At 50.1% G+C, this 70,227-nt stretch overlaps 1 protein-coding gene across 3 annotated transcripts; it reads left to right on the forward strand.

The window, feature by feature from the left end:
• The first annotated feature begins 17,970 nt into the window (after window positions 1-17,970).
• Window positions 17,971-53,337, forward strand: FGD3 (FYVE, RhoGEF and PH domain containing 3). Of its 3 annotated transcripts, none has more exons than XM_059924412.1 (18): window positions 17,971-18,033; window positions 18,928-19,111; window positions 19,997-20,516; window positions 30,614-30,703; window positions 31,412-31,548; window positions 33,149-33,305; window positions 34,514-34,652; window positions 35,243-35,301; window positions 36,616-36,762; window positions 37,107-37,199; window positions 38,409-38,488; window positions 39,874-39,904; window positions 40,811-40,918; window positions 41,978-42,040; window positions 49,689-49,811; window positions 50,111-50,251; window positions 51,980-52,123; window positions 52,390-53,337. In XM_059924412.1, the coding sequence occupies exons 1-18, from the start codon at window positions 18,006-18,008 to the stop codon at window positions 52,630-52,632; spliced, it is 2,487 nt and encodes an 828-aa protein (XP_059780395.1). In that variant the 5' UTR covers window positions 17,971-18,005; the 3' UTR covers window positions 52,633-53,337. The 3 variants fall into 3 exon arrangements, with proteins under 3 accessions (XP_059780395.1, XP_059780393.1, XP_059780396.1); XM_059924410.1 differs by having other exon boundaries at window positions 17,973-18,033; window positions 51,977-52,123; XM_059924413.1 differs by lacking the exon at window positions 17,971-18,033 and adding an exon at window positions 19,261-19,389 and having other exon boundaries at window positions 19,038-19,111; window positions 51,977-52,123.
• The last annotated feature ends 16,890 nt before the right edge of the window (window positions 53,338-70,227 follow it).

A 70,227-nucleotide genomic window follows, 5' to 3' on the forward strand; every position in this document is an offset into this window, starting at 1 on the left:
TCTTAGTCAAGTGCTTCGTTTAGTCTTTTCCTCAAAAATTTTTTTTTTGTTAGACCATTTGTCTTTTTTCTTATTGATTTGTAGGGATTCTCTATATATTCTGGACACAGTCCTTTGTCAGATAGATGTATTACAAATATTTGCTTTCAGTCTGTGGCATGCGTTTTCATTTTCTTAATGGGCACAGGTTTTTGATGAGCACAGGTTTTCATGTTGATGAAGTTCAGTTAGTCAAGTTTTTCTTACATGGCTAGTGCCTTTTATAGCTTAAGAAATCTTTGCTTACCTTGAATGCATGAATGTTTTCACCTATTTATTCTTAGAACCTTTTTAGTTTTATTGTTCACAGTTAAGACTGTGATTCATTTCCAGTTATTTTCATGTGTGTGGTGTGAGTGGAGGGTCAAGGTTCATTTTTCCATGTAGATAACCACTTATTCCAGCTTGTTGAGAGGGTTTTCCTTTCCCATTGACAAGTGTTGGCACTTTCACTGAAAATCAACTTGATCATGTGAATGTGAGTCCATTTCTGGACTCTATTCTGTTCCATTGATCTATTTCTCTATCCCTATGCTAATATCACACTGTCTTGATTTTTTATTTAATTTAATCTTATTATTATAGTAATGATTTTACTTAATAAATTAAATCATTTTATATTTTATAGTAAGACCTGTGCTGTGGTAATCTATTGAACTAGTTCTCTATTGTTGGACATCCAGAACACCTCCAATTTTCCCCTATTACAAATATGACTGTACTGCATGTCCTTACTCATCTGTGTGAACATGAAGGATTGACACCTGGAGGGGGCAGAGCTGTGTGGGAGGGGGTGACCTGTGTATTGTCATCCTTGTTTTGGTCGAGGCTCCAGACTGCCTCCCACAAGGTGGTTGGGGGTGGGGGAGTGGTGCACCCCAGGCACTACTCTGACCCTTTCCAAGCCAACCTCCAGTGTTTGGTGCCTCTGGAGTGCTATCTCATGTCTTGGTTCTGTGCTTTGTCATGGAGACAGCCATGAGAGGAAGTAGAATTTTTTTGTTTGTTTTAATTATCTTAGTCTTACAAAATGATTAAATTAAAATTAGATAATATGGTTACATGGCTAAAAATACAAAAAGCTACAAGAGAAATCTCACTCCCACCCCTATCTTCATTCACCCCTTTCCTCTTGTTCTCTATAGATAACCATTTTAAACTGTTTTTAAACATTTTCAAACTTACAGAAAAATTGTAAGAATTGATTCACCAAGTGTCAATATTTTCCCATATTTGCTGTCTCTCTCTGTATATATAGGCAGATTTTTTTTTGTCAGAACCATTTGAAAAAAAACCTTTCAGAGCTCACGGATGGAACGTTTTGTGGCTAGGTACTTCCCATTGTGTCACTCAGGCTCTGGTCATCTCATTTTAGTGACTAGCTGCATCATCCTTTGAGGTGGCTTTGCCAGATCCCCCCATTGTGTAAATTTCCCTGTGCAGTTAGCAGGTGGCCATGTGATTTATCAGCAAGTCCCCCCTAGGTGGGTCTTTGTTGTTTCCAGACTTGCTCTTATCAGCCCTGATGCAGGGAACCACCTGGCACACTGTTGTTGTGTACCTGGGCAGGTGTGCCTGAAGAACTGATTTCTGGAGAGTTGAATTCAGGGCATATGTGCCCTTTCACCCTCCCATCCACCATGTGGAAGGAGCCTCTTCCCACAGCCTCACCTCCCCCCTCCCCCAGTCATTGCCAATCTGACGGGGAGAAAATGTATCTCAGTGTGGCTGTAATCTGTAGTTCTCTCATTATGTGTGAGGTGTTTAAAAACCACTCACATTTCCTTTTCTATGATTATCGGTTCCTGCCCTTTGCCCAGAGTTACTGGCTTCTGGATCATTCCACAGTTCTACTCACCACCCCCCACCCCCAACACCCTTATTTGGACTAAATGATGGAGAGTGACTCATCTGATGGCAGGTCAGCCACCTGAATCTTAAAAAATAAAATGAACCATTTTGGAATAAAACCAAAATGGTTTTAGGTTGAGTCAGATTAACTCATCTAACTCCACATGTATAAATCTGATAAACAGCAAACAAATTACTTTACATCTGGTAGCTGTTTTTATCATCCTTTTGTCCCTCATGCTGCCTCACTGATTGACACATGAACCAGGAAGTTATTTAGAATGTGAAATGCCATAAGAGACAAGATTTTGAGAGAAAGCCTAACTTGCTCATGACCTCGCAACAGGACTGTTCCATCTCATTAAAATATTCAGTACTGAATTTATAATCCCTTTATTATGGAGTAATTTTAGATATACAGACAAGCTGCAAAGATAATACAAGTTCCTATACCCTTCACCCAGCTTGCCCCAGCATGGGCATCTACAAAACCAGGTTCCCTTTGTCAAGAAATTGGCATTGGTAGAATACCATAAACTGCAGTCTGTAGTCAGATTTCACCAGCATCCAATCTGGGGTACCATATTATATTTAGAGTATTGGATTTAAAAAAATTTTTTTTTAAGCTTTTATTTTTTAAGAGTAGTTTTACTTTCACAGCAATGTTAAGAGGGAAAAGGGATGTTCCTATATACCCCTTGCCCCTACACATACATAGCCTTCTCATTAACAACCCCCGCACCTCCCCCAGAGTGGTACATTTGTTGCAATTGACTAACCTACATTGACAGATCATAATCATGCAAAGTCCATAGTTCACATTAGGTTTCACTCTTGGAGTATATTGGATTTTAATGTTATATGTGCCCAGAGTTCTACTAAAAGATAGAAGAGAGAATTAGGTTCTCTTTGTATAAGTTTTTATACAAGGAAATAAAACACCTTAAGTCTTAATGTTTCTAATGTCTTGTCACAGCATATTGAATAAATGTTGGTTTTACCATTTTTCATCTTTCTATATTTATAGCAACAGTGAGAGATTTTCAATGTTCTGAAAAACATTTCTAAAGCTCCTGGAACAATGGTAGTTTTCCCCTTCGGTCAGGACCATTTTCTTGCAGGCCATTTTCTTGGTTCCACACTGCTGTGCAGTGGGGACTCCCTGCTGCCTGGCCGGTGAGAAGGGATTTGTTGATGCCAGCTCTGGGTCATTGTGTTGGCACGGGATACCCCATCAGGGACACTGAAGTGGTGTTGGGGTGTGGTTTTGGCCTGATCCCCAAGGACACAGAGAGGACTGTGGGGCAGGGAGCACACGCAGGGGCCAGCAGCAGCGCTGAGGGGCTCTGATGGGAGACCATTGGGCTGACAGCTCTTGGAAGATCCAGAAGAGTGGCTGCTCCGTGTGTCTCCCAAGTTGCCCAGTACTGAAGCAGCGATTGCCCAACACCCTTGGTCCAGAGTGTCCACCTGATGGCTCACAAGAGTGTCCTGGGAGAGGTCGCTGGCACCTACAGTACTGAAGGACAGCAAGCGCTAGGTCATCTCAGATCAACACAGGCAAGAAGACAGGGCTACCCCCAGGCCTGCCACTTCCTGGTGACAAGGAAACTGGAGGCTCTGTTCTCTGCCCTGCTTAGAGCCAGAGGATTTGATGGGATCTCTGAGCGTCCACTCAGAATGTACGCAGGTGGGTTAGGCACCCCCTTTTCTAACAGGGGCTTTTCCATTGCTGGCGGCTGTGAGTAAACTCTGAATTTGTCCCCACGGGAAAGTCTCTTAAACATCAGAGTCTCATACGGGGCTTAGAAATGATCACAAAGCTCAATGACACATACAGTATAGGTGAGAGGTGACTTTTGCCCAGAGCTAGTGCTTTTGCTGTCCCTTGGCCTCTGTGTCTGCAGGAAAACCTCAGTGAGGCCTGGCCACACATTTGATTCTGCACATTCTGGGGCCATCAGATGTCCACAGCCAGGGACACCCTTGCATGACCGGAGGATGTACCCTGGTGGTTGATCTTATTCTGAGCAGCATTTGGGGTGGGCCTGTTGGTGCCAAGTTACCCCACAAATCCAGCCCAGGCAGAGTCTGGCTCAGGCATGTGCTTACTAAATACCAGCTGGGAAAGAAGGGTCCTACCAGCAGACCAGAACCATGAAGGGGGACTGGTGGAGATACTCGAGGAAGGCTGTGACCCTGCTTCTGGGGCTGGGTTGATGGTGGTTGTTGGGAGATGCGGAGTGGGACAGAGAGCAGAGAGGAATGGGGATGAGCTGGAACCTGCTAGCGCTCCTGTTTGGGTCTCTCTCATCTAATCACAATGACTTTCAGAAAGGGAGGAACCGCTTCACTTTCATCTCCCAGATCATGGGCAAATTTCCCTTGTGACCAGCCCTAACTCAGGTCCCCAGGGAGAATGGGTTCTGGGGGACAAAGGTTCTGCTTAGCTCGTCGACAGTCTGGGGTCCAGTGCTCTCCATCTGGTGGCTCCTGGCCTGACTTCCATGCATTTGCCTGGCAGATGGGGAAGAGGGAGCTGGAAGATTGTGTGGGCATTTTTTGAGAGGCCAGGTCTGAAGGGGGTATGTCGCTCCCATTGTCCAGTGCTGGCAACATGGCCCACCATCAGCAGGGGAGGTCGGGAGTGATAAGATGTGGTCACTTCACTCTCCAGAAGAAAGTGGAGACGGTACTGTCCTGTACTCCTCACACTCAAGGAAGTGTAAATAAGAAACAACCATATGTGGCCATTTTATGTTCAATATTTTATACTATAAAAATACTCGTTTTGGATGACCTCTGTTCCTCAAGCTGGGACACAGCACTCTCGGAGTGAACGGAGAACCAGGGAGTTCAGGGTTGGGCAGGAAATTAATGTACAGATGTACAGAGAGACAAACAAATTTATAGAGAGACTCCGTAAACCCTGGACTTAACCCCCAAGGCCTCTTTCTTCACGCTTTCCACTGTTCTTCGTGCAGACCTGTTTGTTGAAGGGCACAACAGTAAAGTCAGGTAAGAATCACGGGATTGGAGATACACGAAACGTAGCTAACATTCAATTCGCGAATCACTCGGTTTATTGCACACAATCGGCACACAACAGAGCTTAGTCAAAGTAGGGAGAAAATAGGAAAGAGGGTAATGAATCACTCCAGGGACAAGTCCTGGAAGGAGGCATCTCAGCACCAGCCGCAGTCTCTGGTCCAGCAACGGGTGTCTTGACAAGTGTGAGTGGCAAGTCGCTTCTGCTCCAGCAGAGCCTCCGGCAGGTCCGTCTGGAACAGCCCTCAGCAGCGTGGAGCCGGGTCCTCCAGCAAAGAGCCTTTAGGTCATTTGGCTCAGTGGTCTCAACTTTTAAGAAGTCAGTAAGGTGTAATGGTTACACCTCAGGGGGTTTTGTCTCTATTAGTCACCCCTTCTGTTCCCGAAATCTTTCCAAGGATGTTGCCAAACAAGTTCCTTATCTATATTGACACTCAGTGTATTACACTCACAGTCGTGTATTGGACATTTCAAAACAACCAGTATGGAAGTTCACATTCACCACTGTGACTCCATCTTGAATTACTTAATGTGGCTTAAATCTCATGTGTTTCACACAAGATGAGTAGGAATCATAACACAAAAGAAATCATATCACAAGACCTTCCTGGGTTCCGCGCCGGCCTGTCCCTTATTCCAAGAGACTGCCCCATACTCTCCTCTGTGAGGGCTGAGAGCTAGGCAGCAGCCCCACCTCGGGATGTGGGCTCTGCCCCATTCAATGTCCTCAAGACCAGTTTCTTATGGCTGGCCTGGGGCTCTCTCCCTTTGGATCACCTCCTGAGTGAAATGAGTGAACATTCCCCCTGGTAGAAAGGTCTCTGCTCACCCATTCTCTCCAGCCTTTGGTTCCACACAAGTCCCTTTTGGTGACTGCTTTCAGGGTTCTTCTGCCTTCCTCAGATGGGCTGCCCCTAGGTCCTTGCCAGCTGTCCTGGTAGGTGGGGCTGGGGTTTTCTGGGGCAGAGCAGGGGCCATGGGGGGAGCCCTCCTGATCAGTGTTGTCCCCTGTGCAGTGAGCTGCTTGGGGGAGGAGTGAGCATCCCCTTTGGAGGATGGATGGGCAGAGGGATGACGGTTTGGGGCACTTGGCCTTCCCCTGAAGAGCCTCTGATTCGTGAAGCTATTCAGGGCCATCAAGAGTGAATGACAGAATCTTCAACATTGTACCAGGGAACGCTTCAGGGTTGAGGAAACAATTTGGACCATTGGGTCACTAATGAAATAATTGGATAGAGAAATAGGAATGTGTACCATTAATACCCTGTAGTCACCTCTTCATTTTGGGCTGATGCCCCCTGACCTTAAGGTGATGCCCATTTCCTGATGACCATATTATATCATTGCATAACAGATCTATCTATTATTGTATAACGAAATGCCCAAAACTTAAGTGGCTTAAAAAGACAGGAAACACTTACCAACTCAGCTTTGGTGGGTCAGCAATTTGGGTACAGTTTACCTCTGGCTTGGGGTCTCTTGTGAGTCTGCAGTCTTACCCAGAGGCTTGACTCTGGGTAATTCACTCCCTCATGGCAAGTTGGTGCTGGCTGTTGGCTGGGGGCCCAGCTCCTCCACACATGGGGCTCTCCTCAGAGATGTTTGAGCAATATCATGACATGGCAGCTGGCTCCCCCAGAGCAAGTGACCCAGGAGAGAAAGGCAGAAGCTGCAATGTGATGGGTGACCTGGCCTCAGAAGTCACCCTAGATATTTCTTCAGTGTCCTATTGGCTGCATTACTGGGTCAACCCTATTCAAAGGGGGCATGGCTGCAGAAGAGTGGGATCACCAGGAACCATCTTGGGAGCTGACTGCCACAAGCACTCTTCTTGCTGGATGGTGTCACCTCCCAGTGGAGACCCCCGTCTCAGGATGAGAGGGCACTTCACCCCAGTTCTGCTTTCTGGCCATGCCCCACCACCACATGACCTTTGGGTCATTATACCTGGTCTGCTGCTGTGCTGCCAGGGTTCATCTCTGCTTTCTTAGGTCAGTTCTGTACAGCAGAGGTCTGGGCTTGGGTCTCCATGTCCTGATGGAGCCCCCCTGCCACTCTCTTGTCTGAGCGATGTCAACAAGGGGAAGGATTGTGCTGGAGGATGGTGGCAGGCACTGTCCTTCCCAACCTGGGCTAGAAGCATTCCGATGGTCAATCTGCCACAGGCCAGGCTCTCGTTCCTCACAAAAACTCCAACCACGCATCCTGTATTATCTCCATTTTATGAGAAGAATTGGAGCTCCGAGTGGCTCAGTGATGTGTGGAGGTCACACAACCTGTGAGCCAGGATGTGAAGCCAGGTGCCCCTGAAACACAGGCCACCCTGTCTTCTGTCACCTGCTGGCCGGGCTACTCTGAGTCCTCAGTGATGGCTAGGGGCCAGATGGATCTCATCCTCACCTTGGTCTTCAGATTCCTGGAGGGAGATGCACCTGTGTATCCTAGAGCTGGGCCTGGGTCCAGGGTGGCCATACTCCTAGGGTCTGGCGCATGGTGGCTTTCACTGAAATTAGTCATGGAGGTGAGTGAGAGCTCATCAGTGTCCTAGTTGTACAATTCTTCAAATCTTTGGTCGAAAGGAAGAATATCTGGAGGTGGAAGTGGGTAGCATGTCTCAGCCTACCCCCTCCCAAACAACTGGTAAATATTTAGTAGAACTGAGGGCGGAAGGAAGTCCCTTCTCCAGCTGGTGTGGGCATCACTTAGAAACTCGTGGAGAAACATGGCTGTGTGCTCTGCCAAGGGAGGTCAGGGTGGGCTGGAGAAATTATCTCATTAACTGGCCCTTTTGATTATTTCATTCGTTACACTCATATGATCCCTGTGTGTTAGGTACTGCCTCTGAGGGGGGCTCTATGGTGACACCCCTGCAACAACAAGGAAACCAAGGCCCAGAGAAATTGCTTTGTTTTTTAAAAAGCATGTAAGCCTGGATGAAGAATCCATCATTTAAATTAGGTCAGAATTCGTGGTCTAAGCCTTGTAGGAATCCTGTATCTTTATATATTTACTTTCACCCTAGAAGTCATGGAGCCCTCCCTGTGGGTGCTGGGGGTGCTGGATTGGGCTGGAGCATCCATTGTGGAACAGGTCTCCTCAGGAAGTGGCGGGGGACTGGTTTCACCCCTGGGAGCATCTTGAAATAATCTGTTTTCAGTGGGACCTCTCAATTTTCCAACCATCTGTGGCCATTTTCACCGTTCCCACCAAAGAAGACCTGAAGAAGCCTCTGGGGGCCCATTGGGCCCTTTCTTTGATCTAGGGGCCACTGCCTGTATGGTCTGGGGCCAGTCCCACTGCTCAGGCACTGAAGACACTGACGACCCCTCTCTGAGGGTCTGAGCGACAGGCGCCTGGAGGTCTGCTTAGAAAAACCCACAGAGGCAGAGGCAGAATGGCTGCAGCCTCCACGCCCAGAACAACTCAGGGACACCCAAGCAACCTGTTAAACTTTAAACCAACACAGGCCAGGATGGCCTGGGCCTTGGACAGCGTTCCAGCCGGTTTGGGCTGTATTTTTGCAAATAAGGCAGGGGGAGAACCAGTGAGCTTGGATGTGTGATAGTGCGGAAATGCAAATGCACTGTCGTTTAGTGACCCATATTGCGAAAACCAGCAAAAGGAAGTTGTGTTTTGCTACTGCCTGAAGTCAGTCCTGGAGAGAAGTGTGTGTGCCGCAGAAGACAGGTGAGTGGTGCTGGCTTCGGGGTCTTTGCCAGCCCTGAGAGCCTGTGCTGGTCCTGTAAAGGGCACTTTCGGGGTTAGGGGAAGTTCAGAGCAGGAGCCATTTGGGGTCGGATGTTTTCAAGGCAGGAAGCTGCCGTGGTGGCGCTGAGTGGTGTCTTGTGTCCCTTTGTCTTCCTGTGGTGCCTCTGGCATGATTTGTAACAAGTCAGGTTATTGTGGGCATTATCGAACAGCAAATGAGCACACCTGCCAGGACAATGTTGGGTGTCATCTGTGGTGGCTTAGACTCTAGCAAAGATGAACCTGAGGCCAGGGTCCCTGAGTAGGCTGGGCCTACAGAGGAGGGATGAATGGTCCCAAACACAGTCCCTAGGGGGTTAGGCCTTTCCACATGGTGGGGCTCCAGAAGATTCCTCTGCAATCTGCATTTTAGGTACTGACGGACAGGGCCTATCCATGATAGTGCTACTAGGAAGGAAGGCCGAGCCCATCAGGGCCTCCTCAGAATTCCACACTGTGCCCAGACAGTGCAGGGTGGTGGGCAGACCACCTGTGAGAGGCTCGCAGACTGGGGGAGGCTCATGGGCAGCCATGGGGTACCAGAGGCAGCTGTGTTTGTGCCCGTCGTACAGAGTGGACATGTTCTAGGGCACGACTGCACCCAGAGCACTTGGCTCCCAGGACCCTCTGGGGTTTGTAGTGTGGGAGTCCCTGTGATTGCTGACAATCAGCCCCTTTACACCTTCTTGCGGTCAGTGAGGTGCTGTGGAGTCCCCTTTGGAGGTGGAAAGTTGGGCTTGGGGTTCTCTGAGACCCCACTGGAGAGGGGAAACTGAGCATGGGGCAGCAGGTGGCTGGTGCCCTGCTGATGTTAGTGGCCAACTGGGACGTTTGGCTTGCAGCCCCTCCCCCAGCTTGTGACTTTGGGCAGATGCTTTGACCACCTAGCTTTCCTGTATGTGAACTGAGGTCTGAGTGTTGCCAGGCTCCGGAGGTGAGCACAGCCTCCTGGAGGCTGGGTGTGCTTGGGGCAGCTCTGCTATTATTCGGATTAGTCCTCAGACAAAACCCAGGGTGACCTCGCTCCGCCGTTCTTTCAGGAGAGGAAACTGAAGGCCACAGAGAAACTGAGACCCACCACTTGCCCTAGACCATGGACTGCAAGATGCCAAGCCGGGCAAACTCAAACCTTTGGAGCCTGACAGCTTGACTGGCAAGTGGCCCTGGGGCTGAGTGGGGCCGGGTGCAGAGGGGGAGGAAGTGGTTTGTCTCCAGCTGGTTGGTTGCAGGAGGCCAGAGGCCCTGGTTCCGCTCCTTGGGCTGATGTCTGTCTCCCCACTAAAACCAGCACCTCCAAATATGCAGTGCCTCGCAAAGCTGGACAAGACTGTGTGCTCTGCACACACAGAAGCCTGGACTGTGGTAGGTCTGTTGGGGTTAAAGCTGAGATGAGGTGCTGAGTGAGGCCCCAGAGGAAGGGTGAAGCTTTGCTGCCCAGAGCCCCTTGAGAACCTAGGGTGGTGGGTGTCCCTGGACCCAGAACAGTGACCATGGAAGAGTCGCTGATCCAGTGCCAGGAGCACCTGCCTTGCTGCATCCTTGCCACCTTCTCCAGGTGGGCTCTGACGACCCCACTGACAGATGAGGAAACAGGTCCATGGAAAAGTGGGTGAACATAGGAGTAAAAATGTAACCTTGGGGCAGTATTAACCATAGCCGAGATGTGAAATCCAAACCTGGATGGGGTGTCACTCACTTGCATGACCCCCTGGCTACCCACAGCTATGAGATCCATCCTGGCTCCAACAACCAGGTCCCATCCCCTCCCTTTCTGGGCTCACCCACCTAGGCACACTGTCAGCTCTTCAGATGGCCTGGCTCACTCTTGTTTGCTTTGTGCCCTTCCCTCTGTCTGATGCTATCTGATGCTGTTCCCTCTGTCTGGGACACTGGTCTCTCTGCCTCAGATGCTGTTCTCTCTGTCTGAGATAATGTTCCCTCTGCCTGGGATATTGTTTCCTCTGTCTGGGACACTTCCCTCTGCCTGAGATGCTGTTGCCTCTTCCTGGGACACTGTTCCCTCTGTCTGAGACTCTATTCCCTCCGTCTGGGATGCTGTTTCCCCTGTTGGGACATTGTTTCCTCTGTCTGAGATGCTGTTCCCTCTGTCTGCAATGCTGTTCCCTCTGTCTGAGGCTCTATTCCCTCTGCCTGAGAGGCTGTTTCCTCTGCCTGGGATGCTGTTTCCTCTGTCTGCAATGCTGTTCCATCTGTCTGGGATACTGTCCCCTCTGTCTGAGCCCCCATGTGTGATGACTGGTCACCTAGGTCCCCAGTGAAGTGGATGGTGGCTGACCTTACACATCAGCTCTGGGGGTTTTGGTGGGGCCCACTTGGAGCCCCTCGGTGCCCAGGGCACAGACCTCTTGCTGGTGCAGGTGTGTGGCTTTAGGAAGGTGAATCCATTGTCTGGGTGTCCCTTTTGCTGTAATTACCTGACAGGGTCCCTGTGAAGTTAGATGAGACGACGTGGGGCTGTCGAGTGATGGACTGTAGGAGGTGGGATTTGACCTTCTGTAATATAGATTTGCATTTTATATTTTCAAAATTTGGACTCAGCCAGAGGACATTTTTGTATGGTTATGTAAAAGTACATATTAGAAGGGAAATAAGACCGCTTGAGATGCTGATTCAAATTCATCTATTCACTTTCTCACCGAACATGCTTACTGAGTCCTGCTGTTTGCCAGGTGGGGGACCATGTGAAGGAGGTGAGATTTCCACCTGTGTGGCCTGCAGCCAGTGGGGAGTGGAGGTGGGAGGTGTGGGTGAGCCTGGAGGGGTAGGGGGGATGGAGGAGGGGCGGCCTCATCTGGGAAAGGCCTGTCACAGAGCAGGGAGTGAGTTCAGGGAGCTGTGCCAGGCTGTTCCTCTAGAAGGAGCACCTTGCAAAGGCCCTTGAGGTGACTCAGTGTGGAGGGAACGGCAGAGTTACATCTGTGTTCAAGGATTTCAGTGTCAATCGGAAGCTGTTGGAAAGTTCTTAACTGTTTTGTTTCATTACTTTTTTAAATAAAAATTTCAAACATAATCAAAAGTAGAGAGAAATATGTAGTGAGCCCAGGGTGCACAATGGAGGAGGTTAGAATGGAACAAGGAGCCCCCCTTGCCCCACCCCAAGTGTGGGCCTGGAGGTCTTGGGTACTGCAGAGATCAACTTTTTTCCCAAAATACTTTATTACAAAACATTTCAAACATACAGCAAAGCTCCAAATATTTTACAGTGTCCCCTCCTGAGATCCTACTTGCTTTATCACACATCTACCTGCCTATGCAAGGAAGGATTTATTTTTTATTTCAAAGGTTGTGATTTTATTTTTATAGTTGCTTTTAATGTATGGTAATGCACAGTGTCTGTAGTATTTATATTTATACTCCTTCTAGATGAAAGTAAAATAAAAACAGAAACAAAATATGAAACAGAAATAAGTATAGAAAATTCAAAAATATGAAATAAAGAAAAATATTAAGTAAATACATAAGTAAAAAGATTAAGTAGAAACAGTGCAGGGACTTCCCTGGTAGTCCAGGGGTTAAGACTCCATGCTGCCAATGCAGGCGGCATGGGTTGGATCCCTGGTCAGGGAACTAAGATTCCACATGCTACGCAGCGCAGCCAAAAAAAAAAAAAGAAAGAAACAGTGCAGTGGTCTGTTTCCCAGGCACAGCCACCCTGCGCCCAGTGCAGCCCTGCATGTAACCCTTCTTGTCATAGCTCCTTACACTGTACCCAGTGCGTTCCCTGAGTTTCTGTCAGTCCAGCTCTGGGCACACGTCATCACTACTGGGCTCATTGTGTGATTTCACCAACTCCTACTGTAGCTGAGCAGGCCCTGTGACAGGGGACCTGGGAGCTTCAGGCGATGCTAATGGCTGAAGGCCATCACCCTGGTGAGGTGTCCTGACCATGTTTGTCTGTTTAGGGCCACTAAAAATGTACAACATGGCCAGTTGAGGGTAGAGTGTTGTGCACTGCCTCAAGCTTTAAGAACCTTTGCAGGACTGTTGTTGGGTCCAATTTTACAGACAAGGAAACTGAGGTTTGGGGAAGTTGAGCTTATCTCTGGTTACCGGGTGAATAAGTGGTAGAAACTGATCACTCTGGATGCAGGGCCTCAGGCCCACTGTGCTGCTGCCTTCCTGGATCCACGCAGGAGGGCCAAAGACGCATCGTGCAATCCATGGGGGCTGTCATGCCCCCACAGGCCCAAGAAGACGGCCTGGGGTCCGAGCAGGGAGGAGTCCAGGCAGGGCCTCTACATAGCTGGAGTTGGCTGACCCTCCCTGGTGGGCAGGGGGCTCTAGCCTTCCCACCTCCCTCCCAGTGAGGCACCTGTGGTCTCAGGAATGTAATCAACCAGGAAATCATCCTGCATTTTCCCCACAATCATTTATTGAGCCTCTAGTAATGATACCCATGTTCTGTGCTGGGCCATGAGCTGTCTCTGAGCCTCACGTCGTCAGGTGGGGGACCAAAAGACAGTCTGGAGGCCGAGGCCAGAGCCAGAGCCACACAGAGTGTGGGCCACAGTCCAACCATCCAACCACCCCCCAGGTCTGTTCGGGGCCCGCCCTGGGGGCCATGTCTCCTGAGGAGTAGGGTGGGCAGTGCAGGGTGACGACGCATCAGCAGCGGGCTGAGAGGTTTACAGGCAGCTCTTGCTCGGGGCCAGGCCTCTCCACAACCACACGTCACCGTGGGCCTCGAGGCTTCCGGGTGGGTTAGTGGAGAAAAAGCCTGGGTTTGAGGACCAGGGTGACAGGAATGCAGGGCAGGGAGTATGTTTTCAGTGCTTTTGAATCACTGTCACTTTGACCCTAATTTACGGAACTTACTATGCAAACCTTTCTGAAATGCATTCCTTTTTTTAAAAGCTTTTTTTATTTTTTACTGTGGTAAAATACACATAACATAAAATTTACCATTTTAACCACTTTTAGGTGTACAGCCCAGTGGCATTAAGTACATTCACATTGTTATGCACCATCGCCACCATGCATCTCCAGAACTCTTTTATCATTCCAAAATGAAAATCTATTCCATTCAATGCTAACTCCCCATTCCCCAGTCTCAGCTCCACCATTCTACTGTCTATCTCTATGATTTGCCCCCTCCAGGTACCTCAGACAAGCATAATCTTAATATTTATCCTTTTGTGTCTGGGTTGTTTCACTCAGCACGTCCTCGAGGTTCATTCATGTTGAAGTAGGCTTCCACCTTTTGGCCATTGTGAATAATGCTGCTCTGAACCTTTGTTCACATGTGAACAGGGGGCAAACATCTGTTCGAGTCTCTGCTTTCAATTCTTCTGGGAGAAATGCGTTCTTGAGCACATAAGGGATTCATGTTGGAATTTGGTGTTGAAACAAATGCAGCTTCTCTAAGAAAAGCTGCAGCACACCTAGGAGCGTTCGGACCCCCACCTACCTCACAGCCCCGCCGTCCAGCCTGCAGGCCCCTGCCCACTCACCAGTATCCCAGTACTAGAACGGACAGGTAATTTTTGCTTCTTTTTTGTTTTTCCATAATATCTAAGTTTTCTTAAAAAAAATGACATCACTCATGCGGTTTAAAAAAATAACAGTAACTTTTTAAAGTGATGGTGTGAACTGTTTGGGGAGCATCTGATCAGGGCGTCCCAGCAATCTGGGATGGTGCTGTGCTCATCCGTCTCCTTTCCTCCCCACTCTGCTGGCCCCGTCCCGTCCCGAGGTCCCATTGACCCCAGTGAATTTTGAAGCATGTGGCACCCCACAGTACCTGCGTCCATCTCTGTGTTCTCAGCACACAGGATGGAGAACGCCGACTGTACCAGCTGCAGCCAGAGCACTTCCCGGGCTGAGGCCCCAAGGCAAGTATTGCGCTTCTGGATCCTGACACTGGAGTTCAGGCACCCCTGGGTCACGGGGCAGTTTTGCTGACATGTCATTGATTGTTGCATCTGGCATGGCCAGTGCAGCCAGACCTTTGTCACTGCTGATACAGCCTTGTGGGTTTCTGCAGCCTTGTCTCCCAGCCTGCAACCTGCATGCAGGTGTGTGCAGCACAGCAGATTCTGGTATTGCCCTATGGTGCTTTCAGTATTGTTTGGATTACCTCCTTCACGTAACCAACCACCTGGACATGGTAGGGTAAAGAGCAGCCCCACCGAGGATTGTCATCTCTCATGATTCTGGGGCTCGTGGGGTGCATTCCCATGGCTCTCACTCAGGGTTTCTCTGGGACTGTCGCCAGTGAGGGCTGGAACTGTTTCAAAGTCTTCTTCTCAGGCTCACACATCTGATGGCTGCTGCCAGCTGGGGCCCCATGTGCCGGGGCCACTAAGCCATGTCAGTGACAAGACAGCCGAGATCTCTGCTCACTTGGGGGCTCCAGGGTACCAGGTGACAGGCAGCAAGTGAGATGGGCATAATGGTGGTTTTAGTGGGGGCTCCTACACTGTTTCCAAGGTGGGGACGTCCAGCGGCAGGTGGAGCGGACTTGTGGCCCATCTGTAAGACTATCCCTGCCCAACTCAGGCAGCTACCAAGTGGTTCAGAGACTCCAGGGCAGGCACCACAGCATTCATGCTACCCCATCCACTGGCTGCTGTGGATGGAGCCACTTAACGGTCCACAATGCACTGGATAGTGGGGCACATTTAATTTCTCTGTACTTCTCCAGTCCCCACACCTCCCCCAGTCCCAGGTTTGGGGCCTTTGATGCTGGGTGGTGGCAGCCTTGGGTGTCAGGGGCCCTGGGTCCTGAGTTCAGCAGCAGGCTCAGCTCACCTAGGGTGGACTCTCTCAGCTCAGGGCTTCTAAAAGGAGAGTTGAGTGGCTGGGAAGACAGAAATGACAAATGCTCCTTGGCTCCTCCGTGATTACACGTCCCTGGCCATGGGCATGTCAGAATGAGCCCGGAGCCCAGTCCAGGGGGTTCAGAGCAGCATGTCTGGTGGACCCAGCTCCTGGGTGCTGATTACCCCAGGCCAGCATGGCCAGGGTCAGCCTTGGCGTCCTTGTCTGAAACACGGAATGTCACCCACCTTGGTGATTGTGACTGAGCAAGAGTACAAAAGCACTCAGCACATCTCCTGGCACATGGGTTGTGGGTGTGTGTGTGTGTATATAATTGGATATATGTTTATATGTATTTGTGTATGTGTGCATGTGCATATGTGTATACACGTGTGGAGGCATGTGTGTTTATATGTGTGTATGTTGGGCACCCTTGAACATGTGTTTCCTCTCCCCCAACCCTACCCTAGCCCCCGGCTCCTCTGAGCAGTGTGGAGGGGAGGCTGGAACTGGACTGCCCTGCCCTGCACTCACTTTGGCCTTGGACAGGCAGCAGGGAGACCAGTCCTGAGGTAAGCGAGGCTGGTGGCTGTATCCTGTGGCTTCCCAAATCAGATCAGAGGGTCATCTGATCTTTAGGAAGGTTGCTCTGCAACCAGGACCTCCCTCCACCATGTACTCTGCTCCCTGGAGGATGTCTTTATGCTGAGCCCTGGGCTTCCCAGTCTGGCCAAGCATGGTTCAGCTGCCCTTGCACTAAAACCCCTGGAAGATGAGATGGTCATGGCTAAAGGGCCGCCAGAGGAAAGGCACACTTCCTCCCTTTGAAGGGCCTCCAGGCAGGCCAGCCTCCCCAGGCTCTGGGCCTGCCACACCCCTCACCACCCTCCTCTACATGATTCATTGTCCCTTCTGTAACAAGGAAAATGACACTTGATGAGTGTCAGCAACTCACCAAGTTTGCACAGTTCGGAGGTATCACCTTCCACAGGGTATAATCAACATACAATTAGCTGCATATGTTTAAAATGTACAATTTGACGTTTCAACATACACATATACACCTGTGAAAGTGTCGCCACTGCCAAGATGATGAGCACAGCTGTCAGCCCTTGAAGGCTTCGTTGTGTTCCGTTGTAACCCCCACACCACACCCACCCCTCCTTCCAGGCAACATCCTGGTCTGCTTTCTGGCACCACATGTTAGTGTACATTTCCTAGAATTCTATGTAAATGAGAAAAAAGTAGGTGCCTTTTCTTTTGTCTGTCTTCTTTCACTTGGCATGATTATTTCTAGATTCATCCATGTTGTTCAGAAGTATTCTCTTTTCCCCTCAGTGGTTGAAAGATTTGTGTAGAATTGGTATCAATTTTGGTCATCATTTTTCTCAAATATTTTTCAAGCTCACTCCTTTTTTGAGACTCCACATACATATTCTGGTTACACAGATATTATGCTGCTTAAAGTTTTTCCACATCTCACAATTCATTCTTGCTCTTTCGTTTTAGATAGCTTCTATTGTCTCTCTAAACTCACTAATTTTTATTCTACAATATCTAATCTGCCATCAATCCCTTCCAGTGGGTCTTGATCACACACTTTGTGGTTTTCATCTCTGGAAGTTGGATTTGCATCTTTTTTTTATTCTTCATGTTTCTACTGACCTTTTAAATATAATGTGGGTAACTGCTGCTGCCTTAATGACCTTATCTGGTAATTCTAACATCTGTATCATATGTGGGTCAGTTTCAACTCACTGACTTTTTCTCCTCACTATGGGTTGTGTATTCCTGCCCTCCATGTCTGGTAAGTTTTGGTTGGATGCCAGACACTATAAATCTCACCTTACTGGATGCTGAATATGTTTGTGCTCTTATAATTGTCCTTAGGCATTGTTTAGGGATGCAGTTAAGTTGTTTGTAAACAGATGGACTTTCCTGTTAAAATTCATCAGTATTTGTTAGGTGGGACCTGAGCAGAGCTCACCGTGGGGCTAATTATGCCCCACACTGAGGCAAGACCCTTCCAAGTTCTCTAACTCCCTGTGGATCTTGGGGTTTCCAGTCTAGCTGGTGGAAACAGGCATATTCCCTGCCCTGTGTGAGCACCAGCTGATGTTCCCTCTGACCCTCTCAAGTAGATCTTTCTCCAGCATTGCAGTTTCCTCACACATGCACTGAGCCATCTCCGAGGGCCCTTGTCAGCTCTCTGCGCTCTCTCTAGTGCTCTATCCTGTGACCTCCAGCTGCCTTCATGTTCCTGGACTCCCAGCTCTGTTTCCTTACTCAGGGGTCTACCTGGGATCCCCTTCGCTGGGCAGGAAGCTGGGGTGAGAGAGGGATCACTGCACTTGTACCCACCTCTCAGGAGCACCGCACTTTGCTGCCTGGTGTAAGGTGTCTCTCAAGTGTTGTTTCGTATGTTTTATCCATGATTTGGTTGTTTCCAGTGAGAGAGTATCTCCAGTTTCTGTTGTTCCATCTTGACCAGAAGCAGGAATCCCTGAGGTGTGATTGCAGCAGGCTCCACCTGGCACCAGATGGCTGCGTTGGACACACCAGAGCTGAGTGCGTGGCCTGCATTCCATCTGGCATATTTTGACTGCTGTGTCATGTCTGATTTCCGGAAACTGGAATTTATCACCTGTGCTATGAGAAAAATGCAGCAAAGCATGCATTTTCTGTTTAGAAATCTTGATATTTCTCCCCATTAAGCTCTTTAAGAGTGTGGCAGTAGCCAATACTAAATGTGCACCCTGCACTGGTTTTGGTGTCACTTAAAGAAAGGTCCACTCAGAAGAAATCTGACTGCACTGGAAGGCAAGAGCGCAGGAGACTATCACAGGGGCTGGAGTTGGCGCTTGACTCCTGGGGCCTCACCAGCCCTCAAGGCCACGCACGCACAGAGGTGGCTCATGCTTCTCTTCTGAACATGCTCTGACCGGAGGCCCTTCTGCTGCATGGGTGGCCGAGGGTCAGGCTTCAGGACACCTTTTTGGTTGTGTGTGTTGCGGGGAGGGGAAACTGCATCTCCACCGATGGTTCTTTATTTCGTTCAGCAAGGGAGGAAGGGAATGTGTGAAGAAGCCACTGGCAGCAGAGCTGAGTGAGTGCCTGTGTCTGGGAGGGTGCGTGGAGATGCCAGCCAGCTCTCCTCAGACACAGTGGGCACTGCACACTCAAGGGAACCCTTTCTCCCTGAGTCACTGCATGACTGGGAACAAGCTCAGTTCTGGCCACAGTTTTAAGCCAGGGCCTAGAAGCTACTGCACGGGGACCAGGGACTCAGCCATGCTCCATCCACGCGCAGACCTCTATGACCTGCCTGGAGGTCTCCTGCACTGGGTGGTGGCACGAAGATGCCCTTCCATGTTCTCCCTTGAGCACTGGGTCTGTCACCCACGCTGCTCCAAGTGCCAGTGGAGAAGGTGGTTTTCATTCTCCTTTCACGTTTTTTTTTAGAACCTCCTGAACTGCTCCACTTCAAAACTGCTGGGCAAGAAAAAGATTTTCAGCAAATCCTCCCAGCCCACCAACCCTGTGCAAGGCCTGGGCTGGCCAACTCAAACGACTTGGAACGCAGCCAGCAGGGAACCTGGCACCCACCCTTCCACCTCAGTGTCCTTGTGGAGTCTGACAGCCTCAGGTAACCCACCTCTTGCCCAGGAATAAGTGACTGCCACTCCTGGTCCCTGTCCTCCTCTGCAGCTCCACGGGGGGTTCAAGTGGAAGATTTTGGGGAATGTCAATCTCCTCCCAGTCTAGTCTCACCTTTGACCCTCTCTGTGCACCTAGACTGACATTTGAAGGTGCCTTTCCTCCACGAGGGTTTCCAGAAGAGGCACCATGTGAGGGCATGAAGTAGCTCCAGTGCTTAGCAGGAAGAGGAACTGGGGACCAAGATCCAGCTTCCTCAGCCTCCAGGTCTCTGGAAAATGATGGGTCACCTGTCAGACAGAATATCGACAGTGATATTGAGGGAGGGTCTCGATGGGCATCCTGCCTCACCTCAGAGCTACATGGTAGGATAGAGTGCCACGGATGCCAAAGCACAGTACAGACCAGATTCACTGTGCTCATGATGGTTATCACTATTCTTTTACACATATATTCTGAATTCATTGAGGGGCAGGTAGCTTCACGCTACAGAATTCATTCCTCCCTCTCCTTTTTTTTCTTTCACTCTCTCTTTTTTCTTTCTTTCTTTCCTTCCTTCTTTTCTCCCTTCTTTCCTTCCTTCCTTCCTTCTTTCTTTCTCTCTCTCTCTTTCTTTCCCACTCTCTCCCTCCCTCCTTCCCTCTCTCTCTTCCTTCTTTTTTTTAATGAAGAAATTTATTTTTAGAATAAAATGCTTTCCATTGGCCATTGCCCCAAAGCCTGCCTAGTTAGGACCCAGCTGAGGCTGACCAGGGTGTTCACTTCACACTCAGCCCCATTCCCCCTCCTCCATGTTGATTTTCTCCAGAGGGCCCCACCTGGGGGCTGGTCCATGGCCCAGCTGGCATTGACTACACTCATTTCTCCCTGACAGGAAGCCCCCGGCCAGCCCCTCAAAGAGCTCAGAGAACTCAACTCTGAGGATGGAGCCAGGAGGGGGGTCCTCAATGCCCCCAGCCCCCATTGCCACCAGGGGGGAGCCAGATGCTGGGCCTAGCAGCTCCTCCCTGGAGCATCCAAGCACAGACCCAGGGAAGCTCCGAGCGCTTCCTGTTGGGCCTGGAGCCCACTGCGGGGACCCTGCCTCCGGGAGCCCTGGCAGCCAGGCCTCTGCGGGGGACATGGGCTCTGTGGGTGAGCCCAGCAGCGGCACTAAGATCCCTAACCGGGACAGCGGGATAGACAGCCCTTCCTGCAGCGTGGTTGGCGAGCACTTCTCCTGCGAGGACGGCAGCGAGGCGGGCCCAGGCCCCACCATCAAAGGCCTGCACCTGGAGACAGCCCCAGGTGGCAAGGCCCCACAGGAGGAGGCCGATAGCGATATGGGCGAGGGCAGCAGTGAGGAGCCAGACCCCGAGAATAGCCCCTTGAGGGCTGACGCGGATCCAGCCAAGGTAGGCCACCTTCCCGTCCCAGGTGTCAGGGGCTGCAGAGCTCTCCTCCGAGGGTATTTGACGTTTACAGTGCCATCACCCAGGCCTGGTGCCAGTAGCAGGGTGTACACTCAGACACCATACTCAGAGAAGCCCCTGCTATGGGCTGGTGGGCAGGCCCTGGGGAAGGACCACTCAGGCAGGGGTCTCCCTGAGACATCAGACAATGATCTCACTCCCAAGCCTTAGTTCCATGGCCCCACAGTGGCACAGGGACCCCACCCCAGGGTGGCTGTGGAGGTTCATCTTAGAGGGAACAGTGCTGCCACCACTCTTTGCCAGTGCTTGCTGCCTGCCTTGCAGAGGCCCCATGAGGAAAACAGCATGCTTGTCACCTTATTTTATGAATGGAGAAACCCCAGGGTTTCCCATGGGGTGTGGCAGAGGCAGGAAGGGAGCCCAGGCATGCGAGGGGAGCCCCGTGTAGATGGCCCCGGGAAGCAGGTGTGCCCACCCGTGGGGGCTCGGCCTTGCAAGAAAGCTCATCTGTGTCCCTTTAGCGTTTTGGGCTCTGGGCTCTACACTGGGACTTGTGGGGACATGGAAGTAAAGCCGACAGCCCCGGCTTAGAGAGACCGCCTGTGCATGGGAGGAGAACAGCGTAGGTAAGCTACAAGTGACTGGGTCCCAAGACAAGCACAGGTGGCATTTGGCCAGGGTCAGACCTGCTGGCTCCTGGTAGAGATGGTATGGACTAACATGGCCGCATCAAGAGGCAGGCTTAGTGGGCAAAGGGTAGCCACAGGCCTGCACTGCTGAAAGCCAAATTCCCAGCGAGTGGGCTGGGGGCATGTTTTAATCTAAGTTTTATTATTATTCAGGAATGGTGAAGCCAACAAATCAGGAGATGACTGCCATTTAAAGACAGTTTATTACTCATAGTTCCCGAGAGGAGGGGGCACACCACACCATGGGGAACCAGAGGGAAAAGCACCAAGGTGGGGCAGGAGGCAGAGGGAGTGGAAATTGTGAGCAAGAGTCTTTTTTTAATCACGTAATGATTTTATTCTTTTAATTGAAGTATAGTTGATGTACAAATACTATATAAGTTACAGTAGAGTCTTTATTGTGGTTTCTGAGGAGAGGGATAGGTGAGACAGGGTAAACAGGCTTAAGATTGGCCAGTTTGAATAATTTCAGTGGGTTCTGTGCACAGGGGCTGTCCCTGGATAGCTAACACCTGGACCTGTGTAATTAGGGCGGGGAATAGGGGAAAAGCAAGTATAAAGAAGGTGGTTGGGTGTGGGCTCTGGATGGGTTGGTTTGCACTTGAAAGACATTCTTGCCAGCGAATCCTTTACATCTCTAGGAATCAGCGAACCCTGGGAGGGACAGTCCCTCCAGGATCAGCAAGGCCCCAAAGTTTTGGTATCAGGATAATGCTGGTCTCATGGAATGAGTTAGGAAGTGTTCCTTATTCTTTAATTTTTTTGGAAAAATTTGAGAACAATTGGTATTAATTTCCCAGTGAAGCTATCTGTTTCTGGGCTTTTCTTTGTTGAGAAGTTTTTTATTGCTTATTTAACCTCCTTACTTGTTATTGGTCTGTGCAAATTTTCTGTTTCTTCATGACTCAGTGTTGGTAGGTTGTGTGTTTCTAGGAATTTACCTATTTCTTTTAGCTTACCCAATTGTTGGCATTTAATTGTTCAGAGCCATCTCTTCTGATCCCTTGTATTCAACTGTGGTATCAGTTGTAATATTTCCTCTTTCATTTTATTTATTTGAGTTCTTTCTCATTTTTTGGGTAAGTCTAGCTAAAGGTTTGTTAATTTTGTTTATCTTTTCAAAAAACAACTCTTAGTTTTGTTGGTTTTTTCCCATTGTTTTTCTACTCTCTGTTTCATTTATCTCTGTTCTAATCTCCATTATTTCCTTCCTCCTGACTGCTTTGGGTTTAGTGTGTTCTTTTTCTAATCTTGAGGTGTAAAGTTAGGTTGTTGATTTGAGATCTTTCTTCCTTTTACATGTATGCACTTACAGCTATAAACATCCCTCTTAACACTGCTTTTGCCACATTCCATAAGTTTTGACATATTGTGTTTTCATTTTCATTTGTCTCAAGCTATTTTCTAATTTCCTTTGTGACTTCTTTGACTCTTCTTTAAGTGCGTATTTTCTAATTTCTACATATCTGTGGATTTTCCAGTTTTCCCTGTGCTGTTGATTTCTAGTTTCATTCTATTGTGATTGGAAAAGATATTTTATATGATTTCAATCTTCTTGAATTTGTTAATACTTGTTTTGTGGCCTAACAAGTGGTTTGACCTGAAGAACGTTCTGTGTGCACTTGAGAAGAATGTACGTTCTGCTGTTGTTATATGGAGTGTTCTGCATATGTTTGTTAGGTTCATTTGATCTACAGTATTATTCAAATCCCCTGCTTCCTTATTGATATTTTGCATGTCCTATCCAGTATTGAAAGTAGAGTACTGACATCTCCTACTATTCTTTTGTTGCTATCTGTTTCTTGCTTAAATTCTGCCAAAGTTTGCTTCATATGTTTAGGAACTCTGAGGTTTGATGAATAAATATTTATAATTGTTGTATCTTCTTGGTGAATTGATCCTTTTAACATTATATAATGTCTTTCCTTGTATTGTGTAATGGTTTTTTTATTTAAAGTCCATTCTGTCTGATGTAAATATGGCCACTCGTGATCTCTTTTGTTTACCATTTCCATGAAATATCTTTTTCCATCTTTCACTTTCAGCCTATGTACGTCCTTAAATCTAAAGTGAGTTTCTTGTGGGTAGCATATAATCGGATTTTTTAAAAAATCTGTTCAATCAATCCATGTCTTTTGATTGGGGAGTTTAATTCATTTGCATTTAAAGTAATTACTGGTAGGGAAGGACTTACTATTGCCTTTTTCATTGTTTTCTGTATGTTTTGTAGCTTTTTTGTCCCTCTCTTACTGCTTTCCTTTTTTAAGTTTAATTGATTTTTTGTAATAATATGCTTTGATTCCCTTCTCATTGCCTCTTGTGTATATTCTATGTATTTTTTCTATTGCAATTACATAAAATAATTAAAGTTATAGTATTTTTTTTAAAGATCTTCCATCTGCTTTTTATTTTTTTATTGGAGTATAATTGCTTTACAATGTTATGTTGGTTTCTGCTGTACAACAAAGTAAATTAGCTATATGTATACATATATCCCTTCCCTCTTGGACCTCTCTCCCACCCCCACCCCCCCCATCCCATGCATCTAGGTCATCACAGAGCACTGAGCTGAGCTCCCTGTGCTATACCACATGTTCCCACTAGCTATCTATTTTACACATGGTAGTGTATTTATGTCAAACCTAATCTCCCAATTCATCCCTCCCTCCCCTTCCCCTGCCGTGTCCACACGTCCATTCTCTACATCTGTGTCTCTATTCCTGCCCTGCAAATAGGTTCATCTGTACCATTTTTCTAGATTCCATGTATATGTGGTAATATTTGATATTAGTTTTTCTCTTTCTGACTTACTTCACTGTTTCACTATGTATGACAGACTCTAGGTCCATCCACATCTCTACAAATGACCCAATTTGTTCTTTTCTATGGCTAATATTCCATTGTATAAATATGCCACATCTTCTTTACCCATTCATCTGTTGAAGGACATTTAGGCTGTTTCCATGTCATGGCTATTGTAAATAGTGCTGCAATGAACATTGGGGTACATGTGTCTTTTTGAACTATGGTTTTCTCAAGGTATAAGCCCAGTAGTGGGATTGCTGGGTCATACGGTAATTCTATTTTTAGTTTTCTAAGGAAACTCCATTCTATTCTCCACAGTGGAGGTATCAATTTACATTCCCACCAACAGTGCAAGAGGGTTCCCTTTTCTCCACACCCTCTCCAGCATTTATTGTTTGTGACTTTTTGCTGATGGCCATTCTGACTGGTGTGAGGTAATGCCTCATTGTAGTTTTGATTTGCATTTTTCTAATAATTAGTGATGTTGAGCATCTTTTCATCTGTATAGCATTTTATTTTAAGCTGATAAAAACTTAACTTCAATGATATACAAAAACTCTACTCCTTTACAACTCCCCCTCCCAGACACTCTATGTTATTGATGTCACAAATTATGTATATATATATATAGTATGCACTTTCACATAGATTTATAGTTTTTAAATGTTTTTGTCCTTTTTGTGTTATTTTCTATCAAAATTATGATAGTACAGGTTACTATATTTGTTCATGCATTTACCTTTATTGAAGAACCTTATATTTTTGTACAGCTTCATGTTGCTATCTACCATCTTTTCACAACTTGAAGGACTTACTTTAGCATTTCTTGTATAGCAGGTCTAGTGGTAATGAACTCTTTATCTTCTGTTTATTTGGGAAAGTCTTAATTTCTTCTTCATTTTTAAAATTTTTATTATTTTATTTTGTTTTATTTTATAAATTGGAGTATAGTTGCTTTACAATATTGTGTTAGTTTATGCTGTACAGCAAAGTGAATCAGCTATATGTATACATATATCTCCTCTTTTTGGATTTCCTTCTCATTTCGGCCACCACAGAGCACTGAGTAGAGTTCCCTGAGCTATACAGTAGGTTCTCATTAGTTATCTATTTTATACATAGTATCAATAGTGTTTATATGTTAATCGCAATCTCCCAATTCATCCCATCCCCCCCTTCCCCCTTGGAATCCATACGTTTGTTCTCTACTTCTGTGTCTCTATTTCTGCTTTGTAAATAAGATCGTCTACACCAATTTTTTCAGATTCCACATACATGCATTAATATATGATATTTGTTTTTCTCTTTCTGACTTACTTCGCTCTGTATGACAGTCCCTAGGTCCATCCATGTCTCTACAAATGACCCAATTTTGCTTCTTTTTATGGCTGAGTAATATTCCATTGCATATATGTACCACATCTTCTATATCCATTCATCTGTTGATGGACATTTAGGTTGCTTCCGTGTCCTGGCTATTGTAAATAGTGCTGCAATGAACATTGGGGAGCATGTATCTTTTTGAATTATGGTTTTCTCCGGGTGTGTGCCCAGTAGTGGGATTGCTGGGTCATATGGTAGTTCTATTTTTTGCTTTTTAAGGAATCTCCATACTGTTCTCCATAGTGGCTGCATCAATTTACATTCCCACCAACAGTGTAAGAGGGTTCCCTTTTCTCCACACCCTCTCCAGCATTCATTGTCTGTAGTTTTTTTTTTTTTTTTTTTTTGGCTGCTTTGGATCTTTGTTGCTGTGCACAGGTTTCCTCTAGTTGTGGCAAGCGGGGGCTACTCTTCATTGAGGTGTGCGGGCTTCTCATTGTGGTGGCTTCTCTTGTTGTGGAGCATGGGCTGTAAGTGCGCAGTCTTCAGTAGTTGTGGCTCGCGGGCTCTAGAGCGCAGACTAAGTATTTGTGGTGCACGGGATTAGTTGCTCTGTGGCACATGGGATCTTACTGGACCAGGGCTCAAACCTATGTCCCCTGCCTTGGCAGGTGGATTCTTAACCACTGTGCCACCAGGGAAGCCCTATTGTTTGTAGATTTTTTGATGATAGCCATTCTGACCAGTGTGAGATGATACCTCATTGTAGTTTTGACTTGCATTTTTCTAATAATTAGTGATGTTGAGCATCTTTTCATGTGTTTGTTGGCCATCTGTATATCTTCTTTGGAGAAATGTCTATTTAGGTCTTCTGCCCATTTTTGGATTGGGTTGTTTGTTTTTTTGATATTGAGCTGCGTGAGCTGCTTGTATATTTTGGAGATTAATCCTTTGTCAGTTGCTTCATTTGCAAATATTTTCTCCCATTCTGAGGGTTGTCTTTTCGTCTTGTTTATGGTTTCCTTTGCTGTGCAAAAGGTTTAAGTTTCATTAGGTCCCATTTGTTTATTTTTGTTTTTATTCTCATTACTCTAGGACGTGGGTCAAAAAAGGTCTTGAAGCAATTTATGTCAAAGAGTGTTCTTATGTTTTCCTCCAAGAGTTTTATACTGTCTGGCCTTACATTTATGTCTTTAATCCATCTTGAGTTTATTTTTGTGTATGTTAGGGAGTGTTCTAATTTCATTCTTCTACATGTAGCTGTCCAGTTTTCCCAGCATCACTTATTGAAGAGGCTATCTTTGCTCCATTGTATATTCTGGCCCCCTTTGTCATAGATTAGGTGACCATAGGTGCGTGGGTTTATCTCTGAGCTTTTGATCCTGTTCCATTGATCTATATTTCTGTTTTTGTGCCAGTACCATCTGTTTTGATTACTGTAGCTTTGTAGTATAGTCTGACGTCAGGGAGCCTGATTCCTCCAGCTCCAGTTTTGTTTCTCAAGATTGCTTTTGCTATTTGAGGTCTTTTGGGTTTCCAAACAAATTGTAAAATTTTTGTTCTAGTTCTGTGAAAAATGCCCTTGGTAATTTGATAGGGATTGCATTGAATCTGTAGATTGCTTTGGGTAGTATACTCATTTTCACAATGTGGATTCTTCCAATCCAAGAACATGGTATATCTCTCCATCTTTTTGTGTCATCTTTGATTTCTTTCACCAGTATCTTATCGTCTTCTATGTACAGGTCTTTTGCCTCCTTCGGTAGGTTTTTTCCTGGGTATTTTATTCTTTTTGTTGCAATGGTAAATGGGATTGTTTCCTTAGTTTCTCTTTCTGATCTTTCATTGTCAGTGTATAGGAATGCAAGAGATTTCTGTGCATTAATTTTGTATTCTGCAACTTTATCAAATTCATTGATTAGGTCTAGTAATTTTCTGGTGGTATCTTTAAGATTTTCTATGTATAGTACCATGTCATCTGCAAACAGTGACAGTTTTACTTCTTCTTTACCAATTTGGATTCCTTTTATTTCTTTTTCTTCTCTGATTGCTGTGGCTAGGACTTCCAAAACTATGTTGAATAATGGTGGCGAGGGTGGGAACCCTTGTCTTGTTCCTGATTTTAGAGGAAAAGCTTTCAGTTTTTCACCATTAAGAATAATGTTTGCTGTGCATTTGTCATATATGGCCTTTATTATGTTGAGGTAGGTTCCCTCTATGCCCACTTTCTGGAGAGTTTTTATCATAAATTGGTGTTGAATTTTGTCAAAAGCTTTTTCTGCATCTATTGAGGTGATCATATGGTTTTTATTTTTCAATTTGTTAATATGTGTATCACATTAATTGATTTGTGTATATTGAAGAATACTTGCATCCCTGGGATAAATCCCACTTGATCATGGTGTATGATCTTTTTAATGTGTTGTTAGATTTGGTTTGCTAGTATTTAGTTGAGGATTTTTGCATGTATGTTCGTCAGTGATATTGGCCTGTAATTTTCTTTTTTTGTGATATGTTTGTCTGGTTTTTGTATCATCGTCTTCATTTTTGAAAGATGGCTTTGCTGGATACATATTCTTGGTTGACAGTTTTTTTTTTTCTTTCAGCACTTTAAATATATCATCCCACTCCTCCCACCTCCCCCTTTTTTTTTATTATAATGTGTCCCAGTGTGGTTCTTTGGATTTATCCTATTTGGAGTTCTGTAAGCTTCTTGAATTTGTATGTCCATTTCTTTCCTCATATTTGGGACATTTTCAGCCACTAATTCTTCAAGTATGCTGTACTTGACTCCCAAAATGCATATATTGGTCCCTTGGGTAGTATCCCATAAGTTTCTTAGGCTCTCTTTGCTTTCTTCATTGTTTTTTCTTTTTGTTTCTCTGATTTATGATTTCAAATTACCTAGCTTGAATGTTTCAGTCTAGTTATTGCAATTTTCAGTTCTAGAGTTTCTATTTGGCTCTTTTTTTTTAATAGTTTGTATCTCTTTATTGATATTCTCATTTTGTTCATGCATCACTTTCCTGATTTCACTTAGTTGTCTGTGTTCTTTTTTAGTTCATTGAGCATCTATATGACAGGTATTTAATATTTTTTACAGGCAGCTCATAGAGCTATGTTTCTTTAGGTTTGGTTTCTGGAATTTTATTTTGTTCCTTTAATCACACCATGTTTCCCTGTTTCTTTGTAATTTTTTGCTGGAATTTGGGCATCTGAAAAACAATCATCTCTCCAGTCTTTGCATGCTGGCTTTGTGCAGGGAAAACCTTAGCCATTCAGGCTGGAATTTCTAAGACCTATTAAACTTTTTCTGATCTCTTGCTCCCCTGGCATCTGCTTGCAGAACATCAGCTCTAACATGCTGCTTCCCTCTGTTTTCAAACTCTGGTGCTGGTCATGACAGCATTCCAAATCAGGCAAGACAGAAACCAGTCCCTCAGGCAGCTTCCAGATGAGCCAAAACTTTGGATGCACAGTTCACTCCTTTGTTTCCATCCTGAGGGAGGAGCCCTAGTGTGGGGGGAGGGGGTTCTTCCCAGTTGTGCTGTGCTATACTGTATGAGGGAGAAACACAAAAGGGTGTTCCAAACGTGCCAATTTTCATTCTCTATTTGATAGAATCTCTTCTTAGTTTTACAATGCCTTGGAAGCTGTAGCTTCTCAGCTGGTCTCCAGAGTTTTCACAGAGGTATTCTTATTTGTATACTGTTAACTCATGTGTGAGGGAAGGAGGACCTATAACTTCCTTTTTTTTTTTTAAAGAAATTCACGTTCTTTTTTATTTATTTATTTATTTATTTATTTATGACTGTGTTGAGTCTTCGTTTCTGTGCGAGGGCTTTCTCTAGTTGCGGCAAGTGGGGACCACTCTTCATCGCGGTGCACGGGCCTCTCACCATCGCGGCCTCTCTTGTTGCGGAGCACAGGCTCCAGACGCGCAGGCTCAGTAATTGTGGCTCACGGGCCCAGTTGCTCCGTGGCTTGTGGGATCTTCCCAGACCAGGGCTCGAACCCGTGTCCCCTGCATTGGCAGGCAGATTCTCAACCACTGCGCCACCAGGGAAGCCCTCTTTTTTTTTTTTTAATATGTTTTCTTGAAGTATAGTTTATTTATAATGCTGTGTTAATTTCTACTGCACAGCAAAGTGATTCAGTTATATATATATATATATTTAATATTCTTTTCCATTATGGTTTATCACAAGATATTGAATATAGTTCCCTGTGCTATACACTAGGACCTTGTTGTTTATCCATTCTATATATAGTAGTTTGCGTTTGCTAATCCCAAAATCCCAATTCATCCCTTCCCCCACTTGGCAACCACAAGTCTGTTCTCTATGTCTGTGAGCCTGTTTCTGTTTCATAGATAAGTTCATTTGTGCCATATTTTAGATTCTACATATAAGTGATATCATATGGTCTTTCTCTGTCTGGCTTACTTCACTTAATGTGATAATCTCTAGCCCATGTTGCTACAAATGGCATTATTTCATTCTTTTTAATGGCTAATATTCCATTGTATATATGTACCACATCTTCTTTATCCATTAATCTTTTGATGGACATTTAGGTTGTTTCCATGTTTTGGCTATTGTAAATAGTGCTGCAGTGAACATTGGGGTGCATGTATCTTTTTGAATTATAGTTTTGTCTGAACATATGCCCAGGAGTGGGATTGCAAAATCATATAGCAACTCTATTTTTAGTTTTTTGAGGAACGTCCATAGTGGCTGCACCAATTTACATTCCCAGTGTAGAAGGTTTCCCTTTTCTCCACACCCTCTCTAGCATTTCTTATTTGTAGACTTTCTAACGATGGCCATTCTGACCAGTGTGAGGTGGTACCTCATTATAGTTTCGATTTGCATTTCTCTTATAATTAGCAATGTGGAGCATCTTTTCATGTGCCTGTTGGGAGGGCCTGTAGCTTTCTAATCTGCCACCTTGCTGATGTCACTCCACAATATATTTTGATGTGGCTATTGCAGCTCCTCTGTAGTTAAAGCCCCGGGAAGATAGAGTTCTCTCTGGGCTGCAGAAGGTTTGGGGGGTGTTGGTAGAAACTATTATGTCTTCCCCAGAAACCTCCCTGGAAATTCCATCTGTGAGAACTGAGTCCCACATCCCAGTCCCAGCAGCCTCCTCTGGCCTTTTGGGGCCCCTGGTCATCCCTGGCATACAGCGGGTAGCCTTTGTCATATGCTGCCTCCCCAAAACTCATCTTCCCCAGGTGAGCTATGGCTCTTCTCTTCACAGTGCTCTGAGCCCCAGAAGCTGCTCCACATTGCCCAGGAGCTGCTGCACACTGAGGAGACCTATGTGAAGCGTCTGCACCTGCTAGACCAGGTAGCCCTCCTGGCTTGGGCCTGCCTTTGTCCACTTCCAGAGTTTCAGTGGGCAGTTTCAGAGGCAAACTTTCTATCTTAGCATTGGCTAGGGCTTGCTGTTGGAGTATGACTGACATGAATACTAAAACTTGGACAAATTTAAGTCTCCTCCAGAAAGTCTTAGTTTTTGCTTTCAGAACTTGTGGCTCTGGGGCAACGGTCTCATCCAGTCACCTTGGGGTTTTTTTCTTCTTGGCAGTTAAATTATCTGAGCATGTAAATGGTCTCTGGACATCTTTCTGCATAAATAGTTGGGACAGTGGGTGGCACTCTCCCTGTCCACCTGGCAACGTGGGGTTTATGAGCACAGGAAGTAAAACTCCAACAGAAACTGGGTTTTGACAGGTGCTTCTTCTGTTTGTAGCTCACAAAGCAAAGAAAGGAAATCAGGACCATCCATTTCCCTTGAAAGGCAGATGGAAGAAAGATGGCCTGTCCCTATCTAGAGGGGACTGTCCCTGCCTCACCCCCAATTCTTAGCCATAAGTAAGCTTGCTTTAAGACCATAAGGTTCTTTGAGCCAGTTTGATGAAGTGGAAGGTTCACTAAGAAAACATAAGGCAATGGCAGCCTCTCTTGAGCTCCCATACCTGCAGCAGAAGCATGATCGTAACCATCTGCAGTGACCCACACTCAGTGACCACTGCATGGGCTTCTCCGTGCCCAGGTTTTCTGCACCCGACTGATGGAAGCAGGGATCCCTTCGGAAGTCACCACAGGCATCTTCTCTAACATCTCCTCCATCTATTGCTTCCACGGGCAGTTCCTCCTGCCTGAGCTGCAGACACGGATCATGAATGAGTGGTAAGTGCAGCTCATGGTGTCAGGGAAGTGTAGGGTCTGGCATCTCCCAGGGAGTTTGGCTCCAATGCCCTTAGTCGTTGAGGGTCATGGTGACACTATTGCAGTGGTTTTGTTGAATACTCTCTGCCAAGCAGCCTCTAAATCTGGGGTTTGCATGCCCAAAAGCCAGGAGGCACCTAGGGAGCCTGTCTCATAGTGCCCTGGGCTCTCTTTCTGTAGGGTCCTGGGCCAACCCTGACCCCAAGCTCTCTCAGTGTCTTAGCTTCTTCATCTGCAAACTAAAGGGGCTTTAATACCTGCTCAGGGCTTTGTGGAATTTAAATGAGGTTTGCCATCTGCAAACACCAGTGAATAGACAGTGCTTATTGGTTTATTTTCCCTCCTAGTGTATATTGCACCTCTGCTTTAAAAAATGAGATGTTTTTCTTCCTCAGCAGTGTCCCCAGAGGGCTGTCCATCTGTCCCTCTGCCGCTTCTGTTCATTTGTAGCAGAGGGACTGCCCAGCTGTAAGAAATGATAATAAAACATTACAGGCATGGCCCCCAGCTTGCCATTCTCCACATTATGTGCTTCCCCCTCTGTTCTGGGTGCTGCTGCAGCTTTGCTTTGGGGTCTCTGCTGTCTCCCCTCTTCACTGGCCTGACTTGAGCCAGTGTGTGGTTCTCCTGTGGTAAGAGGGGAAGAGGCCATTCTCCAAGCTGCAGCCAGGCCAGGGAGAACACAGAGGCCAGGGGGCTTGACTGGGGGTTGTCCCTGCACCTGCAAGGCTCAGCGAGGGTCCAGGGCAATTTGTAAATGTTTAGAAAGACATGCTTCACCTGCAGAGCAGGTTATACTGTGTCCAAGGCCATGAGGTTAAAGCTCAGGGCTAGACTGGCTTTCTGTCTGATGCAGTGCACACCTGCTAGATATGAGTTTTCTCTTCAAGGCCCTGGAGAGACTGTCAGCACACAGACACTCCTTGTATAATAATGGTACGAGAGTCCAGCAGCTTGTCCATCTGTCTTCACAGGTGGTGGGCCTTTGAGTGCACGTTCCTAGTAATGCTGCAGAGGATGACTTTATGCATATGCCTTTTTTTCTTCTTTTTGATTATTTCTTTAGGATAAATCCCCCACAGTTCTAAGGTCAAAGGTTATTAATATATTTTCTGCTCCTTGAAATTTATTTCCAAATCCCTGTCCAAACCATTCATTATTACACAGTGCTGCTTTCCCATGACATTGCCAGAGTTAGATTGCCCCATTGTTCCTAATCTTTGCTCATACAGAAGAAGTATAATGGGGTTTTCTTGATTCTTTTTGATAACTGTGGCTCATCATTAAAGTGATTCCATTATTACTAGCAACTCCTGGTTTTGAGCAATCGTTCTATGACTGCACGGTTGAAGTACTTTACATGATCCTCTAGGTAACACACTATTTTCCATCCCATGTGATACAGGGGAGGAAAGTAAGGCTTAGGGAAGGTGACCAGTTTGCCCACCATCACACAGAGCTGGGAGTCAGGCCATTGTCCCATAGCTCCCTGGTGAAGTCCCTGGCCCACCGTGGCCCTTCACTGGAGCTGTTTGTCTGACGATCTCACTCCTCCACAAAGGGACACAAACCCCCGGCTTGGAGACATCCTGCAGAAGCTGGCCCCATTCCTCAAGATGTATGGTGAATATGTCAAGAACTTTGACCGGGCCGTGGAGCTGGTGAGCACCTGGACCCAGCGCTCACTGGTATTTAAGGACATTGTCCAAGGCATCCAGGTAGGGCGGTCCCACCTCTGCTTCACGGGCACAGTGCTGGGTTTGTGTTTCAACATGGAGAAAATCAGTAAAATTGTGGGATGTGTCCAGATGCTCTATTGATGTTTTGATCCTTAAAATAACTCCCAGAGACAAATCATCATTCTCATTTCATGGGTGAGGAAATCGTGGCTCAAAAAGTTTGTGCGATCTGTGTCATCACAAACTATTATTCAATAGGACCTGGATCCAAACATGCTGGTCTCCCTCCACAGCATCCCTCAATGGCTAGTGGAAGCACTTAGGAAAATGTTGCATTGATCTTTTCTTTCTCTTTTTCTGCAAACAGCCTGTTCACACCTCTGGTTGCTGTTGTCTACTGCCATGTTGGTCTTTTTCTTACTGATTCATGAGGTTTTTATATGTTAAGAATGTCAGCTGTTAACTGTCAAATGTGTTGCAAATTATTTTTCTCCATTGATGTTTTATTTTTTAACTTTAGGTATGATTTTGTTTTCCATACAAAATTTTGGGGTTTTAATTAGCCACATTCACCAATTTTAAATAAAGTAATTCTTTAAAAAATATTTTAAGTATGTGCCACATGCACATACATGCGTACATGCACACACGTAATACATAGGTACATGTGCATATGTGTACATACACATGTGTTCACACATGCATACGTGCACCTACATTCCTCACTGTATCCTGAAAGGTTAATGGGCACAGAGTCCCTCTGTGCTGAGGGTTTGGAGGCCAGGCTCGGATTTGGGGTGGCCCCTTGATAACTTTCTGGGTTTTCCCCAGATCCCACTGTAATCAGGTCACCCATGATTTCTCAGCATAGGGTCCTAGATCCCCCTGCATCTCCCAGCATCCCTGTCCCTCCCCAGAGAGGATAGCTCTGATACTATCAGAGTGTTTCCTTCTCCCCTTTTGCCTGCACTCCTTGCACGCTCACCCCCTCACTTATGTCTGGGCCCTCCCAGCTGTCCCCACAGACAGTCTCCAATGAGGATGTGTATAAAAAGGCCAGCGCTGGGTCTAGAGCAGCCCTGCCTTGGGTCCAGCTCCTTACTCCATCGTTCAACCTCTCCAAGCCTCAGTTTCCTCTGCTGTAAGATGTGGTCTGCAGTCAGTTGGGTACAGTACTCCAGGCAGCCTCCTGGGGGATCCACACATGTGTCCATGGGTGCCCCACACTACTTCTATCTCCCCCACAGAAGCAGGAGATGTGCGGAAACCTGACGCTGCAGCACCATATGCTGGAGCCCGTGCAGAGGGTCCCCCGTTATGAGCTGCTGCTCAAGGACTATCTGAAGAGGCTCCCAGAGGATGCCCCAGACTGGAAGGATGCAGAGAGTGAGCCAAGCCGGCCACAGGCTGAGGAGCTCCTGGGCAGTGGGAGCTGGGGCCCCTGCTGAAAACCCACATTGAGAGCGACAGAGAGTCAGAGACAGAAAGAGAGAGACAAAGAGATAAAGACAGAGAGACAGATAGAGACAGAGAGACGGAGAGAGCTCCAAGTGACCCCTAAACAAGGAGGTGACTGAGAGTCTAAGTGTAAGGGAAAACCGCCCCTGCCCCCACTGTAGTACGAGGGGTGGATGATGGTTCTGTGGAGGGGGCTGCTAAGTGTTGGCAGAGCTTAGGCCCCACGGAGGACCTTATGGGGCTGGCAAGGCTGCTCCTGGTGCATGGGCAGCAGCTGGCGGGCAGCATGGGGCAAGGTCTGCACAGGGGAGTGGCATGCCAGCCCTGGCGGACCCCCAGCAAATGGGATGCGTCTGCAGGGTTGCACCCGCACAGCCAGGGCCAGGTCTCATGAGCAGCCTGGTACAGCCGTGGGAAAGGGCAGGAGCAGGGCAGAACCTGACACTAAGCCTCGTGGGGCAACTACCTGGGTGGAGTCACCAGGCGCCCTGCAGCTTGACTCTGTCTTCTTCCTGCAGGGTCCTTGGAGCTCATCTCCACAGCTGCCAACCACTCCAACGCTGCCATTCGGAAAATGGTGAGTGTGGGCGACCCTGGAAAATGCCCGAGGGACCAGTAGTTTGGGGCAGGGAGGGCACAGGGTGGGCCAGGCACTGTCAGCATGCATACTCACCCACCTGTCCCCCAGGAACACAGAGGCTCCACTGAGAGCCAGACAGGCCTGTCCCTTACTAGCTTGGTGATTGCTGGTAAGTTATATAGCGCTCCATGCCTCAGTTTCCCCATCTGTAAAATGAGGTCACTGACAGAATCTGTCTCACTGGGCTGTTGTGGGGATTAAATCACTCTACATAAAGTGCTCAGAACAGGACCTGGCATAATTTAATGTTAGCTCTTGGTGTTAGCATCATTCATTTGTTCGTTCATTCACTCACTGAAGCTCTGTCAGCTGGGGCTGCTCTAACAAAGTATTGTAGACTGGACAGCTTAAACAGCAGACATTTACTCTCACCATTCCGGAGGCTGGAAGTCCAAGACCACGGTGCTGGCGGATTTGGTTCCTGGCTTGTAGACAGCCACCTTCTCGCTGTGTCCTCACATGGCAAAAAGAGAGAGCGAGCTCTCTGGTGTCTCTCTTAATAGAGCTCTAATCTCATCATGCCCCCACCCCTCCCCCACCCCATGACCATGACCTCATCTAAACTTAATCACCTACCAAAGGCCCCACCTCCAAATACAGCCTGAAGGTGGAGGAGATGGTGTCCTCTTGTTGATCTAACGCCCCCGAGTAATAGGCTCTGCCGATGGGGAGGCCTCCTAGCCCATACCAATGCCTTTTGACCCAGTGGGCCCTGTCTTCACAGGCCCTTGTTTGGCCTGCACACTGCCTGGACATGGTGTAAGAATTTCTAAATCCTTGCCCAGAATTAGAGATCAGGTCATTTCACAGGAGAATCCAAATTCCTGGCTTTACTGGAAAACTCTGAAAACCCCAGGCCCACACTGCAACCTGGGACGAGGCGAGGTGCCCCCTAAGTGGGCCGGCTCTCCAGGCCGCCACAGTCCCTACCCAGCCCTGGTTGCCTCAGTCCTGAGACCTATTTACTTTCACATGGACACTGTTGTTTTCTGAGAGGAAAAAGAAAGTGAAATATTTCTTTGACCCCATATCTCTCAAAAGGGAGAAATGAGAGACAGGCCGCCTGTTTTGGGGCAGCTCTTGCTATGTGTGGTCCACATCCTGTGTCCTCATTACCTGCCTGTCCCCGTCTGGAGCCCCCAGACCAGATGGGCCTGAGGTCAGGCCCACAGTGGGGCACCCATGGCAACCTAAACAGGTGACATTTCACTCTAGATCCTTTTTATCTAATTTTCCCCATGTCTCTCTCAGGAGAAAATGCACAAGCTCTTGGAGGTGTACGAGAGACTGGGTGGGGAGGAGGACATCGTCAACCCTGCAAACGAGCTGATCAAGGAGGGCCACATCCAGAAGCTATCAGCCAAGAATGGCACGACCCAGGACCGCCACCTCTTCCTGGTGAGCCCCCATCCGGTCACACCCAGCCCTGCCCAGTCCTGCCCAGCCCAGCTGCAGAACCACGCCCCTGCCATGCCACACCCAGCCCAGGTGCAGAGCCCGGGGAAACCCAGCCACTCAGCCACACCCTCACCCAACCCAGGCCCAACCAGCTGCAGAGCCACGCCCCACCGCTAAGCCACTCCCCCAGTCCAACCCCCAGCATGGCCTCACCACGCCCACATTCAGCCCAGCCCCGCCTAGCCCTGCCCACTCCTGCCAGAGCCACGCCCCACCTCCTCCCTGGGGTGTTCCTCTGTGGAGTCAACCGCCCCGCATCCCATACCTGCCCGTCGTTATCGCAGTTCAACAGCATGATCCTTTACTGTGTGCCCAAACTGCGGCTCATGGGCCAGAAGTTCAGTGTCCGGGAGAAGATGGACATTTCCGGCCTCCAGGTGGGTGAGCCCCTCCCACCAATCTGTTCCCCTGGGAAAGCACAGAGCAGATGTAGGGACACAGCGCTTTAGCCACCAAAGCACTCCCTGCTGTGCAACTGGTTGCCTGCCTGCTTCTCTGGGCCTTGCTTCCATCCTGACCCAGGCGTGAGGGAACATCTCTTGAGGGCGCCTTGGCCTAGCATCCTGGGCTGAATGGGCAGGATCCCCTGTCCCTCCACTTGGCCTACCTGCCAGTGCGCTGCTGGATTCATGTTGGCAGGATGAAGGACAATGCCAGGACCTGGGTCGTCTCCCGTCCCCTGTGAAGTCAGCCCTAAGGGCCCCATTTACAGACTCTAAGGGAAACTTGGGGTGAATGCAGATGGGGTGCCCATCCTGCCTGCTGTTCCCTGGTCCTTGGTCCCATGCTCTCTCCACTCCTGCACCAATTTGGAGCCCAGATGAGGTTCTGCAGGCACTTGTACCCAAGGTCCAGATGACCCGTTGTTCCTGCTGTCCCTATTCCTTGAGTCCATCGATGTCTCGTGCTGTGGGGCTGCTGGAGCTGGAGTCAGTCCCCCTCTCCTGTGGGGGAGTGCTTTGAATTAACGGGCACTCCAAAAATACTGGCTAAATCAAAGTATTTAGTTACTCTAAAAAGTGAAGGGGTGCATTAGTGATACAAAAAATTCCCTCTGACAGTGGCCAGCCTGTGGGCCACATCCAGCCAAGGGCTGTGGGAGTGCGGTGTCAAGGGGATGAGGGAAGGCTCCCTGTTGCAGACACCGGCAGATCCAAGGTACCTGCCCATGGGGCCTCAGAAACCCCAGCAGAGTAGTGGAGATCCTCCTGGCTCTTCTCCTAAGATTCCCATCCCTGTGTCGGGAGTGCCTGTGGGTAACTTTGTGGGGAGAGGCACTGGGGCTGACTTCCTGGGAAGCCCTGAGAGCCGGCAGATTTGGCCGGCACAGTTCCAAGAACAGTGGATGAGTGGTCCTAGCCCTGCCTGAGTAGGTCGGTGGTCCACCCTCCGCCATGGACTGACTCATGGAGTGGCCCGCAGCAACCATGACCCTAAGCCGAGCACTTCCCTGCAGACTCACTGGGTCACCTCTGCGCCCCACTTCTCAGGGAAAGACCTCCAAGTCTGAGAGTGTGAGTCCACAGTTCAGGACCTGCTAAAAGTGACCTACTGTTTTTGTTTTGTCCTTTGTTGTATGCCTTCAGGTGCAGGATGTCGTCAAGTCAAATGCAGCCCACACATTCATCATAACTGGAAAGAAAAGGTCCCTGGAGCTACAAACTCGGTAGGTTTCAGCTGCCTTGGTGTCTGCTGCTGTGTGAATGTGTTTGACCTGAAATTTTAGCAGATGGCTTCCTTTTCTAAACTGGATAACCTTTCGATGTGTTTTTATTCATTTTACTCGCTTATTTGTGGTTTAAAATGTAACAGTACTAAGGGGAAGTCAAGGAAAATTAAGCCTCTGCCCACCCCCTGTTCCCCACCTCCAGAAGACATTCTTAACCATCTCTGAAGTATCCTTCCGGAATTTCTGTCCCCATACATATATATCTATTTTTTATTTTGTTTATTTATTTTTAAAATAAATTTATTTATTTATTTATTTATTTTTGGCTGCGTTGGGTCTTCGTTGCTGCGTGTGGGCTTTCTCTAGTTGCAGCGACCAGGGGCTACTCTTCATTGTGGTGCTCAGGCTTCTCATTGTGGTGGCTTCTCTTGTTGCAGAGCACGGGCTCTAGGACGCATGGGCTTCAGTAGCTGTGGCACGCGGGCTCAGTAGTTGTGGCTCGCAGGCTCTAGATCGCAGGCTCAGTAGTTGTGGCGCACGGGCCTAGTTGCTCAACGGCATGTGGGATCTTCCCGGACCAGGGCTCGAACCCTTGTCTCCTGCATTGGCAGGCGATTGTTAACCCCTGCGCCACCAGGGAAGCCCTGTATCTATTTTTTAAATCACAGATGACCATTTTCTATCTAGTCTGTTCTGCATCTTGCTTTTTTCATTTAATTTATCAGAAATCATCCCATATATGAGCACCATTTTCTAAAGCAGCATAATTTTCCAATATGATCATTGGCTGGTTCCCATTGACGGGCACCTAGGTCCTCTGGGGTCTTGCTGTTGCAAATGGTGCTGCAAGCAGTATCCATGAACCAAGTTTTGTACATATGTGTCGTTACTTCCATCTGGTAGATTCCTGGAGTAAAATTGCTGGCCAAAGGGTAGCATGTCCACTTTAAATTTTGGTGGCTACTGTCACACTACCCTGTAAGATGGTGCGTGACTTGTGGCAGGGCTTGGGAGAGCCCATCTCTCACTTCCGCCAATGATGTGAGATCTTTGCAATGACCCATTGTGGCCCAGGGAAGTGTTGATTTACATCCCCTGCAGAGGGCTCTGCATACCAAGCTTACCACATCCAGCCACATCTGACTTCATCTGGCCGTACCTGACCCCACCTGCACCCACAAGGCCACACTTAACCTCACCTGACTGCACCTGGTGATACTGGCCACAGTGTTCCAGAGCCTTTGGGACCACTTTCCCAAGCCTTGAGTTGCATTTCCAGGCAGTGAGCAGCACAGGCATGTACTGCAGGGCTGAGAGGAATCAGGTGGTTTACAGTCAGTATCCAAGACTAAATGAATAAAATACTCTTTTGGCTTTTATAGGACAGAAGAGGAAAAGAAAGAATGGATTCAGGTGAAACTCCTAAAGTTTTAAAGTAACCAAATGACCAAATTCTTGAGCGGTATGGCCATTTCATGTTGGAGCAAGGGATGGGATGGCTCCGTGTCCCCCCAGGTATTACCCACCCATCTATCCACCTTGAAGTGATGGGGTGACCAAGTTTATAAGCACCTTCAGACTCCACAAACCTTTGAATCCATTCTCTTATTTGGGGCTCCCCAGTAAACAAATAAACATAAAGGCCTGGAGGTGGGCATGTAGGGAGGTGCCCTCACCCTGGGGAGGATCTCCACTGTCTGGCAGCTCCAAGGTGGGTCCATGTTGTCCTTCTCTCCATGGCTGGCAGGAGCAGTGGGTCTTGCAGGACGAGCAGCTTGACTCCCAGGACGGAGCCTGTGCTTCCAGAGACAGGCCAGGCAGCGTCCTGGGGCAGCCAGAGCAGGCTCAGCTCAGAACCAGCCATGGTAGGGGCACAGGTCAGGAGGGCCACGGCAGAGCGGAGGCCAAGGCAGTGACCGAGGTTGGCAGACCACCACCAGGCCAAATGCTAACCATTAGATTTGTGGCTCCCAAAATTCGTAAGATGGAAATCTGAGTGAGAAGAGAAAAAGGAAATTGAAACAGATATTAGATGGGAATGCTGTTGCAGGAAATGGAAACATGGCCTCGAATCCATATAAAGTGTTCCGAGAGCATCTGCTCTTGGCTTGAAGTACTGCATGTGGGGTGGCACTGGGACCCATGGAGATTGGAATGGGGACCTGGTCAGTCACTGATCACATCCCTGAGCCTCGTTTCCTCATCTCAGAGGACATGTGAGCCTGTTGGTCAGGGGAAAACGCAATGACCACAGGACCCTTGTCCTCACCCTCCTGGAATGCTCTCTGAGGGCCCTTATTCTTTGTGGTTTTGTTTCAGGTCATTGAGGCCACCATTGAGAAGCACAAGCAGAACAGCCAGACTTTCAAGGCCTTCAGTGGCTCCTTCAGCCAGGATGAGGATTCCTCCCTCACTCCGGACCCGCCTGTGAGTGCCAGTGTCCCTGGGATGACCCAGGCCCTTTGCACAAGGACTGGTGTCTGGGAGGGAAGCTGGTCCCCATGCTCTCCTCATGCCCACCTTTATTGAGCATGCATGTGGGGACCCTTGTACCTCGTAGCTGGGGTGGTCAGCGCTTGGACAGGAGGGAGGGAAGGACAGGCCTGGATAAAGCTGCTACATGAGGCATTGTCCTATCACATGCACCGAGGGGCTGTGATCTTATCAGCAGGGGTAGCTTGCTCCCCATGGGAAACTGTCCCCAGGCCTGGGGGGAGCCAGGAAGCAGGATCCCCACCCAGGGCCAGATGGGTCCACCCTAGGCCTTGGCCATTCCCTCTGTCTGGGTACAACCAAACATGACTTCACAGTGAGGGTCCCTCACTCCATGCCTCAGGGACATCCCTGAAGCTAAGGGATACCCAGCCCAGCCTGGCTGAGCAGCCCTGAGTCCCAGACACCAGGCCTGGTTGGCCCTCCCTGTGGTCTCACTGGTCTGTGGCCCACAGGCCACCTCATTATCCACTTAATATTTGCATCAAATCTCCATTTTGTCTGCTTTCTGGACTATTTTAGAAGAAAACTTTGTGTTGTCCCGGGCAGGGAACGTACTGTCCCCTACCTTGAAAAGAGGTGACCTGGAAACAGAACCCCCCGCCCCACCCCATACCTGCCATTAAAGTTGGTGCAGAGACAGAGCCTGACCATAGAAGGCAGGGCACCGAGCTCTCCACAGATGCCTGAGGAAAGAGCTAGAAGCCAGGGCCACCTCACATGGTGTGATGCAGCTGGCTAGGCCTGGTGGGCCTCAAGGAGGTTCATACCTGCCCACCGCCCTCCACCCCAGCTGGGAAATGATAACTCTTCTGAGATGCCTTCAGGCCAGGGAGGACAGATTCCCAAAGTCATAGCAGACACTAGGCCCCGACAGTCTTCCTCCTGACCCTGTGACCAGACAGAAGGAATGGTGGCATTCCAACACTGCATTGGATGTCAGCATGTGGCCACGGAACCTCTGCTCATGCCAGCTGTCTTTGTCCCCTCCAGATGGTGAGCGCCAACTCAGAGGTGCCTGCAGTGGTAGCCACTGGTGGAGCGGGTGCTGCAGGGGTGAGTGACCCCCCCAGCTTTGACAGGGGTGGGAGGTGGAAGTTGGGGTCAGACCAGGGTGACCTGAGGGTGAGGGTTTAGCCTCCCCCTTCCATGTGACCTGGGTCCTCACACTGATGGCCCCTGCGGCCTGTTGGTGGAGGGTTGGGGCAAGCCCGCTGGGACCCAAATGTCCATTTCCTTGGGTGGGTGAAGGTTACACAGCTGAGTTCTTCTGAAGACTTGTGCTCTTTACCACAGGTAAAGTATGCCTGGATGAAATGTGGATCAAGGCGGTACCTGGCCCTCAGGAGGCTCAGTCAATGTGGGCGGAGAAGGCGTGGTCCAGGGTCAGATAGCCTGTGTCCACGTCCCCACCCTGACAGGGCCAGGCCACGGGACTATGCCCGAGTCCCTCCTGCTCCGTCAGTTTGGGAGATTAGTAACAGGGTAAATGTATGCACCTTGCATGCAGTGAGTATCCAGTACAGGGAAGCATCATTATTAACCACTGGGCCTAACAGTCGTGAAGTCTGATGACATTTATAAGCCTAGACTACCAAGGAGGTGCTGTACCCTGCATCCTGAGAGGGGATTCTCCTGGGCATCCTCGCTTTGCCCTATCCCTCAGTTTTCCAGGCTCGGAAGGAATGAGTGGAGGCCTGAGCCCCAGCCTGACCCCTAACAGGGGGTTTGCTCCTAAAGGGGAACTTCTTCCATGGGTGGGTCGGTACTGCCCCCACATTCTCTTCACTGTGCCTGCCTCTCCTTCCCTCCCCCCCACCTCTCTATCTCACATGCCTCATCTGGGCCAGCACTCCCTTGGTGGCAGGTGCTCCCCAGTTGGACAGCAAAGTCTGCCTGAATTTAGCGCCAACTTGCAGAGCGCCTTCTTTTCTGGCTACAAGGGCCACCCTGCTGGTCATCACAGCCATTCTGGGCTGGCACTTGTTAGGGTCAAGCCATTTTAAGAAGAGGAAACGGGCTTGGTAGGTGAGGAGACCTGGCCTTTGGCTCAAAGGCCTTGTGGTGGGACTTGACTTTCCTGGGACAGCAGCAGAGGGAGGGACGGATGTCTAGCTCATCATGGGGAGTAAGTGTTCCTGTCCTGATGTACATTTTTAGTAAGAAGACTAGTCCCCTCCTCCCACACGATCCATGCTGCTGGGTAGCACTGAGCCCCTGCTGAGGCCCCAGAACAGATGTGCCCAGATGCCCCAGTCCCCTGCTCTGTTACAAGAGCAGAAGCTTTGCCAGGTCACCACACGACCCCTGACCCAACGTGTCTCTGACTGCCGGCACTGGGAAAACGTTGAGAAGTTTTTGGGCTCCCAGGGAGGGATGGAGCGTTTCTAGGGCATCATGGGCTTCAGGGACCAAGTGAGAGGAGGGAACCCCCTTATTTGAGTGCTACTGCTGCCACATGGTGGTACTGCGAGAACCAAAAGGAGCCTGTGCTAATTTGTTTGAACTCAGAGTCAGGAAATCTGAAAGCAGCACTATCAGCAGGGGAGAGATGGTCTTGTCACAGCCCCTCAAACTGCCTGAGGGGCTTCCTGCATTGTGGCTCTGTCTGGCCTTGGCTTCCTTCCAGCCCACCCTCCCCCACCATGCCCTGGCCTCCCTCACTTGGCCGTGTCCCAGGGCCTTTGCACCTGCTATCCCCTCTGTGCAGAATGCCTCAATTATGCCTACTCTGCCCCAAGGCCTCATCTGTGAAGCCCTCGCGGCTGACCCTAGAGTCACCGACAAGTGTTTCTCACATGAAGCAACCCACCATCAGCTTTCTGAATCACCAAACTGTGCGTGTGAGGCTGGCAGTGTGCTATTGGGCTCCTTTCTGGAACGTCTAGGAATGTCATGAAAAGCAGCTTGCACACTCAAGCTTCATCTGTGTAACTAACTGCCCAGAGAAAAATGACAGATGGGGCCTCTGCAGCTTTCCAATCAGCTCCAGGGTCCCTTGGCCAGGGTTTCTGACAACCTCCATGATGGCCCTTTGCATGAAGCACTGCTTCTCCCTGCCTCTGCAGGGGAGCTGAGCTGGAACCCCTGCAGGGCCCTCTGCTATCCGACCCTTGGCCTGGGGCAGGCCGGAAGGCATCAAGGGCCGTGAGCAACCCCCATTCTTTGTAGGGTGAGTCCACAGGCAGGCCTCAGTCCGTGGATGCAGGGAAAAGTGGAAGTGGCTGCGGGCTGTGTGGTCAGGGAGACAGGGCTGAGGAAGATCCAGTGCCAAGGCAGAGAGAGAGGAGCAGGAGGTGGGGCTGGCACACATGACAGGCAGTGCCCATCAGAGAATGTTCTAGCTGGAAGGGACCTGAAGGTCACATGTTTAATGTTTTAACACGTGGAGTGGGTCCTGACATGAGGCCTTGGGCAACTCCTCCCCCTCTACCCTTACCTTCCCTTGGGTGGGGAGAAGAGAGAGAGCTCAGTGAAGCTCCTGCCATACAGGGTGAGTTCGACATGTGCTCAGTGGATATATGTGGAAAGTACTCCAAAGTGGGTTTTAATTCTGGCACTAGAAAGAGTGATCTTTGCTACAACATGCCAGATGTAAGCTTTTGGAGAGGAAATGTAAACTCACTCTTGGTGTGCTCATTTGATTTCCTGGTGGTGTCCTCAGACGCACAGTTCCCACAAGGCCCTCTTTCCTAAGAAAAGCTAAACCCAAACCAGGAAGTTTTGCAAGGGGGCCTTGCAGAATCCAAAAACTTCCCCGTTCTGCAAAAGTTCCATCTCTCGTCACGGAAGCACAGAAATGTCAGAGTCCAAAAGGCCTTCCTGGGCTCCAGACCCACCATGGCAACACATGGACCCTTCCGCGATGCCGTGAAAGGCCCCACCCCTGCCACCCGTCGCTCAGCGTGCACAAACTTAGTGCCGCCCTTCCACCCCAAGCCCGGGACAGGGCTGCCTGTGAAGGGCAGAGGGCCTGGGCTGCACCCGCCACAGGGCTGGGCCTAAGACCCAGGCCTATGTCCACACCCTTTAGGACCAATGATAACTGTGTGGCTCCATCTTCTGAGGCTGGTTGTCAGGGCCACTGTTTGGGACCCGATTCTTACCTGAATTTTCCTCCTGCTTCCCTGCTTTGTAAGTGAATCTGCTGAAGAGAAAATGCTGAATAAAACAGGCCCTCAGCACAGACCTCCCAGGCCCATGCTTGTGCATTTGGAGCGCTTTGGGTGAAGTTGCTTGGCTGTTACTGGGGAAGCCACGGTTCCACACCTCCCTGGTTAGACTTGGCCCAGGCCTTTCCAATGTCTCCACATCCAAAGAGAAAATCTGAGCCCCTCCCTTTGGTTGACTTATTCTATATCCTCATCCAAAAAGGAAGTATGGTTGGCCAGGAAGACCTGTCCTCAACGATGCAGGTGGGTTCACCTCAGCCACCTGGTCACCAGCCCTCGGTGTCGGGAACTACCTGGGGAAGCCGCATCAAGCGTAGGCCATGGTGGCTCACAGTCTTCAGCACCGAGGAAGCTGGTACCCAGCCAAGAAAGCTGGTACTCAGACCCTGTCTGATCACCGAACTGCAGCCTAAAAAAGGAAGCCAGGATGGGTCGCTCTTCCAAGCCCCAGCCCCAAGATGCCCGGCTCTAGGAACTGCCCTCTGGTCCCTCTGGCCAGGATGGGGTCCCTGCTGACCTTCAGGAGCTGAGCTCTTGGCCACATACCCCTGGCCCGCTACAGCCTCTCCTCCATCTCGTGGGCAGCCCTGCCCCTCAGGGATGCCCCAGTAGCCCCCATGGCCTCCCTGTGTTCTCAGCAGTTGTTCAGCGCTGTTCGCAGGGTCTGGAGAACCAAGGTTCTGCAGCACATGTAAGTGCTTGAAGGCAAAACAGCTGATCCAGCCACCCTGCCGCTGACCACTCCCACTTCAAGTGCCCTTGGTGTCCTCACCTGGAAAACAGGCATGGCAGGGTCACCTTGAAGGTTGGTAGAGGGCTGAGGCTCCTGGGCCACGGCAGACCCAGGGATGGCCCCTCCCCTGTCTTCTCATGTCTGAGCCCCAGCAGTCCTGAGAGATGGTCTCAAGGGAAGGAGCCCTGAGTGGGGCAGACAGATGTGCCTCAGGGCTAGAGTGTGGCTGGCAGCCAAGGTCGGGTGACAGGGGTGGCCTCCAGTAAGGCACGTGGCTGTGGGGAGCGTCAGTATTGCTTGTCGGGTCTGTGCCACCCATTTTCCACCCACAGGGCTCTGTGGTCCTGAGCTGCATGGAATAAACTGAGAGGGGGCCCAAGGTTTTCTTACACCCAGTGTCCATGGGGTCAGGGGTCATGAGCTGGAGGAGGAGGGGGATGGGGTCTTGGGCAGAGCAAGTGTCCCTATCACCCTCAGAGGCACCAGCTGGTCCCAGGGCTCCTCGTACCAGGGGGCCAGCACTGGCCTCACAGTGGTGGGGCCCACAGTGGGGTCTATGAGCAGAGGCAGCAGAGCTGGGAAGCATAGGCCAGAATAGTGTGCTCAGGCTACTTAACAAAGTGCCACAGACACTTATTCTCTAACAGTTCTGAAGGCTGGAAGTCCAGGATCAAGGTGTTGGTAGGGCTGGTTTCTCCTGAGGCCTGTCGACTTAAAGAAAAACACACAACTTAAGAGTTGAGTTTAAGTTCTATTCAGGATCTTACTGAGGACTATAGCCTGGGAGACAGCTCTGAGGAACTGCTTGTAAGAGGGAGGGGAGGAGCCAGTATATGTAGGAATTTTTTGGCTAGGAAATACATGTAGTCAAGCATACATTTTGGTAAAAGATTCCTGCTATATCACAAAGAACGGATATCTCAAGTTAATACTTTTAAGTGTTTTTCTCTGCACGGGAAGATGCAAGAACCTGGGGTCACTGAAATTCTTTCTGAGATGTGCATCTATCTCGGGGCCTGTTTCTCCAACACACAGAATGCCTCATCTTGTTTTTGCATCCTGAATTCCCTCCAGGGTGCACTGTCGTGGGTGACTGCAGTGGTTGCATCTTAACCCTTATATAAGTGGATGATGAGTGGCACTCTTTGTTCTTTTTTTGTTCACAGGCATCTCTCCTTGGCATGTAGATAGCCATCTTCTCCCTGTGTCCTCACATAGTCTTGCCTCTGTGTGTGTCCATGTCCTAATCTCCTCTTCTTATAAGGACACCAGTTATATTGGGTTAAGGCCCACCCTAGTGACCTCATTTTACCTTAATCACCTCTTTAAAGGCCCTCTCTCCAAATACAGTCACATTCCGAGGTGCTGGGGGTTATAACTGCAAACTGTGACTTTTGGGGGACACAGTTCAGCCCGGAACAGCCTCCAATGCCCAAGCCCCTCCCTTCGGTCCCCCTCACCCCCAACCAGTGCATCTCTTTCTCCTTAAACTTGCAGAGTTTATATTAAACATATTTTTTAGCTTATTTTGTTCACATTTTTATTAGGGAAGTTTTGGACACATACAAGTAGAAATAACAGACAGCGAGACCCCCACACCAGCCTGGAGCAGCTTCAACTTTGTGCTGTTCATGTTTTATCTGTCTTTCCACCCCTATCCTCACCCCACCCCCACATACTCTTCTTTCTTCTGGAATATTTTAAAACAAATCTCAGACCTCATTTTATTCTGCTCAGAAACACTAATGTTAAACTTATTTTAAGTGTTTCTCTTTTAAACAGAAAAAGTGTCTCTGGGCCTCAGTTTCCCCATCTGTGCAGGGGAGAGGTTGAGACAAGCACTTCCAGTAGCCATTCTAGCTCTGACATCCTGGGGAGTTTGACACATATCTGTGACATTTCTTAAAATCTTAAGTTTGTGGTGAATTGACTGTGTTTTCTGCTGGGACCCCAGCGCCCCCTACCCACACAGAGAGGAAATGCTAAGGGGCTGGGGCGGTTCAAAGCTAGAAAGCTGTTTCATCAAACGATGGGGCATTTCCTGAGAGCCATGGTTACATGTAAGGGCAATCAGCAAAACCAGTCAGGATTCTTGTGCTGTGACAGGGTTCAGGGCCAGGGGCGGTTCCTCACCCCACTTTACAGATGAAGAAACCAAGCTTGGAGAGGAGAAGTGACTTGTGCAGGGTCTCATGGCTGATGAGGGGCAGGGCAAGGGCCTGGGAGCTGTCCCCCAACTTGCACCACTCCTAATCATATGGGGAAACCTAATCAGACAGCGCTACTGAGCCCCCACCCCAGCCTCACCCTGCATGGTCGGTGCCCACTCCCACCTTCACTCCCTCCTGCCTCCTGCTCACCTCCCAAGCCCTTGCATCAGGTGGGGCTGGCGTCCTGGACACGACTGATGTCACTATGGCCAGGGGTAGGCAGCCAGAGCGGACCACATAGGTTCCCTCACCCAGCTCTCAAACCGCTGTCCACAGTGCAGAGGGAACACAGTCCTCAATGGGAATGTGAGGCAGGAGGTGGGAGGGGTTGGGGGGGCTGGTCAGCGAGTGGCTGGTTTGCTTTTCTACGTGTCTATTGGTTTTCTTCCTCTTTCACAAGCTGTTCTCGGTGAACACTTGAGAAAATCCAGATAGAGAGTCAGATAAGAGTAACTCTACCCCAAACAGCCAATAAGATCATCAGGGTGTGCTTCCTTCGTCTTTTTTTCATGCACGTACTTTTTTTGGTATAAACATTATACGCTACTGTACGTTATTTTGCAACTTGCTTGTTTCCCTTAGCAATATAACTTGACACCTTTAAACAGTCTTCCAACATGTCGCCTTGACATCTACCTCCCATGTATGATTTATATACCTGTTCCTTAGTTTTAGACTGCATCAGATTTTTTTAAATTTGTAAATATGTTTAACTAAAAGAGGAATAAATACTTTTTTTTTTTTTAAAGTAAAGTGATAGAATAAAATGAAAACCTCTCTCCCACTGCTGCCTGCCACTCTCCAATTCCTCTTTGCTCCAAGGAGTTTGATGTGGTTCTTGTAAAACTTTCTGAGAAACCTTACACAAAACAGCTTGTTTAAATGTAAAAGAAAACAAACAAACAAACAAAAAAGAAGTAAAAGCATTTTATAGTGTGTTCTTGTGACTAGTCTTAAAGATCTTCTAACCTCTCTGAACACACACCATGTTTCATGACTTCCCGTTGTCTTGCTGACAGGACTCATCACTGCCCTCTTTTGTGGGAAATTCAGGCAGCATCGGAGGAGATAGAGAGGGGAGTCCAGCCCCTGACCCTGCTCCTACCCCAGGAGAGTGCTCTCGCATGTGTTGGGTGGGCAACTGCGCACCCCTGAGTGCCTGGCATGGAGCAGGCACCATGCTCTGGGGTCCAATGAAGGGCAGAGCGTGGAAGCAAGGGCCACCTGGCTGGATGCTGGGTGCAGACACCCCAGTCCTTGGCGTCTGGGCTCCTGTGCTGAGCAGCCACCGTTTCCCCCAGTGTGGGTTCCGGTTGTTATCTTTGCAGACACGCAAAGTCACTGACCTCTGTGGTGGGACAAGTCATTCCAAGCATAGAGTTCCTGTTCCCCTTGGAATCTCACCCTGTGTGACAGCAGGGCAGCTTCTGGGGAGTGAGGCTGGGCAGGGGGCCATGGCCAGTGTGGCTCCTGCTTAAATCCCTTCTGCACGTCCGGCTTTTTTGCCCTGCATGTGCATTGCCTGTGTATCGCACAGCTGCCACTCCGCATGCGCTGGGAAGCTGACTGCAGCCGTTTGCCTCCCATAGCTTGAGCCCAGGAGAGGGTCCTCTAAGACCAGACGTGACAAGGAGAAGCAGGGCTGCAGCAGCTGCGGCGAGACCTTCAACTCCATCACCAAAAGGAAGCACCACTGCAAGTTGTGCGGGGCGGTGAGTCCAGGTGGGAGGAGGCCAGCTGCTGGGGCCTCCATGTGCTTAGTTCCTCCTCCCAATCTTCTTTCCATGCCCACAGATCCCTGGATCCTGGACCTTCTGAGCAAGAAGGCAGGTCCTGGAGGCCCAGCAGGGGACAGACTTGGGGTCTCTGCCCTGTGGACAAGGCTCCCGACTCCCATGGCTCACAGACAAGCCCTTCCCCTCCACATGCCATTAACACCTCTCCTTCCAGCCTCCTTCTGGATAGTCTTCTGTCCCTGGGCATTGGGGTCACAGGTGCCCTTGTCTTGCAGGTCATCTGTGGGAAGTGCTCCGAGTTCAAGGCCGAGAACGGCAGGCAGAGCCGTGTCTGCCGAGAGTGTTTCCTGACCCAGCCGGTGGCCCCCTCGAGCCCCAGCCTCGAGGACCCCTTGGAGCCCAAGCAGAGCACAGAGGTGGGTGGGCTGGGTCTGGTGAGCCTTCCAGACACAAGACCCCAGAAGCCTTGACAGACTGTGCTAGAGCTGTCGCCTTCCCTGAGACCAGGACTGGTAGAGCTCAGTTGGGTCCATAGGCCACTGAGAGCAGCTAGCAGTTGAATGCCAAATATCACATGTGTGCGTGTTGGGCTCTTAGGATCCAGTCATGGCTGAGAGCTTGGGAACCATTTGCACTCAGGAGTTAGATGGTGCATTAGTCAGCTCAGGCTGTATAACAAATACCACAGGATGGACAGCTTAAACAACAGAAACTTATTTCTTCATAGTCCTGGAGGATGGAATTCAGAGATCAAGGTGTCAGCAAGCTAGTTTCTCCTGAGACCTCTCTCCTTGGCTTGTAGATGGACATATTCTCCCTGTGTCTTCACACGGTCTTCTCTTTGTGGGTGTCTGTGTCCTAATCTCCACGTCTTATGAGGACACTAGTCATATTGGATTGGAGCCCATACATATGACCTCATTTTAACTTAATTACCTCCTTAGAGGCCCCATCTCCAAACACAGTCACATGGGGGGTTAGGGCTTCAACATATGGGTTTGAGGGCAAACAATTCAGCCCACAGCAGATGGGAACAAGTGTCATCTTCACTCATGGTCACTCTGATTGAAGGCCTGGAGACCCTGCTGAAAGGAGATGCTGCCCCTGCCTTGCCCAAGCCATCAGGGGGCTAGGGGGCAGTGAGGACACCAGACCCCTTCTCACCTCCTGTCCTCCTGAGCATGGCTGCTGCCTTCCAGGCCCTCCTTCAAGGGCACTGTACCTATTTGTTGAGGTAACAGGAAAGCTGGAAAAGTGAGAATGTGGTTTCCAAAAAAGTGCATTTTTCCATTCTCTCCACATAACATAGTGCATAATTCTTAAGGCCAACTGCACATCGGGGTCTTCTGGGAAGCTATTTATAATGTCAGTTTCCCTTCCCAAAGGTTCCAGGGAGGGTCATCCGGGTGGGCCGGTTGGAGCCCCAGTTAGGGTCTCTGTATGTTAGAGGTCAAGTGCATCAGTATATTAGAACTGAGTGTAGGATTATCTCGATAGAGGAGAGAGGAGCCCCTTGCTCAGCCCCCTTGGCCCCCTCATCCATGCACTTTAAATGCTGTGTTTGGGAGACCCAGGTCTCAGGTCCAAGCAGGAACCAGCTCTGCCAGGTGTGTCTGAGGGACTTCCTGATGACCTAAGAGTTGTGTCCATGACTGCTCTAAACACATCAGAAGAAAGGGAGGGGTGGGTGTGTGGTGTGTGTGTGTGATGTGTATGTGAGTGTGTATGTGTGTACTGTGTGTGTGGTGAATGTGTGTGAGGTGTGTGTGGGTGTTGGGGGGGTGGTATGGGTGTATATGTGTGTGTGATTGTGTGTGGTGTGTGTGGTGTTATATGTGAGAGGTGTGTGTGTGTACAGGAAAATCATCAACAGCCGCCACATTCTGGTTCCCTGCTGTTCCATTTTTTCCTACCTTATCTTTATTTCTGTCCTGACCTTTCTTGTGGTCTCACTGCCTAGAAGGTCCAGCCCAATCCCAAGTGGCCTTGCAGTGACCCTGGGGAAGCTCAGGCTGGCCCAGGCCTTGTCCAGTCTGTCTCCCCCTCCTCTCCTCTCTCCCCCAAGAGCTTCAGCCTTGGTGCTTCCTGGAGAGTGGCTCTTACAAGGGAGACTCCACCTGACTTGTCCTCTGTGTCCCCAGAAGCCAGCCACTGTGGACCCCCTGCCCAGCCTGCTCTGTGGCCCCCTGCAGGTGTCGGATGGCGGCACAGCCTGGAGCAAGGTGTGGGCTGCCATCTCTGAGTCGGACTCCCTGGAGTTGGTGCTGCACCTTCGAGGAGGCAGCCAGGTGTGTCCTCTGTCCGCTGGGCCACACTGGGAGTGGGGGTCCACCCTGCTCCGGCAGCCCACAGCCTCAAGCCCGCGGCGCCCAGATAGGCCTGGACCATGCAGCCTGGGGCCAACCCCATGTGGTGGGTGGCTCATGTGACCCTAGGGCCTCAGTTTCCCCGGCTGTCCAGAATCACCCTTCTGCTGCCCACTTGTGGGAGATGGTATTTAGTGATGCCAGGACTCCAGGGGCCGAGGTGCTGATGCTCCTCTCCTTTTCTGCAGGATGGCCAGCTGCTGCATGCCATCCCCCTCTCTGGCTGGAGGGTGAGTGTGCCAGACCCCGCAGAGAGGCTGGATGCTGGACACGTGTGGCAGCTGCAGCAGGCCCAGCAGTCTTTGTACCTGAGTGCCCCGTCCGCCGAGCTGCAGCAGCAGTGGTTGGAGGCCCTGAGCTCAGCAGCCCACGGGCACCCGGCCCAGGCCAGCCCGGGGGCCCAGCAGCCCCAGGCCCCAGCTGCCCCATGAGCTGAGTCTCTGCCGCATCTCCTAGCTGTACAGCCACCACGGCAGGGCCTGTACTCATCTGAGAGGTGGCATCAAGGCCACATGCAGGCATGAAGGGAGCCTGGACTGCTGAGGGACCAACAGGCCACATAGCACTTGGCCCTGGAGGGTTCCTCCACATCAGAGAGGAGAAAAATGAGGCCCAAACAGGGGCAGCCAATTGCCCAGGGTCACCCAGCACGTCCCTCAAAGACCCGGGCCTCTGCCCTCAGGCCCAGCAGTGTGGCCCAGAGTGGGGCGTGGGGTGACTGTCAAGAAAACTCCATCTGAGTGGGCAGTGAGGGGTCATCTGCGCCGGAAGACAGAAGGAGCTCATGGGTGGTGCCCAGGGACACCTGGTGGATGTCTGCAGTCATGCCACCCCTCCTGACAGTTGCCCACCCATCTATACCATCTACATCCATGTGAGCTGAACCATACTGGCCCCCTGGACTCCACCTCTCTCCTCTTTCCTCTCCCGGGGACTGGGCACACCCTGTGCCACCTCGTAGCTCGCCACCCCATTTGGAGATGCCCAAGGGGGCGAGTGGTGGGTTCCTGAATAACCATGCTGCGAAACTACAGGGGGACCACACAGGCATCGTGGGGGGGGACTGAGATTTGTGCCTGCCTTCCCTGGCGGGTGGTGGAAAGTGCTTATCTACATAAATAAATGCTGGCAGCCAACAGGTGGACACAGCCTTGGGGCAGGGTCTCCCCACAGTGGGCCTGCTGGTGGTTGGATGGAGAATGAGGGTAACAGATGGGCACAGCCAGTAATGAGGCCCTGGACCCCAATCCAGGCCTGCAGGGTGCAAGTAACACCCCTGTGGTTGCCCCAGGATGCAGCGGCATTAGACAGCAGGGCCTCAGACAAGGTGCCATGCCTGGAGACCTGCTCTGTGTCCCTGGTCATGCGAGTGAGGTAGATAGGGCCATTTGCCCCTGTAGCAAGTGGAGCCAGACTTAGATATGGGATCGTGGGGGTGCTGGCTACTCACAAAGATGTCAGGGAGGTCTTTTTGCACCAGAGCCCCGAGGCCCTTGAGGGAGAGCAGAGGGACTTAGGGACTGATGACTGAGTGGTGTCCAGTCCCTTGGGACCCCCATCCCTCTAACATCCGCAAGGCACCCTGCAGGGATGCCTATCACTGCCCAGCCATGGGCAGACTTGCAGGGCACATACCTGTGGGCTGAGAGGGCCATTGTGGGAGCCAGAAATGGATGACTGGTTATGGGTGAGGCGGGGGTGGGGCCCAGGCAAGGAGTGACAGGGCACAGGTGAGGTGCTCAGGGCACAGGTGAGTTGGGAGTGGGACCCAGGTGAAGTGGGCAGGGCCCAGGTGAGGTGGTCAGGGTCCAGGTGAGGTAGGACAGGACACAGCTAAAGTAGAGACCCAGGTGAGGTGGGCAGGGCACAGGTGAGCTTAGGCATGAGTCAGCGCCGTCCCCCACATACCCACCCTGCTACGCCTGGATGCTGCTGCAGCGGTATACCTGCTGCATCCCTGGGCGTCAATCCTGCATCTGTGAGAGCTCACCACCCTGCAGTGGGTGTTCTGAAGCTGCTTGATACCAGCAACTTGCCCACTGGGAAGGGGAGGCCAGGCCCTTCCAACTGTGCTCTTACTCAAGGAAATACAGCAAAGTCCCTGCCCATGGAGCCAAGGCAGGGACAGCAGGTGTCAGAGGCATTGAAGGGACCTGGAGCCCAGCTGGCCTCTTCCTGCTGGTCCTGCCCCTTCTCCCTTGGAGCTCTGCTCTCTCTGCCTCATGCACTGACTGAGCGGACCTATTGGGGCTCCTTCTCAGGGTCAACTCTGTAATACTCCAGTCTCACCTCAACCCCAGGGTGTTCCCACTTGACAGTTGAGGAAACAGTCACAGAAAGGATGCCTCCAAGAGTCCCACAGTTCCAGACCAAGTGGGCAGCCGGAATTGACCTGCTGGACAAGGTGCCACTCTGCTGGGGTCTGAGGGGGCAAGACTGGACCCCCCATCCAGGGTCCTCACCCACGGCCCCCACCGTGGGTTCCTGCCCAGGGTCCCCGTGTCCGGTTCCCAGTGAGCTCTCTGTGCCCCAGGGCAGACCTGAGCCCTATCCTCTCCCACCCAACAGCCTGGGGGGCCTGGCACACAAGCTTCCACAGTAATTTCAGGAGGGTCCTGTCCTCAGTCAGCACATCGGAAGGCCGGCGAGGGGGGCATTCTGTCCCTAGCAGCTCAGGGTACACCAGGACATTATATTCCATCACGGTCCATATGTTCTGGGGCCAGCTACAAGGGTGAAAGCAGGAGGCGTCCCAAAGGCTGTGGCTGCAGCAGGACCAGGAAAAATGTCCTCGCTGTCCATTTTGGACAGTGCTGGGCCCTGAGAACACAGAGGAAAGGAAATCCCTCTTTGGAGTGGCTATTCCCATTGAGACATTGAGAAGAAGATGTGCAGCCACAGGGGAGGAACAGAAGCAGGGAAGGAGAGTGGGCATGGCAGGGGGTGTGGCAGGAGGTCCCTAGGAGCCCCACTCCCAACCAGGACACCCTGGGGGAGGGGTTGCAGGAAGGGTGCCTAAGTTTAGTGCAGGGCCACCAAGGCCTGGAGGAGCCAGTGACACACAGTGAGGAGCAGAGGGAGGCTGGGGGAGACAAGGCCTGGTCATGGGGTCTCCACGGGGTCTCCTTTGGTGATGCTCCAGGAGGCAAGAGCCACGGGGCAGGCTTGGGGGTCTTAACAGATCCAGTTGGCTGCAATGGGGGCAACCAGGGCAGAGCTGGAGACAGGGCCTGGTGTCTCCAGCAAGTCTCAACACAGACCCCCATGACGGGCATGCTGGAGGCCAGCAGTCATGGTGATATAGGGGAGCCTCTGCCAGCTGTCCCCACGCAGGCATGGACCTGTGCGGCCAGAGCTTGCAGCTTTTCAGGAGATGAAAAGAAACTCAGATGTTCTTGTGAAATACCCTGATAAATGTTAATAACTATTGTGGAGTCTGAAGTCATGTGGTGGGTGGCTGGTGCATGGCCCCAGAAGGCAGGTCTGTCCCCAGGGACCCTTCTGGCTAGGGGCATCTAGCCTGCCCCTCTGGATGCCCCAGTAAGGACTGTGAGAAACAGGCTGCCACACCATGTGTGTGGCCTGGGCGTCTTCCTACCTGCACACTGCCCACCTCTGTCCACCTTCATCTTGCTCCCATAGCCTGGGGCCTGGGCACTCTGCACTGCCCACCCACAGAGGGTGGAGGCTGGATGCACACTGGCTTTCAGCCTCTCCACTGTCCTTTCTTTTCTATCTGCTCCTCCTCCTCCTCCTCCCCAAGTCCAGCCCCCAACCCTGCAGGACAGGAGGCCATCCCCTGGATAGAGGGAGAAGGAAGGCCAGTGGGCTGAGCAGGAGGTGGCCCCTGGGGCCTCTGGGGTCCTAAAGAATGCCAGACGGGGCAGGAAAGGGTCTGAAGTACCCAACTGTCACAGGAGTCAAAGGCCTGAGCTGAGGGTCTTCTGTGCCCCCAGGGGCTGCTTCCTCTTCAGCCTGAGGAACACACATTCCCCACTAGGCCCGGGGGGATGCTGGCCGTGTCCCTCACAGTCCTGGGAAGAGGAAGGAGCCAGCATACACAAGGGCCTGCTGCAGCGAGGCACCCAGCCCAGCCATTCGCTGAAAATAATGACAACTCAGGGTGTCTTAGTAGCAGTGAAACTAAGCCCCAGGGAGGGAAATACACTTGCCCTTGCCCAAGGTCACACAATGAGTTAGGGACCCAGCCAGGAGTCACTCATTCACTCTTTGTCCATTTCTTCATGCAGCAGGCACTGCTGGCATACCTCCTGTGTGCTGGGCACTGGTGTGCCAGCCACTTGGATTTCTGGGACTCAGGGGTTGGACTCAGGCCCTGTAGCCTCTGGCCCTGTCACACTTCCAGCCTCATTTTCTCCTGTCCGGTGCCCCCGCACTGCTTCTTTCCCACCCCAGGTCACCAGGCTCCAGCCACTGGACCTTCAGAACACACCAGTCTCCTTCCCATCTCAAGGACTTTGCACATGCTGTTCTGTTTGCCTGGGGTTTCTTCCTGCAGGACTTTGCAAGAGTCTGCTCCGTGAACCTCAACAAAGAGCCCTTGCCCCAGTCTCTCTACTTGTTGTTGGGATATTTGCCCTCTTGTTTAACCTCTGTCTCCTCATCTAGAACAGAAGTTCTGAGAGCAGAATGAAGCACCTACAATAGTGCCTGGCACAGAGTATGTGCTCAGTTAATATCTGCCAACAGCTTGGGTGAAAGCTCAGAGACTTTGTTCTTGCCATGCAGCCCCAGACCACTTTGGGTATGGAATCCTCTTTTAACAGTTGGGGAAATCGAGGCTCAGAGAGAGACAGATGCTGCCTGAGATCATAAAGGCCCAGTGCTCTCCTGCCTCCTCTGAGGTCCCCAGGTCTCCAGGACATAGAGCCAATTCCTCCTCAGATGTCTGGTCCCATTGCAGAAACCAGCACACAAGACCCAAAGGGGCTGCCATGCCCCAGGAAATCAGCAGAGGGGCATTTGGACCCAGGTGGGTCCGCCGCACACCTGTGCCCATCCCTCACCACCCTCCAAGGGGACAGCAGACCACTGTGCACATGGAAGTGGCAGGATCAGCCCCTGAAGTCCCTGCTTACCCTAAGCCTCAGAGTCCAGGCCTTGGGGGGCTCTAGCCCTCATCCCCCAGATGCTCAAAGGGCCTCCCCACCTCCTGGGGTCTGACAGGGCCCTGGAATCCAAGCCCCTCTGAGCAGCTAGTCCAAGTGCTTGGCATCTAGGAAGGAGGGTGGGCTCACCTCCCCAGGAGCCACTGCAATGTGTCTGCAGACAAGCTCTCTCTGAATGATCCTTCTAGGAGGCCCAGCTGGCAACAGAGGGTGGCTGCACTATGGACCCCCCACCGCCCATTCCTTTCAGTCACCTCCCCCTCCTCGTGGGGTCCCCAAGGGGCTCTTGGTGGTCCCAGAGGGCTCCAGGTGGTCACAAGGTGTTCCAGGTGGTCCTGAGGGCCCCAGGTGGTCCATGAGGGACTCTAGGTGTCCTAGGAGGCTCCAGGTGGTCCTGAGGGGTTCCAGGTGTTTCCGAGGGCCCCAGGGATCCCTAAGGGTCTCCAGTTTGTCTCAGGGGGCCCCGGATGGTCCCCAGGGGCTCCAGATGGTCCTTGTGAGGCTCCAGGTGTCCCCTGGGGGCTCCAGGTATTCCTAAGTACTCCAAGTGATCCGAGGAGCTCCAGATGGTCCCAAGGCAACCAGCTGTGACAGGAGGCCAGGCTGCTCCCTGGTCACGTACCCTCCCACACCCACCACTGCCCCCCGTTTACAAGAGAGAAATCTGAGGGCCAGAGAAGTAGGTGGGGCTAGGGCAGGCCATGGGGAGCAGCCAGGTTCCCACCCTGCATTCTGCACATTCCGTCCTAGAAAGCTGGCCTCCCCCACCCTCCTGGCCACAAGGCCCACCAGGCCTGGTCTTGCTGACCCAACAAATTTCTGGGCTTGGTGCCCTGCTCACAGGTGCAAAGCTCTGATGGAGGTCCTTGCAGCCCCAGGAAGCCATTGTCCCATGGCACCCGCGCCATCTCGCAGCCTGCAGATTTCTTTCCCTCAAAGCCCAGGTGTGCTCAAGCCGCTGTCTGCTGGGCCTCAGTGGCCCCCCCGATGGGAGCATACCAGGGATCCCTGGGGATGGTCGCACACCCACATTGCTCTCTCAGCCTTGTCTTACCTTCCTGATGGCCCCGCTGTGCTGTCCCCAAACTGGACTTGGTCCTCTCTGACCAGCAGGATGGCAAATACCAGGTAGTGCCTAGGGAATTTCCTGCCAAGGAGAAGAGCTGGTGGCTCGGGTGGGCCACCTGGCCCCAAGATCCTAGAAAGTGAAGGTTACAGGGGAAGGATTCCAGCTAGCCCTCCTGTGGCACAGGCTCACTGACCAGCTCTCCCGCCCCCTCTGCTGGGGTTGGTCCAAGATGGCCACGTGACCTAAGATAGTCCCCCCCTACTTGAGGGTGGAGGGGGGCCATCCTGGAACTGGATGGAAGGGCCTCCCGGGGAACCCAAACCAGGATGGGAGAACAGAGGCAGGAAGAAACACATCTCTGACTTCACCTGAAGCAGCCATGAGAGAACAAAGTTCATTTGGAGTCTGATTTCTTCTATGGCCCTGCCCCACCCCGCAGACCCCATCTGCAGGGACCAGCCTGCACCCCCCAAAAAGTCCTGCCTTGACCCTATCTCCCCAACAGAATCCAGGCTGGCAGTATCCCTGAGAGGGACAAAAATCTTCCATTTCCTGCCAGGGCCAGGCCTGCCCCGGGAGCCTGGTTTTAAGCACTCCAGTTCTGCCTGCTGAAAATGCACATGCCACCATCCCATGAATCTCCATCCTGGAGAGGGATCTCCACTTCCTTGTGCCCTATCAGAACTCAGAAAGTACATTATAGACCCCAGAACAACATCTGCCCCCAAGGGGCACTGGAAAACTGACGAAAGAGCAGCCCATCCACTTCAAGGAAAAATATTGGGGTCATTCCCAAAGTACCCCACTTCTCAGAAGTAGGGAGTGGCTATTCCCTGTGTGTGGTCCTAAACCCAGAGACCTACGGCATTCTCTCCTCTGTGCTCCCAAAACCTTAGAGGAAAGGGCCATTATCTTCACTCCACTCACAGAGGGGGACATTGTAGCTCAGCACCAGGAGTTATGTCTTAAATGGGTTGCCAGTAGCTCACAGGGTGGAGGCGGGCATGTCTTAGGTGGGTCCCCACTGACTCACAGCAGGGGGCCTGTGTCTTAGGTAGTTTTCTCCCAGTAGCAGATCCTGCTACACGGATTGAATGCAAGGAGTTTATTTGGGAGGCAACCCAGGAAGAATAGTAGGGGCATGAAGAATAAGGCAGAGAAGGGAAGAAAGCCAACACAAGTTGGCTTCCTTGGTTGAATGGTGTCCCCCACCCTAAATCTATGTCCACCTGGAACCTCAGATTGTGATTTTATTTGCAAATAAGTTCTTTGCAGATGTAGTTAGTTAAGATGAGGATAGAGTGGGCTCTAAGTCCTATGACTGGTGTCCTTATAAGAAGAGGAGGGGACACACAGGGAAGGCCTTGTGATGATGGAGGCAGAGATGGGCATGCTGCAGCTATGAGCCAAGGAACACCAAAGTTCACCCAGAGTGGCCAGCAGCTGGAAGAGGCATGGAAGGATCCTTTCCTAGAGCTTCCAGAGGGTGTACGGCCCTGACAACATCTGATTTCAGACCCCTGGCCTCCAAAACTTTGAAAGGATAAATTTCTGTTGTTTTAAGCCACTAAATTTGGAAATTTGTACAACAGCTGTAGAAAACTAATACAGATTTTGTACCAGGAAGGGGGATGCTTCTATAACAGATACCTAAAAATGTGGCTGTGGAATTGGGTAATGTATACATGGCTGGAAGAGTTTTGAGGCACATGATAGAAAATGCCTAGATTTCCTTGAAGAGATTGTTGGTAGAAATACGGACAATAAAGGCAATTCTGGTGAGAGAGAGGTCAAAATGAAGTGAGGACTCCTGGGCATATAGCTGGAGAAAACCATAATTTGAAAAGATACATGCACTTCAATGTTCATTGCAGCACTATTTACAATAGCCAAGACATGGAAGCAACGTAAATGTCCATTGACAGATGAATGGATAAAGAAGACGGGATACACACACACACACACACACACACTGGAATATTAGTCAGCCATAAAAAAGAATGAAATAATGCCATTTGCAGCAACATGAATGGACCTAGAGATTGTCATACTGAGTGAAATAAGTCAGACAGAGAAAGACAAATATCATATGTTAATGCTTATATGTGGAATCTAAAAAAAATGATACAAATGAACCTATATACAAAACAGAAATAGACCCACAGACATAGAAAACAAATTTATGGTTACCAAAGGGGAAAGTGAGAGAGAGGGATAAATGAGGAGTTTGGGGTTAACATATACACACTACTATATATAAAATAGATAAGCAAAAAGGACCTACTGTATAGCACAGGGAACTATACTCAATATTTTGTAGTAACCTATAAGGGAAAATAATCTGAAAAAAACAGATATATATGTATGTATAATTGAATCACTTTGCTGTATACCTGAAACTAATGCAACATTGTAAATCAACTATACTTCAATTAAAAAAAAAAAGAACCTCCAAAAAAGAAAAGAAAGAAGTGAGGAGAATGTAGAGAAAGTTTCTATTGTCTCAGAGAATACATGTATGGTCATGAACATAATGTTGGTATCAAGTATGAACATGAAAGGTGCTTCTGGTGAGGTCTCAGATGGAAATGAAGAGCCAATTATTGGAAACCGGAGGAAAGGCCATAAAGCAGCAGAAACTTGGCGGAATTGTATTCTAGTGTTGACTGGAAAGTAGAAATTGTAAGGAATGAACTTGGATATTTAACTGAGGAAATTTCTAAGCAAAATATGAATGATATGGCCTGGTTTCTCCTTGCTGCTTGTAGTAAAATCTTAGAGGAAAGATATAAATTGCAGAAGGAACTGTTAAGCAAAAGGAACCAGCACATGATGATTTGGGAAGTCCTCAGCCTGTTAAAATTAGGAAATTCACTGTTCAGAAAGTGTGGTCTAAAGACAGCACCAAAGATGTTGTGGGAGAACCTACTGTTGAAGAGATTAAATCTGTGACTGTCGGGTGTACTCCACCATCTCAGCGGAATGCAGGAAGAGAGATGGGGCTACTCAGGAAAGATCTGTGGAGCCTCTTACCTGATGGTGTAGCTCCCTGTGAATTATGCAGAAGACCAACAAGGCTTTTGAGACTGTTACATTAGTGGAAACTCTGCCAGTCTAGATTGAGAGGCCCAGAGATGAAATGAAGTGAAGAAAGAATGGCTTGGAGGGCAGAGCCACGAATGCAGAGGCAGAGACCAAAGAAGGTGGGATGCAGCTGCTGCCAAAGTCCCGGAGAGCAGGGCCACCTTCATGCACCCAAAGGACAGAGCATCAAGCCACAATGGGTTATTTGCAGGCCTTGAAATCTACTGGAATGTGCATGCTGGGCTTCAGACTTGCTTTGGACCAGTGACTCCTTCGTTCCTTCCTTTTTCTCCCATTAGGAATGGGTTAAGACTTTGGGAGATGTTGGGATGGGGTGGATGTATTTTGAAAGTGGGACCAAAGTGACTTTTGAGGGGGTCAAAGGGTAGATTATGATGGGTTAAATAGTGTCCCCCACCAAAATTCATGTCGACCTGGAATGTCAGAATGTGACCAAGACAGAAGGTCTTTGCAGATGTAATTAGTTAAGATGAGGTCCTACTGCATTAGGGTGGTCCCTAAATCCAATCAGTGGTGTCCTTATAAGAAGAGAGAAAGGACACACAGAAATGTGATGGTGGAGGTGGAGACTGCAGTGGTGCAGCTCCAACCAAGGAATGCCAAGGATTCATTTGTTGTTTTAAGCTTCCTGATTTGTGGTACTTTGTTGTAGTGGCCCCAGGACACTGATACACAGAGTGTGGTATCAAGCAACTTAGGTCTGGAGGCAACTGAAGCTTGGCTGTAGGGGAAGCCTGTGTGCCACTCACCCTGTCCCAGCAGAGACCCCAGGACGATGCCGGGGTTTTTAGACCTGCCATGATGAGGTGAGGTGAAACACTTGCCATGCGAAATCGTAAGGTGTCTCAGTGCAACGGTGTTAGGGAGGACTTGAGTAGGGTTTGGGCTCATATAAGGCAATTTTGAAGAGGTTCAAAGAAGCAGAGCTGGATTGGATGCTGTTAGGAAGTGGGGCTTGTTCTGTGTTTGAGTATCAGTAAGTTTTATTAGAAAGTATAAGGAATGAAGGGAAGCAAAAGCTGTAGCTGGTAGCAAAGCAGCAGCCACTTATATCACCAGGATAGGTACAGTTGATTGTTTCTTTGTCTCACAGAGTGACCTTGTCTGATGTTGATGTTCTGTGACGGTTTATGTTCAACAGGAGAGCCCCAGGGCCCAGCTTTCTCACTGTATAGAACCGGCACCTCAGAGCTAACCTGCCTGAGGGGCCAGGGTGCTGGGAGCACACTGCACCATGTAGGGCCACACAAGGAAGCACCAGGTTTGCTCAGGAGGCAGAGGGCGAAGGGGACATGTGGTGAGAGCCTTTACTGTGGTTTCCATAGGAAGGAACGAGTGAGCAGGGTGAGCAGGCTTAGGACTGGCCAGTTTGAATAATTTTAGTGGACCAGGGCACAGAGGCTAGTTGTCTGGTAGCTGGCCCTGGGGTGACTAGGGCGGGTGGACACTGGTCTGGAGTGTGAGGTTGTTGTGGCGTTGGCGCTGGATGTGTTGGTTTGCATATGAAAGATGTGCTCATGGCAACTCCTTTACTATCTCTAGGAACTGGAGGTCATCTCTCCAGGGTCAGCCTGGCCTGTGTCAAAGCATCAGAACACAGAAAACAAAAGACATGACTAACACAAGACCCCAGAGGGAGACTCAGGAAGCTGGGAGTTGGGCCTAGGGCCCTGAGTGAGCTTAGCAGAGGAGACATGGTGGGCACAGGCAGCATCTGTCACAGATGACCTGCCCAAAGTCACCACAGCAGTACCAGGATTTGAGCTTAAGGTCACTGGTGCCAAATTCCACAATCTGATCCACAGCTCAATTTGGTGAGTGGAGAGAAAGGAATAGCAGGAGTTTGCCCAAGGTGTCACCAACATTATCTACCTGGACCATCTCTCGTTCTCAGATTCCTCAAACAGTTAGTGACACCTGCCCTGTGCTCAGCCTGTGCTGGGCTCTGGGGCCAAGGAGATGAACCAGGTGTGGTTCCTGCACTCCAGGTACAATCTGTCTCTTGGGTGGGAGAGAAGGAGTCACAAGCCTATGGTCTGCCCCAAGCCAGCCTGGGTAGGCAAGGAGTCCTTCCTGGAAGCAGTGGCACCTGAGTGAATTGTGGAAGTACGAGGAGAGCCACAGGGCTGGGTAGACTGCAAGGAAAGTCAGCTTAACTGAAGGCTTTATTCCTGGGCCCTGTGGACCCAAGAGATCACAGAGGTCAGCAGCATGGGGCACAGAGCCAGGCAGGAGCAGGTATTTGATGACTGGATGGAATAAGATAGGGAGTCAAGGAAGAGCTGGGCAGGGAGCTTTTAACCTAATCACCCTTTGAGTCTGGTTTTAAGAGGTGGTGGCCATCAGCAAGGGAAGGCAGGACCTGTGCGCCCACAGTCCTCTGAAGGCTGAAGGGGCATGTCCCCCACCGAGGATCACAGTGTGCAGATGACAGATTGTCTGCTGCACAGGGGCCCCAGTGAGCACAGAGATACAAAGAGATCCAGCCCATGCACTACCCTCAGGGTCTTGGCCTTCACCAGATGGGCTAGCCTTGGCCTCTCCTGGCCCTCCTTGAGCCTCTCAAAGGAGATGAGAACAAGGTGGTCTCCAGGAGGACTGGGACCATGGGGGTACCGAGGACAGGGGAGAAAAGAGTACAGCAATATCCAAGATCTGCATGAGCTTGGACCCACCTGTGCTGAGCTGGGTCTCGATGGGAAGGAAAACTCCTGGGCACCATAATCAGGACTCCACACGTGGGTACGTGAGAGATGACCTTGTCTCTGGTTATAGGCTCTGCCCGCCTGCCCTCAGATAGCATCGTTACAGCCCAAGGCCAGACGAATAGAGTGTACATTCCTCTGAACAGTTCAGAAAATGTGGACAAGCATCAAAAACACAGACATTACTTGTATCCCCTGTCAGCACTTAACACCCTGGACTAGTGTCCTCCAGTCCTCCTGTGTTTGCATCTGCTTGTGCATGTTTTATCAGAACTCAGTAAGGTCATACCTGCATTTGGGGTCTGAATCTGATCTAAGTTCTCTAATTTGGAATGGCCTGCTAGTGTGCAGTTGCACATCAGATACCCAAGAAGAGTCTGGCCTAGTGCTTCTGGCCCTCAAATTTGCTGAGGATCCTCCCTATGAAAGGTGAGGTCTGTCTCCACTCGTTGAACCTGAGCTCCATGGCTGCTTGATGAATAGAATACAATAGAAGTGACATTCCAGGCCAAGGCCTGGATAAACAGGCAGTTTCCACTCCCTGTCTTCAGGAACGCTTGCTCCTAGAAGACAGCACCATGCCATGAGGAAGTTCAAGCAGCCCTGTGGAGAGGTGCCAATGCCCTGGGATGCCTTTCCAGTGGAGTCTCACGGTGGATCAGAGCCAAGGTGCTGAGCCCTGCCTGGACTGCAGATTCATGAGCAGAAATGACTGTTGCTGTTGTAAACAGTATCTGTGGTTATGCAGCCACAGGTTCCTGCAACCCTGGCTCATCGAGTGCCTCTGCCTGGCACAGCGATTGGTCCAGGGATGAACACATGGTCCAGTGCATCTCTGGGATGAGGTGTTGGGATGCTGAAAGAGTTGCTCCCCTGCTCTGGGATCCTGAGCTTCAAGGACTTCCCTCCGAACTCTGAAGCTGCCAGCAGCCATCTCCTCTGGGTTGACACTGGGTTTCTATCCCTTGCAGCTGACTAAAGCAGCTACTTAGCAAATGTGTGACTCACAGGCCTGAGCCTCAGTTTCTCACCCGTAAAACGGGGACAGCGAAGCGCTCCTGATGATTACTGGAAAAGCACAGCTGTCAGCACAGGGAGTGAGGAGGTGAGAGCAGGTATACAGCCTGCAGGACTCAGAGCAGCCCCTTCCTGCTCTCTTCTGTCCTGACCCTCCTACTAGCCCTGACTATAGGGCTCACATGCTGGACACACTTGGACTTGCACTGTACATCTCATCCTTCCTTTGGCCCTGGTATGAGGAGTGCTAACATGCCCATCTTGGGAAAACTGAGAGGCACAGAGAGCCAGAATGTCAGGCCCCAGAGGCTGGGCCTTGGGGATGAGCTGTGTTGCTAGGGACAGACCCTTTCTCCAGGCCTCAGACTCCCCATCTGTAAAATGGGAGCCCTCCAAGCACCTGCCCCAGGCCAGGTCTCTTCAATCTGTCCATGCAGATGGCCTTGGCCAGCCTTCCAGGCCTTGTGAGAGACCACCCCCTAGGAGGCCCAGGGAATGCCTTCCCACAAGGCATGTGCCAGGCCACAAGCCTGGGCCTCTGAGGTGCCCTTGAGCCATAGCCTTGGCAGGTGTGGCTTGAGAGGAGGTGGGGAGGAAACAGGAGCCCAGAGAGGGGGCAGGGCTTACCCAAAGTCAACCAGCAGGCTGCAGAAGTAGCTAAAATGCCCTGAGCCTGAGGGGCTGATGAGGGCCAAGAGGCCACAGTGTCTGCGTTAGGCAGGGGGAGGCAGGCTCTCATACTTCTGTGACTGGGGACTCAGGCTCCCTCCAAGCTGGCTGGGCAGGTGCATGGCATCAAGGAAGCTTAACTGGCTCATAACCACTAAGCCTCTGGATTGCCCTGGACCTGCCTATGCAGTTCTTACCCCAGGCTTACCTAGGAAAACTTCTGGCTGTGAAAACATACTCCTGCCCCCACCTGGCGGGGGCGGGGGCACAGCCAAACCCTATCATTATGAGTGAGCCCTCAGATCACAGTCATGAGGCATCATCCTAGCTGGCAAATGGCCTTAGATGGGACAGTTCCACTTCTCTGAGCCTCAGCTTCCCCATCTGCTAATGAGGGGCCAGTCCATATCTTTTCTGACAGGTAGAATTCAGAACTGTCCTGTGAATGTGTGTTACCATTTACATGTATCCCACCCTTAAAATCTTTATGAGTTTCCTGTTTTCTGATGAGAGAATAGATTCATGCTTATTGTAAAAAATTCAGACAACTCAGAAAAGAGTCAAGAGGCAGGAAAAAATGACCCATAGTCTGGCTGCCCACAGGCGGAAGAGGAGCCCTGGAAGCAGCCCATCAGCCTTTGTCCCTCCTGTGCCCCCTGTGTCCTGGCCGCTGAGCAGGCTTGGCATTCAGGAGGGCCTGGTCTTATCTGTTCTGTGAATCCATCACCTGCTTTTGCCCCCCTAGGAAAGCGTATAGCCCATAGGCCTGCCTCCTCCCAGCTTCCTTGCTACATGTCTCCAAGCCATCACTGTGAACCTGTGGGTGGTGGCTTGATGTCACCTGGGGTGAGTCACCTGTCTCCCTCCTGGAAGCCAAGGAAAGCCTCACTTGTACAGACCTAGGGCCAGGGAGGACAGCCCAGTGGTCAGAGCCTGGGCCCTGGTGGGGAGTGGGCTCCAGCCCGGGGTTCCCTACAGAAGAGGACCAGCACTTGCCTTCCTGGGGAGCAGCCAGAGGACTAGTGTGTGTGGAGGATGCCAAACAGTCTGGCAGAAAATATTTTTGGGAAAATTCTCTCCCCAAATACCCAGCTCATTGGAGCTACCAGTTTAGATTACTTTTTAAAATAATTGCTCTTAATTTAAAAACATAATTTTTTTAAAAAAGAGGCAAAGCCCATGAGACCACCCTGCTTCCCTGACTCTCATTTTGGGATGGAATTTTCTGGACTTGGTCCTTTATGAGAGGGTTTTAGGCTAAAAATCTTATTTTTATATTGAGTGGTGGAAAAAACGAAGAACATTTAAAGAAAAACAAAAAGCATTTTACATTTCTAAAGTGATTATCCAATTTGAGGGAAACACACCAATGACCAACGCCTCCCCCGCACCCCGCCACCATGGCCTGTGGACGCTGTGTCAGGACAATCAAGTTGAGGAAGGCTCTCTGGGACAGGCTAAGCCTTGAGGGAAGAGGAGACCCCCCAAGCCAGATCTTCATCATCCCCTCAAAGTCTCTGGTAGCATGTGTGTAAGCCCATTTTATAGAGCAGAACACCAAGACCCAGAGCTTCCAGACCCCTCCCCCTTCACGCACCTCCCTGGTTCCTACCTGCCAGTTCATTTATTCAACAAATGTTTGTTTGGGCATACTGTGTGCTCCCAGATACCAACGCAGATGGGGAAGAGGTAATGGGGTAGGGGCTGGACCCCAAATGCAGAGAGGCCAAGGCTTGGGTCAGTTCCTCAAGTGTCTCTGCTGGGTTCTTCTTGCCTCTTCGCCATTGCCTCCACCACGGAGCCATATGTCCTGTCTGCTTCACAGGCCTGAGGTCATGCAGCATGGAACGGCTTTGTCCAGGAAGGGCATTTGGGAGGGCTCCCTTGAGTAGGCGGCCAAGGCCTGAGGGCCAGGAGACACCAGCCTGGCATAGCACAGGCACTGTTCCCAGTCTGGGCCAGGACTTGGAGAGCTGGGGTGCAGATAGGGATGGCAGCAAGTCCAAACACTGGCAGGGCCTGTGTAACCCACCTTTCAGGAGATGCTCCATCCTTGACCTTGTCACAGTCTCCCTCACCTTGGGAGGGTGGCAGGATCTTTTCTATCCCTCAGATCAGAATACTAAGGCTCAGGCACAGGATGCCTGTCAGAACTGCCATCCCTGACATGGATGGGGGACGAGGTGGTGGCCCAAGCGGTCTGAGTCTGTGGTAGACTAGTGCCTTCGCCTCCCCGGCCTCAGTTTCCCTCCCTACCCATGGTAGGTGTTGCTGGTGCTCTCCAGGAGCACGCCGTTCCAAGAAGTCCCAGCAAAGGTAGATGGGGTGGTCCAGATCAAGGTTCATACTGACTGAGGTTCCACCTGCAGAACCAAACCCAGTGCCTCCCACTGCTTCTGAAGATGTCTTTGACACAAGTGGGTGTTCTGAGGTATAACGAGGTGTATAGTTTCCTGTAGCATGTGACAGAAGTCTCAGGCCACCACCAGTTCCCTAACGGTACAAACGGAGGCCAGCGCCACATGCTTGAATACCCAGAACATGTAACCATGCCACAGATGGCCAAGAAAACATGTTGTCTCATTCTTGTTATGTTATAGGCTGTTATGAGCTGAAATGTGTCCTCCCCAAAATTCAAGTGATTAAGTCCTAACCCCCAGTACCTCAGAACATGACCTTATTTTGAAATAGGGTCTTTATAGAGGCAATCAAGTTAAAGTGAGGTCATTAGGGTGGCCCTATTCCAATAGGACTGGTACCCCTACACAAAGGGGAAATTTGGACACAGAGACAGATATGCACAAAGGGACAAAACAGCTGTATGAAAATTGAAATGATGCTGCCACAAGCCAAGAAACTATCAGAAGCTGGGGAGAGGCATGGAGAAGACCCTTTCTAGTGCCTTCAGGGGGAGCACAGCCCTGCTAGCACCTTGATCTCAGACTTCTGACCTCTAGAACCCTGAGATTACACATTTTTGTATTCCTAAAGTACCCAGTCTGTGGTACCTTGTTACAGCAGCCCCAGGATGCATACACATAGCAGGCCTGGGCCAGCGTGCGGTGCTGTAGGCAGCCCGCAGGCAGCTTCCACCAGCTCTACCCTGTAGTTTCAAGGGCCACACCAGACCTCCCCTCCCAGCCCTGCTCATGCACCTACAGGCAGCTGTCCTGGGTACAGTGGTGCACAAAAGACCAGAGCCAATGAGAAGGCCACAAGATCCCAGAGGTGGGTACGGGGCCATGTGGTAGGGAATTCTGGGGTCCCATGTCCCTGAGTGTGGTCTGGAGGGGGCAGATCACAGTGGGCCCTGTGGACTCACCTGGCTTCCTGATGTGGCAGATGGGACATACACGTTTGGTTCACATCAAGGGAAATGAAGAAAGTCATTATGTGTGACCCACAAGTCGGAAGTGGGAATTAGATATTATGGGGTGAAACAACTCTGACCCAGGAAAGGGCAGGGCCCTTATGTATCGCACTGAACATCAGCTTCTACCAGGCTACGAAAGCAAAGGTGGGGAGGGGCTGGCCCGCTGGAACCCTGCTCTATTGTCCCACAAGACACCCACCTCTTCGCTGCCACCTGCCAGGCACTCCAGAGCCAGGCCTGTCCAGCTGGGCCACCTCACAGACTTGCAGGGGTGGCCACACTGGACTTCTGGCTATACCTCAAGCTTCCAAAGAATTAAGATCTCAAGGCCTTTGCATCAGTTGTTCTCTCTGTCACTAACTGCCTAATGGTGGATCTCTGGATATATCTTGGTATTCACTCCTAGTCTAATGTTTGATCCCTGGGTCTATCTTGGTTTGCACTCCTAGTCTAATAGTGGATCCTTGTGCCTAGGTTGGTCTCCACTATTTAGTCCATTGTTGGATCCCTGGATCTATCTTGGTCTCCACTACCTAGTCTAATGGAGGGTCCCAGTGTCTATCTTGGTCTCCATTCCTAGTCAAATGATGCATTCCTGGATCTATCTTAGCCTGCACTCCTAATCTAATAGTGGATCCCTGGGTCTATTGGTCTCCACTACTTAGTAATGGAGGATCCCTGGGTCTACCTACGCTAATGGCGCACCCCTGGATCTGTCATGGTCTCCACTACCTAGTCTAATGGAGGATCCCTTCATTAGACCAAGATCTATCTTGGTCTGTACTCAAATGTTGGATCCATGTGTCTATCTTGTTCTCCACTACCTATTCTAAGGATGGATCCCTGGATTTATCTTGGTTTGCATTCCTAGTCTAATGATGGAGCCATATATCTATCTTGGTGACCACTACCTCGTCTAATGGTGGATAAACTCAGTGATAAACCATTAATCTAGGAGT

This window comes from Balaenoptera ricei, chromosome 6 (assembly GCF_028023285.1).
Source record: "Balaenoptera ricei isolate mBalRic1 chromosome 6, mBalRic1.hap2, whole genome shotgun sequence".
In the NCBI taxonomy this organism is placed as follows: Eukaryota; Metazoa; Chordata; class Mammalia; order Artiodactyla; family Balaenopteridae; genus Balaenoptera; species Balaenoptera ricei.

Coding starts and splice junctions, on each gene's coding strand:
- FGD3 (XM_059924410.1), top strand. CDS start 18,006: ATGGCTGCGTTGGACACACCAGAGCTGA. Junction 40,919..41,977: donor CCCTCACTCCGGACCCGCCT/GTGAGTGCCAGT, acceptor TGTCCCCTCCAG/ATGGTGAGCGCCAACTCAGA. Junction 42,041..49,688: donor GTGGAGCGGGTGCTGCAGGG/GTGAGTGACCCC, acceptor TGCCTCCCATAG/CTTGAGCCCAGGAGAGGGTC.